The sequence below is a fragment of the Cololabis saira genome, chromosome 21, assembly GCF_033807715.1.
Source record: "Cololabis saira isolate AMF1-May2022 chromosome 21, fColSai1.1, whole genome shotgun sequence".
NCBI classification, from domain to species: domain Eukaryota; kingdom Metazoa; phylum Chordata; class Actinopteri; order Beloniformes; family Belonidae; genus Cololabis; species Cololabis saira.
Window position 1 is genome coordinate 25,659,127 of NC_084607.1, and position 72,089 is coordinate 25,731,215.

At 39.5% G+C, this 72,089-nt stretch overlaps 2 protein-coding genes across 4 annotated transcripts; one reads left to right on the forward strand and one right to left on the reverse strand.

The window, feature by feature from the left end:
* Positions 1-759: 759 nt before the first annotated feature.
* ndufab1b (NADH:ubiquinone oxidoreductase subunit AB1b) lies at positions 760-8,429 on the forward strand. Its single transcript, XM_061711886.1, has 5 exons — positions 760-961; positions 5,169-5,288; positions 5,575-5,662; positions 7,987-8,101; positions 8,181-8,429. The coding sequence occupies exons 1-4, from the start codon at positions 794-796 to the stop codon at positions 8,076-8,078; spliced, it is 468 nt and encodes a 155-aa protein (XP_061567870.1). The 5' UTR covers positions 760-793; the 3' UTR covers positions 8,079-8,101; positions 8,181-8,429.
* A 2,936-nt stretch (positions 8,430-11,365) lies between these two features.
* On the reverse strand, positions 11,366-58,785 carry LOC133421362 (trinucleotide repeat-containing gene 6A protein-like). 3 transcript variants are annotated; one of them, XM_061710887.1, is made up of 26 exons: positions 58,628-58,785; positions 57,067-57,118; positions 46,172-46,267; positions 38,557-38,867; positions 37,383-37,430; positions 33,901-35,850; positions 33,617-33,812; positions 33,038-33,510; positions 32,774-32,905; positions 32,539-32,673; positions 29,438-29,626; positions 29,096-29,253; positions 28,883-28,957; positions 28,488-28,655; positions 27,352-27,471; positions 26,774-26,902; positions 24,893-24,991; positions 24,601-24,775; positions 24,338-24,472; positions 23,488-23,658; positions 23,265-23,405; positions 22,973-23,080; positions 20,897-21,115; positions 17,637-17,707; positions 17,380-17,519; positions 11,366-16,109 (listed from the first exon to the last, which is right to left on the reverse strand). In XM_061710887.1, the coding sequence occupies exons 5-26, from the start codon at positions 37,426-37,428 to the stop codon at positions 15,761-15,763; spliced, it is 5,379 nt and encodes a 1,792-aa protein (XP_061566871.1). In that variant the 5' UTR covers positions 37,429-37,430; positions 38,557-38,867; positions 46,172-46,267; positions 57,067-57,118; positions 58,628-58,785; the 3' UTR covers positions 11,366-15,760. The 3 variants fall into 3 exon arrangements, with proteins under 3 accessions (XP_061566871.1, XP_061566870.1, XP_061566872.1); XM_061710886.1 differs by having other exon boundaries at positions 29,432-29,626; XM_061710888.1 differs by lacking the exons at positions 37,383-37,430; positions 46,172-46,267; positions 57,067-57,118; positions 58,628-58,785 and having other exon boundaries at positions 29,432-29,626; positions 38,557-38,666.
* Positions 58,786-72,089: the final 13,304 nt, after the last annotated feature.

Genomic DNA, 72,089 nt, shown 5'->3' on the forward strand with positions numbered 1-72,089 from the left:
GAGGTAGTGATTGTGTGGGGATTCAGCATAATGTATAATGCATAATGGTGTATATATATATATATATATATATATATATATATATATATATATATATATATATATATATATATATATATATATATATATATATATATACATACATACATACATACATATATATATATATATATATATATATATATATATATATATATATATACATACATACATACATATATATATATACATATATATATATATATATATATATATATATATATATATACATATATATATATATATATATATATATATATATATATATATATACATACATATATATATACCAAATGTTGTATACGTATATTATTTATAATTGCTCTTGTATATCGTTTAATTATATCATCTATGTATAATGCTCAGGTATATTTATATTTATAATGCTCAGGTATAATATTGCAATAATATTTTTATAATGTAACAACAGGTATATTTTTTGAGAAAGTAAAGCTTGCCGTTATATTTATTTTTATTTTGTTAGGACCTCATAAGTTTTTTACTTCCTCCTACTCCTTTTCAGGCAACAAGGTTTATTTCCCTTTTATCTGTTTAATGACTGTTTATTTGGATGTTTTGTGTAATTGTTTTTCTTTTTTATTTAATATGCTCGAAAGAAAGATTTCAATCAATCAATCACGTTTAATTAAAGCGCCTCCCGTTCTGCGCATGCGTACCGCGGTGCCCTGGTTTCTTCTTCGCGTGTTTCTTCTTCTTCTTCTTCGTTCGTGCGGAGGCCAGTCAGTTCTCCGTCATGGCGGCTCGTGTCCTGCAGCAGTGCGTCCGCTCCCTGGCCCGGCCCTCGCTAAGGCTCAGCTCCGCCACCCTGGCGGTCCGAGCCGCGGCCCCGGCGGCTGCGCCCCGCCGACCCTTCTCCTTCGCCTTGGACAGCCGGAGGACGCGGCCCGCGGCTCCGAGCCGGGTGAGTGTCCGCGGCCTCCGCCGTGACCTACGACGTCTTTCAGCCCCCGCGGGGACAAGGGGCTGCGGGGAGACCCCGCCGGGTTAATGTACCGGGGTATCACTACATAAACCCTCATGTGGTGGCGCAGCGGCGGTCTCAGCGTGAGGACTCCCTGAAGGACACGAGACGCTGCGTCCTCGGGTTAGGGTTAGCAGCACTAGGAGTTAGCGGAGACTGCAGGGACTAAACTGTGTTCTACTCAGTTCTGTCTGGGAGTACCGGGACGCCTCAGCTCACAGCTCTGCTGCTCGGCCAGGTCTTTCTGGGGCTTTAAGAAATGATTCAGATTTGTTAAACCAAGGGAAGTGTCCTCTAAATGTGTTTAACAGATTAGATTCAGTCTCATTGGCCACGCTGACCGGTCACGTGACCGGACCGGAAGTGCTGAATATTATCTTTTTGGAAAGACATACAAGACGAAACAACACATTTTTAACAAACTAACACATTTTTAATCACAAATAAGGTTAAGGAGGTCTCCTACAAAATCATACATAAATATTATCCTGCTAGCCATTACATGCAGAAATTTAAAAAGGACATTAAAACAAATTGTTCCTTCTGTAATTTACATCCAGAAACAGTTGTTCATTTATTCTGGCTTTGCTCTCATTCGAAAAAACTATGGGCAGATATTAGCAAATTTATTATTGACTCTTTCACTATAGATTTTAATTTACATTGGGAAAATTTCCCTAAGAAAGAAGGAAAATGTTACTTTTTGATAAATCTGTTTTTATTTCTTGCCAAATTTCATATTCATAAGAGTAAATTTTCAAAGAAAACCCCTTGCTTTTGTTTTCCAGAAAGAAATGGAACTTTGTTTGTTATATGTATAATCTTCTTGAATAACAAACATCACCCCTGGCACATGTTCTGTATTTTATTTGTATACTGTTCTTGTATACTGTTTTGTGTTAATTCTTTTAAATAAAGTAAAAAAAAAAAAATCATCTTTGGAAAGACATACAAGACGAGTTTAATTTACGTCAGAATATTTAATTTAGACAGCAGTTCTGAAAGATAACGCCACCTTGCTTGTTAGGATGTAAATGAACTGCATTTGTGTAACGATTTTTGTTTTTAATGAATACATTAATTAATTTAATGAATTATTTAGGCCCCTGTTTACATGTAGCAAAAACAGTTGTGTTTTCATGCGTTTTGGCCGTTCGTTTACACAAAAACGAAGCTCAAAGTCACCAAAAACGATCATTTCTGAAAACTCCGGCCAAAGTGGAGATTTGCAAAAACTCCGTCTTCACGTTTGCTTGTAAACAGAGAGAAACTGACATTTAGGCTTCAGAACGTCACATTATGAGACAGAAACGTCACCACACTGCAAAAACTCTTAACAAGAATATTTGTCTTATTTCTAGTTAAAATGTTTCATTTTTAGTCAAAAAAATCTCATTACACTTAAAACAAGACTCATCACTGGAAAAAAGTGAAAATTTACTTGAAACAGGTGAAAATTGTCAAATAAGTTATTTATCTGGTAAAGACTCTTTAAGTGTAATGAGATTTTTTTGACTAAAAATGAGACATTTTAACTAGAAATAACACAAATATTCCTGGTAAGATTTTGAGTTTTTGCAGTGCACCATCATGTGTGCGACCTGTGTTTACAATTTGATTGGCCACCGTCAATGTTTTCTTGTATTTTACCTGTTTTATATTCTAACGTCACACTTAAAAGTAACTCCACTTCTCTGTCACTCCAAACAAAAGACTCCTGTTCATCTTGGAACTAACTGGAAGTTACTCATGTCATTTATTGACGTTTTTTTCCAGGATTCTGATTGGCTAGCATGACTTTATGCTTCTCGTTACACTGCCCCCTGTAGGTTTGGCTGCTCATAGCACCTTAACATAGGGGTGGGCGATATGACCTAAAATTAATATCACGGTATTTTTCATCTTTTGAACGGTGACGGTATAATATCACGGTATTTTTTGGTACGTTTTGGGAGGAGTAGCCTGTCCTGTCCCTTTATGTGAATAAGGTTAATATTTTTATGATATAATAAGTAAATGGTAGTATCCTTATCAAAAAGAGACATGGGAGAGTATTATGCATTCTCAACATATTTATTTGGCAAAAAACCTAAAGATCTTACATATATATACATATATATATATACATATATATATATATATATATATATATATATATATATATATATATATATATAATATTATATTATACTTATTTTTATTATATTATATTTTGTAAACCTGTCTTAAAATGTAATACTGGACCTCGGTTGGGCTGGTTGGACAGCGGGTGGTGGAAAATTTCCCTTAATTTTAAATCCAAAACTTGACAGGTTTATGCCATGAGTATTCATATACAGTAATCCCTTGTTTTTCGAGAGGGTTACGTTCCAAAAAGAACCCGTGATAAGTGATATTCACATAGTAGCAACCCTTTTTTTTTTTTTTTTACAATTATTATACAAAGCTTCAAATTGCGGAGTTCAGCACCGCCTCGCACGTATTCCACTGCTCTTCTGAGCCTGCTGCAACCCGACTCGCGCTGCAGCGTCTTTTTCTTCTAAAGCCCGCGGTACAGGTGTGTTTTTTCGAGAGAAGAACATGGTTATGGGTATTTTTTTGTCACTCTTTTTTTCTTCTGGGCAAAAATATTCTTTTAAACCGACATTCATTAATTTTTTCTCCATCTTGAAGTCGGTGATTCGTATTCCAGCAGGTTGAAACAGCGCTCTGCGCTCTGGTGCTGTCAAAGACCCGCCCAGCTCCACTTCTGATTGGCTAGTGTTAGTTTGGTTGAGCCAGAGCTGCTTTCCTCTCATTCCATTGGTAGACGAACTCGGTTGACTCCAACTTTTTTTTCTCTCTCAAACCTTTTTTTTTTTTTTTTTTTTTTTTAAAGCAGTCAAACTCGCACGCCGAAAAAAAAAACTCTGTACGCCGGAGATCCGGCACGGTGCCGGAATACTTTAAGCCCTGCATTTCTTACTACTCTTGTCGTAAGGTGTAGCAGCAGTACACGATGCCTGCATTGAAAGCTGTTTAGTCTTGGGACGTGCTCCGCTGGTGTTGCTCAGCAGCACCAGCGGAGCAGCGGTCCCAGTGGGACCAGCTGCTGGTCCCACTTGCGCTCGTTTTGGCCCGGGTTGCCTCTTCATATTCACGGGCGTGCGTGTTTTTTAAGTGATGAAACAGGTTGCTTGTGTTTCAACCTCTTGCTGTCACAACACGGCAGCAAACCTTGCATATCACCGACGTTTTTAATGCCTTATTTAGGCTTATTATTTTATAATTGATTTATTACGGTATTGACGGTATTGCAAAATCCATGTCGTGGCGCAGTGTCACACCGGTGATGACTATGACACCGGTGTACCGCCCACCCCTACCTTAACAGCGTATTTATGCGGGTTTGTGTAAATTATATTTTTCAAAACGTAGAGGGGGAAATATCCGTTTTTGTAAATACCCAGCTATGTGTAAACGTGGCCTTACACTAGGGCTGCGCGAAAAGTCATATTTCGATATTTTCTAGCTGAATGGCGATACTCGATATATATCGATATTTTTTCTGTGACATAATTGGGGTTTTCCCCAAAGCATTATAGCATAGCATCTCTGTTAGCTTCATTTTTTTCTGAGGCAAACCCTTAAAAAAACAGTCAGTTTTAATACAAATACCGGTATCCCTTTCCTGCTTAACAATTAGATTAAAATACACTGTGCAATTAATACAATGTAGACAGTAACAGGCAGACTTTTCCACTGAGGTTGACAGTTGTGCAAATAACAAAACATTTGTGCAAATCTCAAATAAAACATTCAAGTTAATTTGTCACAAAATAAGCTATATCAAAATCATAAAAAAAAGTTATATCGATATAAACGGTATTGTCTCGTACCATATCGCGTTTGACAATATATCGACATATATTAAAATCTTGATATATCGCCCAGCCCTACCTTACACTCGGTTTTTTTATACATGGTATCCATCCATAGACACACTGATCCCTTTCAAGTTCCTACTTCATCACTATAGCTGTGACACTCTTCAGCAACAACTCGATTAGTTTGTAGCCGCGGGATGCAAAACAAACACCTAAAGCACATTTATGGACTGGACTCTTTTTGAAAAAATGATTTTCCCATCCTTCATCTTTCTCTCTAGATCTCCTCGGTGGGGGTTTTGTGTCGACAGTATGGGGACCTGCCCCCCCTCACCCTAGAAAACATCAAAGACCGCGTCATGTATGTACTGAAGCTCTATGACAAGATCAACCCAGAGAAGGTGAGAATAAGCAGCAGAAACTGTCAAACCTGCAGATCAGATCAGTTTTTTCTTGACAAAAAGTGAGGGGTTTAAAAGTGCTAACATGTAAAATAAGTCAAAGAACTTTTTCTTGCCTATATACATTTAGGAGTACCCTATTAAGCTGTATTTCAAGAAAGTGGATGAGTAAATTCAGGGTTCGCTGATTATTTGAACAGAAACAGTTCATGATGCTGAAGCAAAACTGATCTATTTGTATATAAAATCTGGTGTCTAACTAGTTTTTTTTCTGCTTGCCCAACAGCTGCAGACAAGCTCCCACTTCATGAAAGATTTGGGTTTGGACAGCTTGGACCAAGTGGAGATCATAATGGCCATGGAAGATGAATTTGGTGAGAGCCAACATGCAAACCTTCGTATTCAGCTGATCGTTTTTACGCTGGGAAGTATTTGCAGCTGTTGGGGGTTAAATTATCATGATCTATTCCTGTTTTCCAGAGTATAAGTAAATAACGTTTTACAATATTTGTCCAACAGATGCTTACTGAAATGCATTAGGTAAAATATTTATATTATCATTATTAATAATAATACATCTTATTTATAGGTGCCTTACAGAAACAATCAATTATACAAATAACAAAAGAGCAATGGATTAAAACATTATCGTTCTATAAAAATGAAAAATTTAAATAATAAAACAGTTACATGCAACTTTAAATGCAAGTATTAGAAATGAAACCTCTTTAAATAACTAGCAGCTCTAGTTCTCCACTCAGCTTCCATCAAAATATCTATAACGTTTTTAGACTAGAAAAAGAGCAGTAATTGAGCTGTGATAAAGTAATTGGAGATGGTGATTTTTAGTTTTGTTTCACCCAGGACATTCATGTGGATAAATTAAAGACAATTCAATCAGATTTCCTTTTATTAGTCTCATAATGGGGAAAAACAAAATGTATACTCTTAAATTTAAGGTTAGTTAGTTATATATAGACAACCTCAGATGAATAACACAGAACTTCATAACAATTTAACAAGAACCCAGTCAAAAAGCAGTGATTGATCAATCATCAGCAACTGTAATCACCACCATAAAAGATGATGGTTTAGATGTTTCAGGTTGATTGTAATACAATGCCTGGAAGGAAAGATATCAGCAATGAACTTAGAGAATCACTTATTGCTGCATAACAGTTTGGGAAGGGTTTTAAAATAATTTCCAAACAATTTAAATTACATTTTTCTATAGAACGTAGGGTTATTGACAAATAGAAAACATTCAAAAAAAGTTGCCAGTCTTCTGCAATGTTCAGAAATTGCAAAAAAAAATTGAAAAGAGTCAGAACACTTCCACAATGAGAGACTGACAATGTCACATAGACAAATAATGACTAAATTTTACTGCTCTGAAAGGTGCTTCTGCAAACTAATGATTAACTGGAGTTAGTTTTCCACACACTGCTTTTGCATGTAGCTTTAATTTATTTTGTTAAATGAGTGCCGGTGTTGTTTTGAGTTTGGAGGAAAAAAAGCTATCGGATCCCATTTGCTATCGTGATAGATCAGACCCACATCTAGAAAGATGCAGAGGCTAAAACGATCCATAGGGCCTTCACATCTAAGGTGGCACCTTTCCACGCAGGTGGTTAGCGCTACGACCAGTCGTAGAAAAGAGTAAATCATAATTTTTCCGTGGCCTCTTGGTAAAACGGCAAATACATCTACCTTGCAAAGAAAAGATTTAGCTGTTGTCTTCTGTTCCATTTATGACTCCCGTTACTAAAGGCGATTCAAACGGCCGTTAATGTTCAACTACATGCAGATTACATTGGCACTCTGCCGTCATCGCGCCCAGAGACTCGCTACAAGGAAAGAGTGATTTGATTGGCTCTCCATGACTTGGACATAGTTATTGAGCGCTAACGGATAGTACCTCAATGTACCTGTAAAGCTAATTTAAAATTTCTTGCAGTATGTCTAAATTTATAGGCATGTCTTGTCCTAAATCCAGAATTGGTTCTTGGTGAACTTAAAGTAGCATGTATTTTCTGTGAGGAGTTTAACCATATGCGCAAATGCATTTTTATGATGGCTTGTTAGTTCTGGAAAAAAAATCTGTATGCAAGTGGCGTCTCTACCTTGTGTACTTAATCCCATAATACAGTGGGTCAGTGAAAGCAGTCACGAGGCTGAGTTCAGGTAATACCCAGGTGTAACGGCTTTTTTATTTTTGATGACATTCTGCATAACTCCTGATGTACCAGTAGGCAGCACATACTGTTGTACAAGTGGATTAATAAGTGACCCCAGTTTGCTCCAGTATGAAAACCTGGACACTGCAGGTTTTTCTTTTTATGGACTCTTGATCTTTTAGGATTTTCATTGTCACTAGTTAAGTTACCCAATTTTAAGTAATTTGTATCAAAGTTCGGGGTTACCGCTAAATACCTCACGTATTTTTGCACATGTAAATATTATCAGTTTTTTTGTGTTTACTATTTTTTCTCTTGTACATTGCCAATTTTTCTACATTTTATATTGCTCTTTTTTTTTTTTAATGTAGCTATTTATTGGTTTTCTATTTTAATTTTTTTTGTATAAACTGTTGAGCGTGTGGGTGTTTGGCTGTTGCACGATTTAATTTCTCCTCTGGGAGATCAATAAAGTCTTCTATTCTATCGGCCTCTGATGAGTTTACTTGTTTCTTTTGCAGGCTTTGAGATCCCAGACGCAGAAGCAGAGAAGTTGATGAGTCCAGAGGAGGTTGTACAGTACATCGCAAACAAGAAAGATGTTTATGAATAATCTGTTCTGTAGCTCAGAAGCAGGTAAGTCAGTCAGGTGTCCTCTCATATGATAAATAGTCCTTTTTTTTTTGGCATTTAATGTTTTTATTGTCTCCCACAGGATACCCCACCCTCACACAAGAAGGTTCTGGCAGAGCAGATGAGCGCCAGACTTCCCACTTAAACCCCATGAGCTCTTCTGTCCAGCGTGGCGACATCTTCAGCACCTGCTGTGTCTTGTGTTAGACTGTATTTAAATGAACATGTTCTCGGGAGCTTGGAGATATCAGTTTGGATTTTTTTTTTCCTCCCCTTCTGGCTCCAGCCTGTGGTTGTTTAATTTCTCATGATCAATAAAAGATACACATTATGATTGTGTGTTCAAGTCTTTGACACAAACATGTTAAATTGTCAGTTCAAAAATAAAGGTCTTGCTGTTGAATTTAGCAGAAGTCATTCTTAAAGCTTTTCACAGAGAGACGGGCTCACGTAACTGCAGCAAAATTTACAATTAAAAATTAAACTAAAACAGGAAAATTACAGGACTGTCAGAAAATTATGTGATAAAATTCTTTATTTTCTGTAATGCAATTTAAAAAAAAAAAAAAAAAAAGTCACATTCTGGATTTATTACAAATCAACTGAAATATTGCAAGCCTTTTATTTTAATATTGCTGATTATGGCTTACAGTTTAAGATTCCCAGAATATTCAAATTTTTTGATAGGATGAGTTTTCTTAAGCTGTAAACCATGATCAGCAATATTAAAATAAAAGGCTTGCAATATTTCAGTTGATTTGTAATGAATCCAGAATGTATGACGTTTTTGTAATTGCATTACAGAAAATCACAATATTCAAAATTTCTGAGACAGTCCTGTATATAAAGGCTTTATATATATATATACGGTATGTTGGGAACGACTCCTAAAGAACGTACCTGTTATTACAGCAGCTGTCCACTGGGCGGCGCTATTACACACAAGTACTTCAAATGCACAAACAAAGCTGCATTTGTTTATTGTTGACTACAAATAAGCCATAGTTTAGCCATATAATGAGATTAACAAAATATTTCCGGCATTTGTTTTAATATGAGGGAGTGAGACAAAGCGGAGGAGACAACTGGGAAATTAAAAATAATTAAAAAGCGTCAAGTCCCAAAGAGCCTCCAGTACAGTAGATGGTGGTATCCACCTAAACGTTAGTATGTGACCCACCAATAACCTTAACTGATGTCAGAAAAACATTGACATAACAGCAAGAAAAATAAATAAATACATAACTGTTTAGATAGCTCTTTCGGTGGGGGGAGAAAACTCATTGGAAAATCCTGTAGATATAATTGAAAGGTGTAAAAAAAAAAATTAACATTTTTCAATACATTTTTTTATTTAAAATATTTTTCATTTTTGAATGAGTCCTGTCCTGTATATCCTAAATTGGAATGTGTTTAAGCAGAACATTTAAAGATTCTGAGTCAGTTCACATCAGAAGACCAATTAATGGGGTTGTGTTTCTAAACATCAAGAGTTTCTACAGAAGGCTGGAAGAGAATGCAAAGTAATCTCAAGGGTTGCATTGATCCAATAAAATGGAGACAATCCATCAGATAAAGCCCAGAAGTGATGCTGGAGGAAGTTCCTATCAAAGTAAATCCACATAACCGTTGGTGTATTTTAGTGGTCCAGTCAGTCTGCACCATGACCTTGTAGAACGACCTCTACAGCTCTTTACACCTGATTCTACAAAAAAAAAATGCCTCTGCATTGTCAGTTCAGTCCAGATCTATCCAAAATACTTGCTTTAAGATTTGACCACAGTGAACCATTTCTCCAGCACTGTAACCAATTATCTTCTTGCCATTAAACCATTAATCAGTTTAAGAGCACTGTACTTGCTATTGTGTCTGATGGTGATCAGCTCATATTTAATAGCAAATGAATGCAGAACAAGTAATTTAAACATGGTGGCTAGAGTATGGGAACCTGTAGTATCCTGCATGATGGTAAAATGTGCCCAGTCTTTATTGGTTTCTTTAGCTCCAGGCAACTTCAGACATCCTTGATATGCACGGCTTCATTTAATTACTGATATTTCACTAAAAGATAATACATTTTATATAGTGCTTTTCTAGGTACCCAAAGTCACAAAGATGAGTTCACCCCCGGTGCAGTTTCCCCAGCACAATAATGAAGACTGGATGGCCATGAGTGTCTCTGTTAGTCTTTTATTGAGGGTTGTACCCAAGTTATACAGCTTTGTATGCTGGCTGCAGGAGCCAAAGGGTTACAAACAGTAATCAGTATACAAGTACAGCCAACAGAAGACCTACTACCTACTACTCTACACCTTAGTACAGATTCTCTTAAGAGCACTAAAATCCAGAGAAAAATAAGAGAAAAAAAAATACAGAACAAACCAAGCAACAAAAGGAAGGAGAATTAAGAGATTAAATGAAACAAATAGACAGCATCAGAGGAGACATTCATTATTAGAGTACACTGGAGTTGGTTTCTATACCACGTAATATCAGGCGACTTCGTTTTTGTCAAATTTTAATACCCATACAAATAAAGATTGTCCTTCAAAAAGTGCAGATTCCACCGAAGTTTAAGATAAAATCCTTTGATGAGCTGAGGAAGACATTTGAAAATCTAAAAAAAAAAAAAAAAAAAAAAAAAAGTACTTCCTGTTTTGTTTGCCAGAGAGGAAGACATCCTCTCGCTGATTATAGACACTGTATGTTTATATTTTCATATATATATATATATTATATATAGTTTCAACAGTCTCCCCAAAGCAATGTGCATAAAAGGTTTACAGGTGATCCAACTACACACTGGATTGATAGAATCTCTATAAAAAACATTGTAGTTGTGTAAAATTTGCAGTTTCACCGGCCTCGCTCCCTTCGGCACAATGAGGAGACAAGCTGTGAAAATATAAGAAATGGACTTTGCAAATCTTAACCTGTCCTCTCCTGCTACAACTGGCCTGACGGTTGCTAGGTAATAAAGGTTTGTCAGGTTTTCATTATTATTATTATTATTATTAGTAGTAGTACTAGGAGTACGATTTAAAGATGGCACATGTTTGAGGAATATTATTGGGAATTCCTTTTCAGCTGTGTTCAGATTTTTTATTTTTTTTTTTAAACCAAAAAGGAAAAAAAATAAGAAAAAAGAAAAACCCGAGGTGGACATGGAAGCCTGGGTTCAACACTCCACTGCATAGTCTCTCTGAGCAACAACACCCCCCCCCCACCCGGTACTGCCCTCCCCACCCAACACCCACCCGCTGCACCCCCCACCCCAAACATCTTTGTGCTGGTTAGACTAAAGCTTTTCAGGGTTTGTGTGTGGTCATACTAAGTGTAAAACAACAAAGACAGCAGATTCTCACAGTTTGTTTTTTTTTTTGTTTGTTTTTTGTTTTTTAAATTTTTTTTTTCTTCTTCAAAATAAAATAAAAAAGCCTTAGCACTTTTGATCAACTGTAGGAGCCACTTTGTGTTATGATATAATATAGCATTTACTCACAGGATAGTTAAGAAATAATGAGTCACATTTTTTATTTTAAATCTTAAATATTAAAAAGTAGTAGAGTATCACCAGCCAGCTTCCCTCCTCTCCTCCCCCTCTTTGTTTCCTTCGTCCCTCCCCTCCCTCCCCTCGTCTGGCCCTCTCGGGAAGCTGCTTGGCAGCCCTGGGGATTGTACATTGCTCATGGTGGTTTTTCCTCACATCATCCTTTTGCAATTTTTTTTTCTTCTTCAAGCATTTAATATTGTCCAGCTTTTTAAATACACTAATGCGCACATACATAACTAAAACAAAACGATCCCTTTCCTTTCCTCTCAGCCTCCCTCCTTAATTTGGCATGATAAAGAGCTCACATGTACACTGTTTCTGCACACCCCCCCCCCCAAACACACACACACACACACACACTCCACACTAGATTGGATGAAACGGAGACGGCACGTTTATGCTGGGAACTACAACAGTAACACAGGAGTTTTACAGATTTTGCTTGTCCCTTCTCCAAGAGCGAAGCCTCCTGGGCTGCTGATCAGGGCAGGTTTTGTCCCACTAATGGTTAAGGTAGCGGCACTAAACGGGGACAAAACTGCTCTTGTATCAGCATGAGGAAAGAAACGGCCAAAGAGAAACTGTCAGAATGAACAAAGTGTAAAGTAATTTCAATGTGCAGAAAGGGAACATACATAATTAAGAGTTTACTTGCTCCATACCTCTTGTCAGTTTTGCTATTCCCCTCCTGTAGTTAAGCTCAGGGGTGAGAGAGGGAAAGCTGAACCTGGATAAGCCAGCGAGGAGGCAAGGAACCCCGGGTCCCTGAAAAGCCAGGAAGAACCAGCCGATCGCGAGTCGCATCCCCTTGCCTGAGTCGCGACGGGCCGACAACAAGCCCTCGCCTCGTTTCAGTCCAGCTCAAGAAACGAGCATCTCCGACAAGCACCGAAGATCGCTACGGCAACCAGGTGCGGTCAGGACAGCAGCAGGATTCTTCATTTACATCCAACGAACCGTGAGCAGGGGCTGCCTTTCTGGATCTTTCCCATTCAGCGGGTGCAAGGTGGAAGCTGATGAGGTGCAGAGATGTTGGAACAGACCTTTTGAACCGTTTCGAGCTACATTCAGGCTCAGCAAGAAGAGCTCGCACCTCCGACCTTTCACTTAAGCAGGACAAGTAAACGCACCTCAGAGAGAGAGATAGAGAAACAAAACTACCCTGTCACTATACTCTCAGACCAAAACCCAAGCTCCTGCCCCGCCCGCTCGGCTTTGCTCTCTGCTCGCTCCACCTTCCCTCCCGTCCGCTCAAGTGCAAACTCCAAGGCTCCTCAGTTCAATTCATCAGACTCAAAAATACATGAATAAACGCAGTTCAGGTGTGTCATTTGATAACAACTGTTCAACAAGACAAAAAAACAAAAACACAAATAAGATATTCATTTATATACTCATTTATATATTTTAAGCAAAGAGATGTGGAATTCAGTAAACTACTCTTTTGTATGATTGAATTATTTGGTAGAGAGCATTCAATACTGGCACACACCACTGTCAAGTCTGGCTAATACTCGAGGTTCTGTCTCACTACATATGCTTTGAAGTTGTTAAATAGTCACAACTAAACCAAAAAACAAAAAAAACACACTACTGAAGCCAATGCTTATAGTACTTCGAAATAAAAATCTATGTGGGTGGGGGAAAACATGTGCACGAGAACACAACAGGCTTAATACAGAAATATTACACGAAGAAAAGAAATTAAGGTCCATGGCTTCGCTAATGCTGATCTCTCATTCACGCAATTTCGTTTCGCTGCAAAAAATTGTGCATCGTAGTGACTTAATCACTGGCAGATAAGTAAAATCCATTATTCACACTTGTATTTGTCAACATACACAACTGGTGGATCAACAGTCACGCAAACACACACACCACCCATAACCCTTCCCCTGCAGCGGCAGATCTCCACCGATACATCCACATCCACACACACACACACGCACACACAATTCTTGATGTCAGGAACTTCAGATGAGCACCCCACCCTCCCCTGATCCAAAGGAGGAAAGAAAAAGAGAAAAGAAAAAAAAATACAATCATATTCTATTTGTAAACAGGTAGAAGCCACTTGACTTTTTGTTGCATCTTCGGACACAATTAGGATCAAGGCAATGAAATGCGGACGACTTTTTCACTGTTAAAATATCTTCAACCCAAACAGGATTTTAAAGTTTTTCTTCCTTTTTTGAACACCATTTGTGGCAATGATTTAAAAGAAGAAAAAAAAAGCAAGTAATATTTTGCACTTTTTTGTACTTAATGAAACATTAAAAACAATTTTGAGACATAGGGAAAGAAAAAAAAAAAAAAAAAAAAACGCCTCTCAGTACGCCATGTGAATGTGAGAGGCTACAGTATGCATAGATACAGATTTGCCTTTCTCTTGGTTTATACGTCTGACAAGACAGAACATTTTCCACTAACAGTCACACACTCAAAATAGACACTCCCCACAATTTTTACATCATTGGAGTGGAGGAGGAGGAAGAAGAGAGGAGCGCTGGGATTTCTACAGCTCATCCTCCACCCCCCCCTCCCAAGACTGGGACCCTCCCTCTCCCTCAAAAGACAGCATATTGAAAGCAGTGTGTTGAGCTTCTCCAGCTTAAAGCAGTTATTTGGCAGGAAAAAAAAAAAAAAAAAAAAGAAAAAAAAATTAGACCTATACATAGTTTTCAGTGCTAGAAGTTGGATTTTCCTTTCCTACAAGGAGTAGTAGTTTATTTTCATTCATTTATTTTATTTTTCTTAATTCAACTACAAGGGGGGGTAAAACTGGCTTGATTTCCTGAGGACCATTGCTGGTTATTTAGCAGACAAAGAGGAATAGTTTAAATAACCAATGCCATGGCCAAAAACACTGATCCGAATTCCCAGAGTTACAAAGCATGATCTTCATCCTCATTAAGAGTTTCCTTTTTATTTTACTTTTTTTTGTGGTTTTTACATTTTATAAATTTTTATACAAAGTTGTTTTTTTTAAGCTTTTTAATTTTTTTGTGCATTTTCTCATTTATTCCATCTTCTCTTTAAAATGAAGAATGAACACACATTCCGCCTCCTAAGTCTTGTAAACAAGAGGTTGCAGTGTGGCACCTCCAAAACATTGAAAGCCTATTCTGAAAGTGCTGTTCCCTCCCTGCCCATGAGGGGGCCAATGAGAGGGCTTGCTAGATCGGCCCCACTCTCTATATTCGAAGGGCGGGCCTTGCTAGTCCCAGCTGCGGCTACAGTCCTTTGCACTGCAGAGCTCAACGTTCTTTAGTTTAAAAAAAAGAAAAAGAAAAAAAAAAAAAAAAGAAAGAAAAAAAAATATCGGTGCAATACTTTTAAATGTCACTTTTTCTATCACCAGATAATCATCCTAAGTCAGGTTTATTCTTTAACTATCTGTTGATCTTGAACTCCACGACAACGCAGTAAGGTAGGCGTGCCAAGGCAGAGAGGAGCGCACACGTACTCATTCACAACTCGCAGTCGCATACATACAAAGTACTTCCACACATGCAAAGTACTTCCACACATGCATACACGCACACGGTAAGGACCTCAATGAGTAAACAGCTACACTGGAAAAACTGGCTGCTCCCTCTATATTGCAGATTATATATACTGAGAAAAAAAACCACATTCAGTGCAAAGTTAAAAAAGCTCATACTCCAACATTGTCAGCAAACAAATGCAAAAGAAAAAAAAAATAAAAACGTTAAAAATAAAAAGAATTGGAATTCAAATAAACAACAAATGAAACAAAAAATATATATATAATAATGAGCTCAACTGAAGCTTTTTTTCGGTCTGAAAGAGCACTACCTGGAAGCAAATATCCATCTGTTCACATTATAGAATTGGCCTGCATGATTCAAGTATTCCGACTGATATGTTTTTGGGCTAAAACAAAGTGGACATATGTGCAGAGAGAGAAACGTAACTTGTATTCCACAGGGGAAACCCCGTTTTGTTGAATATCTTGTGAGAAAGAGTCCTACGAGTGCCTTTGCGTTTTAACTACTTTTTTTCTTCTTCTTCTCCATTTTCTTCTGCTGATTATTGATAAATTCTCTACTGACCCTTCTTCCCAGCCTGGCTGACGGGCAGGTGGTTCACATGGAGTCCCCACCCCCTGTAAGGTGATCCACTGGGAGGAAGGAGGTGATTGGAGAAGGGCTGCTGATCCTCCCTGGCTCCGTGCTGCCGGGGTTCCCCCACAGGCTACTGGAATAGTTGGGCCTGCCCCAGAGGGAGGAGCTGTGTAGATCGCTGCTGTTCCACTGGCTCGGTTCAGGAGCACGGCTGGGGAAAGCTGGAGACTGATCCATTCTGCTCTGAGAAGAGCCAATGGTCTGCCAACCGGAGGAGGGAGATGCCAATGACTGCCCTTGTGCAAAAAAACGGCTGATTTCCTCCTCGCTGGCAAACTCTGCCATAATAGTAGTGTTCCCCAAAACACACCTGTAGAGATACAAGAAAGAATAGGCAATAAGTACATGTATAAATTAAGGCTGGGACTTTAGCGCGTTCATTTCGATTAATTAATTACAGAAAAAATAGCGTGCTAGAAAAAAATAGCGCATTTAAATCGCATTAGTCTTTTCCCCTTGGAACGTTTCTCACGGGACGACTTTCACACGGACGGCGCACCAACCAACCAGACCCCTTGAGAGAGAGGCTGCGTCCGAAATCGCATACTTCCACCCTAATGATATTTACTAATATTTACTCAAAAGTGTGCAGAACTTAAGTATACTTTTTAGTATATACTTTTTAGCATGGCATTTCGCACGCACCGAGAGAGTTATGACACTTACGTGGACTCCCATTGTGAGCTCCGCGGCGTGATCAAAGCGTTTTACAACTCTCTCTCTCAAGGTTCTGCAACCAACGTGCATTAGTGTTACAGCGAAGTACGGCCGTCGTACGAAGTACGGACATAACACAAGCTAAGTTGTTACCACACACGTTAAAGATGAATGAAGTCGCAGACGAAAAGGGTCTCGTTGGTCCCGTGGATGGGAAATTTTGTTTTAAAAAACGGATGGATGGAAGCGTGCTCTGTTTTCTAATGTGTTTCCATGTTCTGGAATGTACTTGAAACAGTTGCAAGTATTTTGTTATATTTAAGTGTTTACAGAAGGTCCTTGACTATAGGATACCTGTCTCGTTCAATGTGCATACTGCATATAGTTAATTTACTGCACTTTATAGCAAATTGCACCGATTTGTTCTTGGTGAAGCACCACCTTGATAAAAATAAACTGTTTCATAAATTGAACATACATTTTCACTAGTCAATCATTCACTCGTATACAAAAATCCATTTAAACAAACAAAAAAGGGAAATCTCTTTGTTCTCAGGTCTAAAATTGATATGCGATCAAATTGCGATTAATTAATTACAAAGCCTGTAATTAATTCGATTAATTTTTTTAATCGAGTCCCAGCCCTAGTATAAATATTCATAGCGTCAATGTTTAAAGAGAAAAAAAAGGAAGTGGCATCACTTTTGCCAACGTAATTTCAACATCTTGAGGTCTTGTGCTGCAAATACTGGCATTACTCAGAAATCAGCTCTAAAAAACATCATGATACATTTGCGTTGCAGAATATCTCGTCCTTGTTACTCAAATGGGCTTCTTGTTCATACTGAAAATCATGGTATTAGCTGAAAGCATTCTGAAACAAACTTGTGCTAAGTGAAGTGACTTGTGTCTGATTTGCTTACATGTGCAGGCTCTTCTGGGCCTTGGCGGCCTCGTCCTTGGAGCTGTAGCATACCACGGCATTACCATGTGGCAGGTTGAGGTGGAATGTGATCAGAGGGCCGTGCTGCATGCACAAGGTCCTCAGTGTAGAGCCGTCAATCTGGGGAAAACAAGCCCATAAAATATGTGAATAAACACGGAATTGTCAATCACATCAAGTCTTTTCTATTTATGACAAGCTGATAACATTAAATATGATTCTTTCATTCATGAGTACCTGAGGTGTGAGATTCTTCAGAACAAGCCATTGGGTTCTCCCTGAGCTGCTGCTGTCACCCCAACTGGAACCTAGACACACAAAATACAGTGTTAAGTCAGCTAAGAGCCTTCACCAATACTTACATTGCCTTCCTTTTTTGGCAAGATACATCGTGTAGGGAGTATAATATTTCTGACAGCAATACTTCCAAGAATATCCAGCCATAACAACTGGAGCAGTAAAGCCTGCAATTCTCCTACAGATTATGAGAAACCTCTAAATGTCAGTTTGAATCAGAATCTTAATACGCAGTAATGATCATGAAGGATTACTCATTAACAAAATAACTACCGACTTGCAAGTAGGGGATAGGCACTTTTAGAAATACACTCCATCCATCATTAGGTAAATTAAACTATTTTTGATCAATCAAAGGTATCCTGTCAGACAGTTTGGAACAGTTATTTCCTTTTTTATGTGCAGTTTCTATGAACCTGGTGCACCACAACAGGATGCTGCAGACTGATTTAATTTTATTAACAAGATATTGAAAACCTTTGCTTTCAACAATATTTATGAGTCATGAGTAACTGCAGGCAGGGAGTAGCGAGTGACATCACAGGGGGGCGTGCTGCGAACTAAGCACTGGGCGTACCGCAAACCAAGCCGCCCAATGAAATTCAAACGCGGGGAACATATATTTCCCGACCGTTTATCATTTTATTCTTGAAGAGACTTTATTGATAGAGCACCCTGAGAAACCAGGTGGGACAAAGGGGTTTGCTCTCGAGTGAATGTCCAGTATGTCGCAAATGTATAAACTCTGGTTGAAGAAAGAAAGAAAGAAAGAAAGAAAGAAAGAAAGAAAGAAAGAAAGAAGGGTAACACTTTACTTTAAGGTCACCTCTTATAAGCTCATTTTTAATAACCATGTATATACACCACCACTAAAAATGCATGGAACTATTAATAATGCATGAATATGTGATGGTAGGCAAATACACACACACACACACACACAGTTCACGTAAACTTTTATCTTTTATATAGGCACAGCACTATTTACTATATGCTTAGTATCATTACAGATCTTCGTGATACACTAACCCTTACGTATAATTAATATTTGACACTGTTATACTACTTAGCATATCTGATGTATTTTTTGTTCTTGCTTAGTAGGCCTAAATCGCCCTGAATTAAACGTCTAAATATATATATATATATATATATATATATATATATATATATATATACACACACACACACACAATTTACAATTTAGGCATTTAGCAGTAGCCTATATATTATAGATAAACACTTGGATGAATCCGCAATTATCTAATGGAAATAGTTATAATAAATTAGATAAATATAATACAAAATTGAGATGTCATTGTAAACCCACTGATTGGCTTGGATCGCAGCACACCCACTGCAGTTCTCACCACGCCCCCACTCCCCTCGCACCACGACCCCCCTCCCTGCCTGCAGTTACCCATACTTGATATTTATGGGCAGTACATCCATTGCAATCGATTTGTAAGTCCCTTAGGTTATTGCTTCTGTCCCGCAGCTCTTACTGCCAACATTGTGGTGATGATTAGCTGCTTAGGAGAAGTTTCGTTTATCACCGTCGGGTGAATTTTATTTAAATGGTACAGCCATTTAAAAGTTCAAAATAGTCCCACACCAAACGTTGCTTTCCTCTCTTCATATCTACTTTTGATTTCTATGGTACTCTGTGGTCTTTTCTGGAGGTAAATTAGTAGAATCCCGGTAAATGGCGCCCCCTGCTGGTAGCTTCAGAACAGTACAATTCCATGCATTGCTTCAAGACATAACCATGCCATAATGAATAGCCATAAATAATCAACAGTTAACGATCACCATTTAATGTCCTTACAAGTCTACTTGTAAAATGCCAGAAAATGTAATCTGCCTAATCAGCTGATTTGTTTTTTGTTTTTAAACTCCAGCTATCATCTGGTTTCGGATCATTTACAAATGCTCCTCCATAAAGAGGCGCTTTCTCAAATTAATGAGACTAACATTATATTTTTAATTCAGTTAAATGCACTTATTACTTTATTAAGCCACAAAGGAAACACTGTCAGTTATCCAAGCTATTTGGTATTTTAAAATCAATTTGACTGAATATTACAATGTACAATGACTCTTCAAAGTAAATTTTGTTCCAAATAGTATAAAATAGGGGTGTAACAATATATCGTGCCACGAAATTTCGCGATACAAAAACGTCACGAAACGTGTCGTGGAGGTGACAAAGTGTATCGCGATATTGGGTTATTAATATTAATCTATTGTTTTGACTAGAAACGCGCATCCGACCACGCCTCGACCTGTGGACCAACATCTTACTCCGCTCAAAAGAAACTAGTCCCGTTTTGTGGTCCCGTTTTGAGCTCTGAACTTTTACTTTTGTAAGGCTGGTGTAGAGTTAAGCCTTACCTTATTAAATTAAACCTTTTTCGGGTCGTGAGTAGGATAAACACGGGACAACTTCTGCGTGAGTTCCAGTGTACTTTAATGTCCCTCAACAGCGTAGGATTTTAGAACATCAACACAGCACCTAGTGCTGTATCACTCCGCTCAATCTAAAACAGACTAATCACTACAGATAAACTGACTAGTGTCATTATAGTCCCTGATTTACAGAATATAAAGAATATATTTCTAAAATAATGAACCCTGAATTACCAAAATAACCTTAACAAAAATAAATCTCCTCTTACACTTATAAGGTGAGCATGAATCAATCTTTTTTATGATGTAAAATTGTATGTATTTATTTACTTTTATTTATTTATTTAATTTTAGTTGTTAAATTTCTGGAAAAGAAAAAAGTCAAATCATACATGAGAGAAACTATTCAATTTGTGACAAAATATTTTTACTTGTATGAAACTGAAGATGCATAATGCAAACCTGACATTTACTTTTAGTTCAGTTTGTGGAAAATGGTTGTCCTGGCTTTCTCTTTAAAACTTAAACAGTTATAAAGAATTACAAACTGTAACAATAGGGCAAACGCACAGCATTGTTTTGTATTTTGTGTCTTTCAAATAAAATACATTTTTTCCAGTCATATGTTCCTCATTCAAGGTTGTTAAAAAAATACTGCTATAATATCGTATCGTTATCGTGACCTCAATATCGTGTATCGTACCGTATCGTGAGATTAGTGTATCGTTACACCCCTAGTATAAAACATTATTTTAAAAGTGAAAATATCCAGGATGTTATTGCTCTCTCACCAGGTGTGTATCTGGACTCAGTGGAGCCCCAGCCCCCCAGTCTCAGGGCAGAGCCGTCCCAGCCAGAGGGCTTCTGGCTGTGCAGGCCAGGTGGTGGTCTGGAGGGGGCCGCCACTGGCAGCGGCTTGGGAGGCAGGGGGACCTTCCACAGCTCGTGGGCCAGGGAGGAGTTGGACACAGAACCACCGCCAGGAGACCACTTTGACTCACTGGGTCTAGCTGCAAGGAGGAGAAAAATCAACTTACAGACAACCTGCACTTTTACATGTCTGCCAAATGTTTTCTTAAACACTGAAAGAGAGAAAAGGTGCAAATACGCTACATCACCATGAAAAATAAATAATCTAAACGAGCTGTTGGCTTTAAAATATTATCAAATACTTAGGAAGCCGGGACACACCAACCCGATTACCGTCCGTCGGACGCAGTCGGTGACTCAAGTCGGGTTGGTGTGTCCCGTGCAGTGATCTGTCGGCATCTGCGTTCGTTTTGGCTGACTCGACATGTAGAATCGCCAATCTGATTGGTGGAGGGCTAGCCCTTGACCAGCGAATCAGAGTTATCAGAAATGACGATGGTAAACTTACTTGATAAACAGCGATGACACAGACACTACACTATCATCGCATCAGTTTGGCTGGATTTACTTTTTACTTTATTCACTTGGAAGAGTAGGGGTGGGCAAAAATATCGATATGGCAATATATCGCAATACTTTTCCAGCCGATTCAATATCGATATTCAAAATTTGAATATCGATTTTTTTTTTTTTTTTTTTTAAATATTTTTTATCCCCGATTTTTTTCCCATTATATATTTTATTTCATTTTATAATTTTTTTTTATATAAACACAATTGCCTGTCCTTAAAAAATGAAAAATAATGGACAGAGGTTTATTTATTTATGGATTCATATCTATACTGACTGATCACCGTGCCTGTCCTTGGTTTTAGTACCCATCTTTCTTGTGTTTATTATCATTTGCCACATAATTAAAGCAACCGCATACTAAATTTAATGTTAATTTCATATGATGTAAATAATATGAAAAACATATACAAATATGTTGTAACTTTAGCTTGTATAGTTATAATAAAACATTGTTTTGACTCAGTTTGTCCCATGAATTGTCACTATAATCTGATGAACGTGCAACTCGGATTTTAAGATCCATCACTATCATCTGATGTACATATATACAACTTGGATTTTAAGATGTGTAATGCATTTTTAAATTTTTCGGTGAACTATGTAGAATATAATAATCGGGATATCGCATAATCGGGATATCGCAATGTGTATCGTATCGTGGCTCAAGTATCGTGATGCGTATCGTATCGTGAGGTCCTTCCCAATACCCACCCCTATGGAAGAGAGTACTGAGTTTAGTGGAGAGTGTTGATGTCTATTTCAGCCTCATGGACTCCAGACTTGTGGACGTCGTACTGAGCTGATTCTCACCTCCGAGTACACAGGATCCAAATTAAGACGCGGACAACTGTGGCTGGACACTACCGGGGAAATAATTCAGGTGAGTAATGTGCAGTGACGCTGCCGCTGGGGAGGACATTGTTCCTGTGTGTTGGCGTCCACTCTTTGAACCCAAGAACCTCTCAGGACTGCAACAGAGGTACCGTTTCTTTTGCCTATATTTTTTTTAGTGGGCCCACGCAATACCAGAATGGTTGTTTATATAATTTGACTTACCACCCACCAACAAACACCAGGTGGTTTATACATATGAATTCAGGGCTGTAATGTTTACCATTCTTGGTTTCCATTTTATCGTTTTATTTCAAATAAATGTTTGTCCAGAAGCAGTCAGTCATTTGGTTATTTTGCTCAGAAGAGGACTGGTGCAAGGAGTTTACGTGATACTGGCGGTTACACGCTGAAGGATTTTGCTCCAAGAGGATAGTATGCATCTCTAAGAACCAAGAGCGCTGTACACCAGGGTACAGATACAAAGAAAACACTATATGAATCCAAATAGACCTCCACCCCCACTTTTCACTTTTGATTGACTTCAGCTGCTTGAAGATCAAGGTCCAGAAGGACAGCAGGAAGAACCGTACCTGAAGTGCTTTGTGCTGTACTGGTGAGGGAACCGCTGTGGCTGGAGGCACGAATGGATGACCAGGCACTGTTAGAAGGCATCGTGGTGTTCAGTGATGAGGATGGCCCTGGAAAACACCAACGAGAGCTTCAGCATCAGTTATGTGCTTGCCAGCACTTGATGGAACTCTACATAATATCTGATCCGCTGTTTTAAAATCAAGTCTAAGAACTGATAAAAGTATGTTTTTTTAGCTAACACAAAACATATAAAATGAGGCGACATGCATTCCTCCATGATTGAGATCCTACCGTTGTTCCTGTCCCTGAGGTGGTCTGTGTCGCGGACGGTATTGATGGAGAGGTTGTTGATGACACTGCCGGGGGTCACGTAAGGGTCAGTCTCGGGGTCTATGTTTGGGTAACCTTTCCAAGGCTCCCCAGGTCGGAACTCTGCAATCACACACACACATGCATGTAGACGACGTCTTCAAGGCAGACTTTTCAGATGTCCAAGCATTAACGGCATACATACCTGGGGGCCAGGTGACTGAGTTTCCATGGGGCGGGGGGGAGTTGGCACGGGTTGGCCAGCCATCACCCACGGAGCCCATTGACTGGCCGGGAGGACTCAGGGGAGATGGGCCAGGAGACAGGAAATCATAGAAGGGGGAGTCCTCCAGACGCAGCCCAGATGACATAGCACCTGTTGGACAAAGGACCAATAAACTCGTCACATATTCAGGTCAGTTCGGTAATTATTGCTATACTAGGGGTGTGTTTATGTATAAGTTTGTATATTCATCTCATGATTCATGACTCAGCTTCCAGAATTTTTTTAAGTTTTCCTCAGACATCCATTCATATCAGACACGACACTCAAAGAACTTTCACCTTCCTTTATGCCGGACTTCACACAATCAACGCACTTTAAAATACAGAGGACCGTCGCTATGGAACAATTTACCTACATCACTAAAATCAATATCTTCACTGGTTTTGTTAAAAAAAAAATAATCATATTTTAGTTAAGATCAGAAACACATCTGGAGTTTTTAAATTGTACTTTTTTTCATGCAATTATCCTACATTTTCTTAATTTTTTTTCCCCATCTTTCAATAATTCAGAAGTGTTTTTCTTTTTCATGTTAAATTGTCTTTTTCTGTCTTATATTATCTATTTCTATATTGTGTTTTTGCTGTTGTTATTGTCGTTTATGTTTGTTTTATAAAGGGGAGGCATTTTCATAAGCTGTTTTGGCTTCCACCTCTCCTGCACAATGCTTCATTTGACCTTTGTTTTTTACTGTTATGTTTTATGTGCAAAATAAACTAAACTAAACTAGCACTTGTACAAGAATAAACATCAAGAAGTTCTGACGTACCAGGTTTACTGTTCTGCTCCAGAGGGTCAGTAGCCCAAAGTTTCTTCAGTTTGGACTGGGGTGGTTCTTTGTAGCTCACACCACCAATACTTCCAACGGCCATGTCCAGGGGTACATTCAGGTTAGAGTTCAAGCCTAATGGGAAGGATGAAGAGAAGATGGCAGTCACAAATAAATGTACAGCCCAATGACAAAATGAGATGAATCATTTTAAACGGGATGAAACTGATCAAATATGTATATAGAAATAAAAAATGTCATACTTAAAGGGAAGTTGCTGAAGGATCCAAGACTGGCAGCATTCTTCTGCATGTCAGGGGTATTGTGGGACAAGTAGCTCTCCTGGTAAGGTTTGAGTGGTGGACCCTGTTTCAGCAGGGAGGGGTCCAAGTGCCGTGGCGGCTGCATCATTGATGGGGATGAACCGATAGGACGTGTCTAAGGACAGGAAGTTAGAAGGTTAGAAGTGAAAGAAGAAACATCACTTGGACACTGAAATGGTGCTTCATTGTTTAAATCTGAGCATGACCTAGCAGCAACTGTGTTGAGACACACCTGTTCAGTCTGACGAACAGGCATAGCTCTCTGGTTTTGAACCTTCTGCTGTTGCTGTTGTTGCTGCTGCTGCTGCTGCTGCTGCTGGAGGAGAAGGCGCTGCAGACAGAGGGATAGGTGGTCAAAATGAGAGTAGATGTAACAGCCGTAGTTTTGAGTTAACAGAAAAAAAAAGATTAATTACTTCCTTAACAGGCATAATGAAATATGGATCTTGTGACTCTAATGCACCATTGGTATCAAAAATGAGTGGAATTACTATAGAAGTATATTAACTGGCCAACTCATTAAGTGCACCTGTTCAACTGCTGAACAACAAATCTAAAATCAATCACATGGCAGCAGCTCAATGGCTTTAGGTCAATAGGAACTGCTGGGTTTAAAAATCAGCAAGTTTCAGATTGGGGAAGAAATGTGATACAAGTAACTATGAATGTGGCACGGTTGTTGGTGGCAGACGCTGGCCTGAGTATTTCAGAAACTGCTGATCTACTGGGATTTTCACATTCTGAGAAAGTCAGTTCTCCAGATAATGCTCAAAGGTGGACATTTTCATGGCACATTTAAGGCCCCTTAGTACCAACTGAACATCATTTACAGGGGGTCTCGAGTGAAGGCATCATGCATGTTTTAGAGGTTTCCTGCTTCAACACACCCTGATAAACACGGCTGTGTCATTAACAGACCTGTGCGGACCCTGATAACGAGCCTTTATTAGAATCAGGTGTGTTACAGCAGGTCAACATCTGAAACACGCAGGAAACCGGCTCTATGTGCACCCCTGATCATGTAAACACCACAGCCCAACAGGGCATTGTTTGTTACTAAATATATCCATAATTTCTTTTGACTACAGCATAGCTTTTCAGCAAGATAATGCACCATGCCACCCAGGCCGGATTCATGGCCTAGGTTTTCTGTGCAGCAAGGCTGGGCTGAATGGGGATGGAGGGGATGTCAAAGTAAGAGGGTTTTACAATTTAGCATCTTTCTAGTTTATCTTATGACCGTTTATAATGCCTTTGCTTACAACTGTCTTAACATTTAGTTTTGAGACTAAGCTCAGTTACCTTTCGCATCATCCTGCAGCATTTACTCGCTTGCTCCCTTGTCTAGTCCTCTCATCATCCTTGTCTTTGTTTTATGGCTCTTTTCAACATGCTTTCCTTCTCAAACAGACATTTTTCAGGTAAACTGAGCAGTTCCTAACTTAACTTATGACTCTTCGCTTCGACAAACGGACCAGATTACTATTTTGAACCTTTAATTTCTTTAAGGTTTGTCACTGAATATTGCAAATGAAAGCTGGTTTAAAATGATTTAATTCACTTCTTAAATTGGTCTACAGTTTGATATTGCTCTCAGACTCATTGAGCCTGATTCTGGTAGTTTAAACTGCTGCTGATGAACCAGGGCTCAGATTTACTGTTGCTATTAATACGACCAGTTGTACGAGTGCGTTCAATGAATGGAGTGCTGATCCTGACCAACAAGATGCTTCGTTTCCTTGCATTACGCACAAGCCTAACCAACATTTGTTGGTGCAATTAGTGCGTTCAAGCCTCAACCAAGTTTAGCTCCGTAGTAGGAAAATGGGCTAATGAGTCATCATATTAAAATGACTTGAGGTCACCAGATCATCAACTCAACAGAGCTCTCTGCAATGTGATGAAATAAGACATTTACATCATGGATGTGCAGTTGGGGCAGCTGTGTGATGCCATCATATCAATATAACCAAAAAATAAATGAATCCATTTGCAGCCTCCTGCTCAGGCCATCACCGAATTGAGGCTTTTCTAAATGCAGATGGCAGAAAAGCACGAGTGCTGCAGTGTTGGCAGCATGTCCATCTAAACCTGCAAGTCTCCATCTCTGTACCTGTAACTGGTTGAGCTGTGTCAGCTGGTTGAGCTGGGAGAGTTGGTTGAGCACAGCCACCTGCTGAGGGCCAAACAGAGGGTTCAGACCTCCGTTACCTCCTGGATATTTCAGCAGGGATGCAGGGACCTGGACACAAACAGGACTGGGATCAATATGATGCCGTTCAAACTTTGTCTTTGAATGTTACATTTTACTCAGTTAAGTCATGATAAAAAGAGATGGTCAACATATTTTTAATTATGTGAAAATGTAGACTAAACACGGTCCAACTAATTCACACGACCTCTCACTGTGGGTGCTCTCTGGTTTTTTTGTTGGAAACCCAGAAATGTAGTTCGGTCTGTTTTTCTGTATGATGTTGCTTGCATTTCTGAATTATAATTGTTTAAAATAATAATAATAATAATTTTACATAGAAAAAGAAATGGCTCATTCTGAAAGCAGGGATTGCTTGGAAATGCACACATTTGGTTGTGAATTAACACATTTATAGGATACACAAAACACTGAAATGATTATGTCTGAAGTCCAATAGCCCCATGGCAAGTGATGTGTTGATTCTATGTGTAAATTACCTGAGGGGGCAGGATGGGTGGAGGCACTTGGTTGCGAAGATTAGGTTGAGGAGGGGGTTGAGACTGGGGGCCGCCTCGGCCCTGTGCTACGCTGCTGCCACCTAACATGGGGTTTACATTCTGAAGGATAAAGAAAATGACAAGCACATATTTAAACATGGTGCATGATTAAACAGCTTGGAAGAAATAAATATAAATAAAATCTCACAAAATAGGAGCAAATTACTGATGCAAAATATGCTCCAACCCCTGCATTGTTCAAGCAAAAGACCAGTTTATTTAAGAACTGGATCCCAATTTAAAATTTTTTTTTTTTTTTAAAAGACAGGTCTGTGCAGCACATCCTCGCCCCTCCAAACTCACCTGCTGAGCAGCCCCAGAGCTAGAGTGGGAAGGGGACGGCCCAGAGTGGTGACAGGGGACAGGCTGAGCAGAAGTGCTAGAGGAAAGGCTCATGCTTTGATTGGAGGAGAGCTCATCAGAAGCTGGGCTACCATAAGCAGAAGCAGAAAGCTGCGGAAGCAAACCCCGGGTGCACGGCAGATGGGCGACAAGCACAGAGGGACAGGAAGCGCATCAGCAGCCAAAGCACAGGAGGGGAAGGAGAAAAGAAAGAAAAGTTAATACTTTAGAGGAAAAAACAAGGAAAAGGAGGATGATAGAAAGAAAGGTGGAAACAAAACCACAGAAAATGAACAGTGTGGGAAGGTGTGACCAAGTGGAAAAGAGGATCATGAAAGAGGAGGGAGGAAATTAAAAATGAGGAGGTAAACGCAGTGGAGAAGGAGAAGCTGGCAGGATGGAAAAGACCGGACAAATGTAAGAAGGTTAAAAGGTGAAAAGGGGATGATCCAAGCAGCAGTAGACTAATAAATGAAAAGCAGCAAAGTTTGTAAAGAACTATGAAAAGGAGTAATTAAGGAATAATTAAACCACTAGCAACCATTGTTACATATGAGCACCAAATATGTATATTCCATTTGCTTTCAGTGAAAAGTGGCAACGAAAGAGCACACATGCAGTACACAAGAACAACCAACATGGGGCACAACAGGGTTGAGAAAACCCAAGCAGACGCTGGTTACACGCCAGACTTGATCAGAGTAATGGCTGACGCGCTGGACAGGCCTGTATACCTTGTCATAGTAAGGACTGCGATCTACAGCAGAGTCTTTGTGGAGCTGGTGTCGAGACCCTGGGTTCTTCCCCATCACTCCACCATAGTCTCCCATGCTGCTCATGTCCATGCGCTTGTCTGTCACCATCCCTGGTCCTCCCTTCATGGGATCATCAGGAGCATCTCTCTGCAAGTTCAAAACAAGAAAACCCCAGTTAATTAAGTGATATGATCCGGTAAGTGGCAAGTAAGGGGTGAACCAGTCATAGTACCATTCAAATGCCTCCTTTATATTTAATAAACACATTCTTCTGCTGTGCTTCCTGATGCTTTTGTACACTTGTCATGAAAACCTCATATATCCTAACATATGCCAACAAACCCTGTTTAGAGTAAATACAAGATCATACTTACAGGGAAGTTCATGTTGTTGAACTGGTTCATTAAAGGTTTCATCCAGAGTTCCTCCTGTTTGACTGGCTTGTTCATCTGAAACAGATACTTTTTTTTAAATGGCTTTTCTTTAAAAGAAAAGGGTCCAGAACAGTTTTTTGTCCACACTGATCTGGATGAACTCTACTAAATCAAGATGTCATGACATGTTTGAGATGTTCAAATGGTTCGAACCTTGGAGCTTTTGTGTTTGTAGTTCCAGGTGTTGTGGTCATTAGATCTGTTGTCCTGCTGGCTGTTGCTCCACATTCCAATCTCCACCTCTTCTTCCTGATCCCAGCTATTTCCCATGGACACATCTTCACTACACCATGTATCTATAGGCTTGGGACCTGCAGCCATCAAAGATGAAACTCAGTACACAGCAAAGGGGTAAATCTTTGATCTATATTTGTCAGGTCATGCACTTTCTACAGAAAAACCCGCCCCATAAGCGCTCTTCAGAGGGCTTGGCAGGTTTTCCCAAGTAGTAGGAATCTAAGTATCTATATGTAAAGTTGCTCTACACACGTTTACCAGTTTTGTGGTGGTTGCCCCAACCAGCCCCAGAGTCTCGAGTGTCCCTGCTGGGTTCCTCCCAGCCAGGGTTGCTGTCTACGGGCTTCCCCCAGGCAGCTGTGCCATTGTCCACAGTCACTGGTGGATTAGGTGCAGGCTCACCCCAGGTGGAAGATTCCTTCTGCTGGGAGTAATGTTCACCCCAACCTGAAGAAGAAGAAGAAAAAGGTCAAGATCATACTTCTGTCTTTAAATCATTTATACCTTTAAAAGGACAGTAAAACCTTTGAACCTAAAAGCACCAATATCAAGTGTTTTTGCCCAAACTGGAAGGCAGTTTGTGATACATGAAGGATGACAGGCCTCCATTTATCATTTTCAGTTTCCAGTCATGCTCAAAGTTTACTTTTCCCCTCTGAAATCAGAGAATCGAGCTCTACGAAAAGGGCTATGTTCATATCCCTGTAAAGCCCTGCGTCAACGTGATTATGTAAGTGTTTATTTAGATATATAGTCTTTCAAAGGTGAATGTCTGTGTATTCCTGACAGTGCATGCATGAGTTCAGAGGGCTCTTGTTACAGCTGACCACCCCGGCCTGCCACTTTCCCCCATTCAAAGGAGGAGTTTGGGGAAACGCCAAGGATACATCCATGTAAAAATAGGACAGATCATGGGGTGCCCTGAGGCTCCAGAGTTCCTCTTGTGATTGTGTACTTATTTTTGGGCTTACAGACAAGCTCACGCATGCAACACAAGCAGACTACCACTGCAGACACTTTAGACGTATAAATGTTTATATTTATGCATGCATTTTAAACAAAGGTTTCCCAAGGTACAGTCTCAACTGCACACACCCTGGATATTAGGATCTGCATGTACACTTCAAAGTCAATAATCCTGTTTTGATTCTCTGTCCATGCAAGTGCATCAGCTGACTCAAGAACAAATAAGATTATAGTATTTAGATGATCAAATGTACGTTCCGCAGCAGATTGAAAGACATCCCCAAATCAGAATCAGCCTGCTTGCAAGTTGAATTGTCCGTCTTAATTATTTCTTCCTTGATAGATTTTTGTACTTCAGTATCCACAAAAATAGAAAATACTGCTTTGATTCATTTTATTTCTAAGTATAGTAGCTGGGTGGTTTGGCCCTCTCTTCTTAGCCATCTATGTAGCTGCCTCACTAAGATTGCTCAACAAGGAACCCTGAATAGCATTGACAGGGTTTTTTCTTTCACAGGCCCCTTCTTCATAGTCACAGCTTTGCTTGTTTTAGTTTTCACAGCTTGTACCAAGCTAGCTACCCCCTCTTTTGCCACTCAAAGTCTGTTCCCTCTTTCCCCAGCGTGCAACAATAGCGTATCCATTTCTTGTAGAACTGGTGGGTGAACAAAAAAGGAAAAGAGGAAAAAAGGTGAATGAGGGAAGAAAAAAAACAGAAGCTCTTAACATTCCAGAGGGATGATTCAACCCCCTTTACAAAACCCCTCGACACAAACACCACCATAAGAAGACAGAAGCAACGGCTAGTTTCCCACCATGCATCTGGTAAAACTGTGCATGTCGTTTTAAACATTTAAAAGTGCACACTTGCTCATTTTGCGCTGTGCAAATCATTTCACATAATATCTTCTCTCAAAATGAGTGTGTTGGGGGGGTTTCCTCCCCCGTCCTTAAGACTTATAATCTGCACTTGGAGGCTCACACTTGCACGTTCATGCATGTGCATAGTTTATTATAGTGACAGTCTTACGTCATAGTAAGATGTATCCATGGCCATCAACATTTTATAAAAACAGCAACATTGTCTTGAATTTAATTCAGGATTTAAATTTAAAAAAAGGCGGGGGGGCTGTAAGTGAAAAATAAATGTTTAGACTAACTTTTATGACAAGTCCATTTACCTTGTCAACGCTGGTTTTAATGTAAAACACTTGAGAAAATGGGGTACTGAAAAAGTTCTGCTCACCTGATGAGCAAGGGTTTATTTCAGTACCACACTGGCCAAAAAAGCATATCAAATAAATAAAACAATTTTACTCATGGACTGCAAGTAATGAAATCACTTCAGTGGAAAGTTGTGTTTATGTTTGGCTGAACTGAAGCACCACAATTGTTCCTGGATGCACAGCTGATGCAAGTACCTGAAAACTGGTTCCAGGTTTTATGCTCCAAATATTACTTAGAATGGTTTTTTTTTTATATTTACTACTTTATACATCGTTCAAGACACATTCAATCATAGCTTACCCTAATAGGATGCATAATTAACTGTTTTTCTTACTTTTACATCTATGCATCTGCTTACACACAGCGTTTGTTAAACAGGCTGCAGCGGCTGGCCTTACTAGACTATTAGTGTCAACCACAGATGACCGCCCCCGGGTTTGTGATAAAAAAACAAAACAACCACATAATCATTATAGTGCACAGACAGAAACTCTGATGGGTCATCTGGTTTTGAATTAAAAAAAAAGGTTGCTTGTGTCATCAAAATCCATAATGCCTTTGTGCTCTTTCATTACTCCTCCAGAGGGCCAGTTTTTTTATGTAAAGAGGCTAATACACACATGTAGGTAATAAACAAACCAGGAGCGGTGACAAAACCAATACTAGGTTACTGTTCTATCAGTCATTGGAGAGGAAGTTCTGAGTAAGATTAGCCACAGACTTAATATGACAGACTAAATTTAATTCCCATTCAGTGCTAAAAAAAAATCATGCATCTGTGCATCAGATGTGTGATCACTGCTCAATCTACTTGAATTGCAAAAATGGTTAAAAACAAAAAGTATACTATATTTAAATTCTCCAACTCAAATTATATGAGCCAGTCCACTTTTTATAAACAGTATGAAACGACTCAATAGATCTCATGTTTTGATTTATTCTGGAATCAACTTTATCCTTAAAGCACTTTATTTCCTAGCTGCAGATGCCAGACCACGCTCATCTGAGTGCTTATTTTCACTCTATCAGTGCCCTCGAGTTGCTAGTCCTGCAATGACGGGCTAACTGCATCTTTCAGAGCTTGCATGGAATTTGATTGCAAGCTCTCACAACTTTGCCATTTTCAAACAAAACATTTATGCGAACAAAAACATATTTCAACCCACCCGAAGTGCAGCTTTTATCTGGCTGCATAGAGTTGTGTGTTGGATGGGGCCGGTGCTGCGAGGATGAAACCATGGGTTCCTGATCTGGCTGGGTTGTCCTGTTCCACATGTTGGGAGGTCCACCGCTGTATTTAACTAAGAGAAGATTTAATAAAAATAAGATGAATTTGCTGAAAGGGGCTTTGACCAATTAAAAATAAATAAGCCAAGAAGGTGAAGAGATTTTTCTGCTTACCAGGGTCTCCCCATGCTGCGGTTCCATCATCTATCTCCATCCTTCGACGGATAGATTCTGGAGAAGGTTCTTCCCACCCAGATGTCCCTTCCTCCTTCTGACCTACAGTGGGAATGGGACCTCCAAGCCAGCCTTCAATATGAAGAAAATTGAGGCATTCATTATTTTGTAATTTCAGTAAAAAGTATTTTAGGATCACTGTCAAAGCTCAAAAACAATAACAAAGTAACATCAAAAACCCTTTAACTGATGAGAAATAACTACCTGTGGGCTTGCTAGAGCCTTGAGTGCTTCGGGACATGTTTGGTTCAGGACCTTTTCCCCACTCATTGGAGGGTTTAGGGTTTGACTCTCCCCAGTTCTGAGCTCCGTGGTTGTTCTTCTTTGGCTCACCCCAGCCTTGACTGTTACTGTGAGGATTGGGTTTGTGGACTGAGTCCCCCCAGTTGGAGCTTGGGTTCGGAGTGCTCTGGTCTGGAGTATTTGATCCTCCGCTGCCGGCCCAGGTGTTACCGCTGCTCGTGTTGGTTCGGCTTGGCTCGCTCCAACATCCAGAGCCGGACCGGTCGCTGTCGCTGTCCCAGCTCGCTGAGCCGGCACTTTTTTGAGGTTCTCCCCAGTGGTTGCCGGCTCCTGCTCTGCCACCGTCAACGGTACCGCCCCACGATTCACTCCCGTTCCCACCACTGGAGCCCCAGCCCTGCTGCGGTTTCGGTGTATTAGTCCATGTGTTGGACCTAAACCAAAATCAGTTCAAGAGATTAGTCGAGCATAATAGACAGAACACTAAATAAATAAGTCTGAAAATGAGTATAAGCAAAGACCACAAAAAAGGACATTTACCTGTCATCTTTGTTGTTGTTGTTATTGTTCCAGGTGTTACTGTTATTGCCCTTGTAGCTGGATTCACCATCCCAGCCACTCTGACTAGTTCCTCCATTATTGGGACCTTTACTGTCCCAGGCAGATGTTTGTCTCTGCTCTCCCCAGCCAGAAACTCCACTATCAGGGCCGGAGCTGCGTGGCCCACCCCTCCAGCCTGCAAATTGATCAGAAGTAGCACTTTAGTTCCTTACTTTTTGCTTTTGTGATATGGAATTTTCACAGAAAAGACATTGTGTCCGTACCTGCAGAGGTCTGGGAGGGAGCTGCCGGCGCGGCTGTGCCCCAGCCGGAGCCTGCGCTAATATGCTTCCTTTCATCTCCTCTGGGTCCCTGGTGCTGATTGCTAGGAGAATTGACATCCCAGGCAGTGTTCTGCCGTATGGGCGTCTGTCCCCATCCAGTGTTGGACAGAACCCTCGGGTCCACATCAGGCTGGGCCGGAACAGGAGGTGCTGACACAGTTTGGATAACCTTTCTGCGGTTTCCTCCTTTAAGTTGATTGCTCTCTCTGTCTGAGTTGGATCGCCCTCCAGAACTTTCACCGCTTCCTTCACTTCCTCCAGAGCGCCCCCAGCCTCCACTGACATTTCCAAAGCCATGGCTTCCACTGCCAGCTCCCCCTGCTCCTCCCATGCCCATGGCATCGTCCTCTAGGCTTTTCCAGCCATTGCTGGCAGAGCTTCCTTGATGACTTCCAGCATCTGAATGGTTGTTACCAGAAGTCCCTGATCCCCAATCTCCATTTGACATTTTGTTGTTAGATGCAGAAGAGGATGATGATGAGGAAGTGGAGGACGCACTGCTGCCCCAGGGGCGAGGTATCCCTGCTGGAGGGCCCATAGTAGTTTGGTTTCCATTTCCTGTTTGGCCTGTAGACCCTGGGATTTGATTCGAGCCAACACCCCAGGACAAGTTGCTCTGAGGCTGGTTTGGGTTGTTGGTGGGCCCCTGGTCCCAGCATGGGGCCCCAGTGTTATTGTGGTTATTATTACTCTTGAAAGCAGCAGTAGAGGAGATTTGGGGGTTCACAGTGTCTACATTTGGGGGCCCCTTGTCTACAGGGTAGGTAGCTGCGCCCCAAGGCGTACCAAAGGCCCCAGTACCCCCCAACTCTCCTTGGGGGTGCTGGGAGGCTGATGAGGGATTTCCATTGGCCAGCGGACCCCGAATTCCTCCTCCAATGGAACCCCAGGAACAATCCCCGCTGAGCTGGGGTGAGGCGGTAGAGTTTGGTGGACTAGAGGTCATTGTGGTGTTAGTAGTAGTAGTAGTATTCATCAAGATAGTGTTATTTGGTCCATTGGATTCAGTGTTAAGATTGAGAGGCTGCAAACTACCATTTCCACCGTTGCTGCTTCCTAACACCTTGCTGCTTGATGTACCATTATTCACATCTGTGTCTTCCATCATGCTGTTGTCTGGAGCTGCCAAGCAACCCCAGCCCAGTTGGGAAGCCATACCGAGTTTGGAGCCCATCCCCTGAGCCTGTGGAGGCCGTTGGCTCTGGCACACTGGGCTTGGGGTTTGATTCTGTGGCCAGGCACCATGGTTGGCATTTGGGTTTAACCCTCCATTGATACAGGGTTTGCTCCCATCAGTGGTGATCATATTACTGACTGACTGGTTACCCCATACACCACCGCCGACTACCTTGTTGTGGTTACTCATGTTATTGCTGCCAATACTGTTTGACCCCGCCATGGAGTAGTGTGAGGACTCAGTGACATTTCCATTATTTGCACTACTGATGGTTCCCACACCTCCATTTATTACCTGACTACTGTTGCTGTCTCCGTTCAAAGTAACACCGACCATCATGGTAGAAGTCGCCAAAGAGGAGGAGGGGGAAGCTGCTGCAGAGGACACCAAGGAAGAAGCATTTGCTGACATCATCACTGTAGTTGCAGCGCCAAGGCTTTTCTCTGAGCTGATTGAGGAGCTAGACTCTGCATCCATGCATTCTGATGCCAGTTCTGGATCTGATCCTGAACCACAACCAGAAGAAGAAGAGGAACAAGAAAATGAAGAGGAGGAGGGAGGCCACACAGAGGAGCTGCTTGAACAAGGGTTATTGGATTTGTCGGTGCTTCCGTCCACTAGGACTTTGCCCCAGTTGCTGTTGCTGTCACTGCTGCAGGGGGAGCCAGAGGACCAGGGCTCATACTGCGAGTCCAAGCCAGAATGCTCCAAACCTAAAAGAAAAAGTGGACATGGCAGAGGATACTGTTCAAGATGGGGGATCACAGTTTGGCCATGCATTGAAGAGATATGCTGATTTATTCTTGCCATACACGATGTCAATTTAGTGCCCAATTCGCACGTTCCCCTACAAATCATTTTTCCCTCCACGCTTTAGCGACCCCACTGTTCTGATGTGATCACTGCCAGGCCGGTGCCTGGTCACAGCTGCCACCATTTTGTCACCCCAGCAGGACCCAAAAGCATGCCAAAGCTATTAACCAAGATTCAGTGAGGTGGGCAACGATGGATAGTCAGTGAGAAAAGGGAGGGCATGGGGTAGATGACAACTAAGGACAGGAGGAAGTATGAAATAGAGAGTGGCAGCACTTGGCAAAGGGGACACGATAATGGCATATGTTACACTCCCATGGCCTTGGGGCTTGTGTCTCCATAGTTTTTTTTTCTCTGCACGTCAGCCTTTTTCCCCCAAATGTTTCTCACTGAGGACGCAACCACAAAATCACTGCTTTTTCAGAGCACTGTATTTTTTTCTCTGTAAGCGGATGATATGACAGCTTCAAGATGAAAAATCTCAAAAGTTTTCAGGAAGACTATACTGTTGCTACTAACACTTTTTTTAAGCAACCAGTCAGAGAACGCAACACAGTAACCAGGAAAACGGAAAGTAAACATCCTGCCATGCCAGTCAATCCAAAGCTCAACATTTTAGACAGCAATCATCACAACAAAGAAAGAAAAGCTTATTTCTGGGGACAGAAGGAGTACATCAAATATTGTTGGAGATAACACTGATAAATTGGGGGCAAATGTACCGTGTCTGGTTATCAAAATAGGGAGGGAGAAAAAGAGGTGGAAAAAAAACAAAAACACCAAAACAGATTGCAAAAAAGGGATAATGCAATCTCACAAAACAGCAAATGAAGCAGAAATGCTTTGATATCATCACAAACATAAGCGGAGAGGGGGCTTATTGAGAGCACAGATTTAATGAAGCCTCCACAGAAAATGTAGCAAGGGTCCATGTGGAAAGTGTCAACCTTCAGTGTTACACTAACTTCAATCTTTTCAAATATTGCATCCCTGCCATTTACTGAAACCACATTCCTGAAGTAGAAAAGCAATTTTTCTACTGCAAAACTGAATATGAAAATCTGCTGTCGAAGAATCATACTTTTTATGTTAGTATGAATTACCCAACCAGCGTTTGACAACATTACCAAAAGTTTATCAAGTTTGGGTGATTTCAAAAGATGTGGTTAAAGCAGCTGCCTATTCATGGTCTACCTAACTTAAAGGTGTCTCCCACAGCTCACATTGCTTTTGTGTGCGTGCCAAGTCTCCCCTTGCAACTCCTGATACCCACTTTTTCCACTCATTTGTTTCGTCTCACTGATCAAACATGACTACAATAAGTTGGAAGTCAAGGTCGAGACTCAGGCTCTTTCTACAGACAGCTGAAGAAAGACTGTGCGGAAGGGGGAAATACAGAAAACAAGTAGATAAGAGGGTAGTTTCTATTCACCTGTTTGATTAGGAGAATGGCTGACGGAATCCCGAATGGGAGCCATGCCTGGAAACAGAGAGAGTGAGACTGTCAAACAGAGTTAGAGGGAATTGGAGGGAGAGAGAAAACAGAGTGAGCAGATGTTAGAAATAGCTGGAACAAACTGTCAATCCAACGGGAGTTAACCAACCACGTGGGAAAACAAGAGAGTTAAAGTCACACAAGTTTCAGGAAAGAAGGGCAAGTAAAACTATTAGTAGACAAACAATGCTGATACCTGAACACAAGTTTCTTATACAGTTGGTCATCCACTAATGTTCTAATTATGATACCAGCAGCAAAAATATGTGCAGATTCTGGCAAAAATAAGGGTATCGCATCTGCGATTATTTACATCCATACACCGTCCAATAACATTTGATTTCTTTGCACGCACAATCCCAAAATAATTTGAGTCATCAAAGTTACCAGTACTTGCATCTCCTTCATCCACAGGACTACACAAAACTTGCTCAAGGCAAACTTGTACAACCTCTGTACTTAGAGAAGTTAAAAGTGTCAAGCTTCAAGTCTCATGTCAGTCTACCAATCTCAGTTTTGGTTTACAACTTGCAGACCAGACTGTCACGCCATGGAGGCTACAATCTTAACCACAGTAACACAGGATTTGGGATCAAAATTAGGGATGCATCGATTGAAGGGCTGCTCACAAAGATTCCCCATATCAAGCATAGATTTCTGTGTACAAAGTACCCAAATATATTTGTACTGGTACCCATCTGTGTACCAGTTCAAATAACTGCAGATAATCAAACAACTACTGAGATGACAAAAAAAAAACCCAACAACCTCACTTCAACACTTAAACAGCATTAACATGCTTAACATGTCCAATGCTATACAACTAGAAAAAAACAAAACAACCTAAGACGCTAAAATTAACCTAGAACCCACAGCCAGCCATCTTTAACCGCTATCAGAGTTTCACAATCAATGATTGGTGGGCCCTACGGCATATTAATTACTACCAGAATACCGTTGGTAACCCACTCACATTTTTGATCACCCATTTATTATTAAAAATCTATTTTGGATCCAATCCGGTGCAGCCATCACTCTGAAGCCACAGCAGCATCATTCAGAATAAAACATTTTTCAATATTTGTGCTTTTTTACATTATTCACCATTTACCTTTCAGTGCCTCTGGTGGCTGCAACTCCTGGTTGGGCAGGAGGGCGTCCCCGGGTTTAGTGGAGAACAGGTGACCTTTGGTTCCCAGGTCGACAGAGGGGAGGTCAAAGGTCGAAGCTCAGTGAGCAAAGCCTCAAGGGTGTGAGGTGAGGAGGCAGGGCTTGTCAGAGCAGGCAGCAGGCTGATCAGCCCCCCTTGGCATCGCTGAGGAGTGTATGTGTGTGCAGGTTTGTGTGAGTGTGTATATTGTGTGTGGGGACGGGGGTGTGTGGTTTAGATTAATAACTGTCTTGCCTCGGTATGCTCTGGCACTGTATGAAGAGAGGAGAAAAAGTGTGCCAATTAGTCATATTGTGCACATATCACAACATTTCAGGGATACAAAGTCTATAAACCAGTCATAACATTGACTAACAAATGTTTTACGGTTCAAATATACTTTTGTAATCCATCTTAAAGTTTCCAATAAGAGCGCAAGACATGAAAAGTCAATTGTGCATCTGAGGCCTATTTGAAAAACATTCTTGTGACTCATAGCACCTCATGTGTTGTCATCGTGTCAACAATAAGAGAAGCACTTTTGTTTTTGGTCACAGAGGAGCAGTGAGTGTCTGATATTCAAAGTCCAAGACAGACAAGACTGTTTTCCGTCTTTTGCAATCCCTAAAAACAGAGCAACATGATTGAAATCCCTTCACAGCAGAAAGGGTTAAGTCAGTAAAAGAAAGAAAGAAAAAAAAGTTCTGAAACCTGAAAATAACAAGGTTACCAAGCTTTTTTTGATGTTGTCCACCCATCAACCCCGAGCAGTCACAGCACTTAATGTTATACGGGGTGTTAAGATGTTCTGGTAGAGAACAGCTATGCTGGCTTCGTTGTCAGCTACCCTTTTGCCAGTGCTGTTTGTGATCTCACGTCCTATTTGCCAGAACTGAAATTAAACTTGAATTTAAGAAGGACTTCGTTCTCCTGGCAACCTTATGATCACACATGAACTACAAGATTAATTTAGGACACTGTGTTTTTTGGAAAAAAAAAAAACTACAGACGGCATCATTACTGTGCTGTGTAATGTTTCTATTTTTAACAAAATGTAGTCAGTGCTAAGCAACTTGGCCCGTCCGGCTAATGCTTCCCCATACCTTCAGGTGGGCCCACTCATTGTTGTGGCAGACTTTGATGCAATTCAACTTCCTCTGCTATGAATCACTCAGTGGGAAACTTACAGTTCTACAATCTTAGACTGCAGCTGGTGTCCTTTCTCTGCTAAAACTATACAACGCCATGTTCATTGAAACGGATCAAGAATAGATGTCTCCAACTCAACCTGTGCCCAGAATGCAGACCAATGTTGCTGCAGCTCAAGTCTCGAGTCCATCTCCAAAACTAGTCTTCACCGACAGGTCTGAATGAGTGAGGACATGAACAGTGACCTTAATTGTTTAATTTAATTGACTTTAATACTTTGTTTAATCAACTTCGGTCTTGAAATGTTTGTGTAATTGTTGTTCCTCATTTAGTAAGTTTGTATTGTCCATTACCTTCTGGTACTGTTGTTCTGACAATCACTGACGTGTATGTATGTACTATATGTCCATTATGTCCATTACCTTCTGGTATTGTTACTCTTACCATTGCTGGTATTTATTATAAATATAAGTTAACGGTTTATTATAAATATAAGTTAACGGTTAACGATAAATATTACTATATACATTGTTCCTGGATTTGCACGCATTGTGGCCATGAAATGGCTCTACATTTCACAGCCACGATGTGTGTGAATTTAGGTGAGGTGAACTGTAGAAAATGTTTTATTATAATTTGATATAGGTCTTTTGTTCATTGTTTTGGTTCAAATGTTGAGACAGGAGGAAGCCTTAAAAAAAAAAATCTGTCAAGTTGTTAATGAGAAACAGGGGTGGGATTAAATACGTTTTCTTCTTCCCACTCCCTTTCGAGTGTTGACGAATTAATTTGTATTTTGAACCTGCACCTGATAAACAGTATTTGTTTAATTTTATGTTGCACGCAGGTCACTTATGTTATGTTTATTGCTCGAAATAAATATGAATCGATTGTGAACAGATGCAAAATTCATGTATTTTTGAATGAAGTGTCCATCTTCCTTGACTTTTATTTTTAATTAGCACATCCTAATCATAGAGATTCATAATCCGATTAGTCGACTAGTCGTTTCAATAGTCTGACTAATCGACTGTCAAAATAGTCATTAATTGTAGCCTTACTTCCAATTCTCATATACACTTAAACATTGGTGTGTCAAACCTCTAAATGAAACCCAGAACATTATGTAGGTTATTTCATTTTGAAGTGGCTTGATGGTCTGAATTTTACTGTCACTTTAGTCTCTTCAGCACACTGATTAGTTCCCTGATTTGCACACCTGCGCTTGAAATGCTGCCAGCAGACGCTGCAGTCGACGAGTGCATGTATTTCTGCATAGCTAATGTACAGTTCAAGTGTTTCACATTTAGAGCTTGTGGAAGTGAACGTTTTCTACCAAATAGTCACCTACTCATAGTGGCCCATCTAATAGGGTGTTTTACTCTCATTTTTGAGGGACAGGAAAGACATAAAACAGCAAAAAAAGGAGGTCAACATTAAAGAGACGAAAACCTTGAAAATCAGCAGTGTAAAGAGAATAATTTCCTCCAGCAAAAATAGAACAGTGTATTTAAAACCAAGTGTGCATGCTCGTCTCCTGACCTTTTCTTGGTGCAATTTAGGGAGTGTTTTTAACTCGCTCTGCCTGCCTGCAGTAGACAGGTCTATTTATATATTTCCAGTTCAAATAGCAACCACTCTGTTCCCTAGCCAACATGATAAGAGAACAAACAAACCAATGTGTAGACAACTAGCCGGGGTGCATAAACAACATAAAACGCATTTTGAAGCAAAAGTCCTTTTAGACGTAAAACAAGGACATGAAACTAAGTATTATAATGTAATCTGATTAGATTAAAAGCAATCACAGATTCAAGATGAAATCATCATCAGTTTGTAACTAAATTGGACAAATTTCAGCCACAATTCCAACAAGTCTCTGCAAAGAAAACTGTAGTTGAGAGGCGTCTTTAAAACAAAAGGTTATTAACAGGGTTAACAGGGAACGGCCCTCATTTATTAAGTATTACTGTTAAATATCTATTTAAATAAGAGTGCGGCAACTCTTTCTGCAAGTATTGCACTGCATTTATAAACAAGCTTTCCTCCATTCCCATATGATAAATGCATGCATCATTATACTGAACGTATATTTTATTAAATAAAAAGGTATCTTAAAATGTAGAATGGATTGCACAACTTGAGTCTAAAAAAATAAATAAATAAAAAGGCCTACACAACTTTAAGATCTTTATACAACTATCAAATATTTTGGTAATGGATTATTCTATCGAATATTCCATCAATTCATTGGATAAAACTTACTTTTGCTTAATAAAAGCCCAATCAGAAAGACAGATTAATAAAAACCAATTTGTTTCCTTTAACAGAAAAATTGACATTTATTTACATGGTATGCAAAATAGTAAACTAAATAGTAAAATAAATAAAATTACTTCAAACTTAACATTTCCTAATACTTAGAAAAAATAAGTGAGACTTTATTTCTTTAAAGTATTAAAAATATTCTTAAACACTGCCTTTAAATTGGGCAATGTTTAAACAACAATGCTTGGCTGTGGACCGGGACCTGAACCAAGAGCTCCTACTCAGTGTGGACGAGGAAATTAATTTTTTTTTTTTTTTTTTTTTTTTTTTTTTTTTTTAATTTTATTTAAAATGATCCCACACCTTCGACATTTTCTCTTTGCTCATTGTCGCCATCACCGTTTTTGGTCCCGGCGTCTGCCATTATGTACAGCAAAACTGTTCACACACGTTGCAAAAAGCGCACCGCCGTGTTCTTCCGCTTTATAGGGGTCGCTTATGTTTAAGCATGTCGCACTAAAAAGAATCAGTGCGAAACTAGAGCTTTAAATTTATTTTTTTTAAATCAAAACGAGGCTTCGAGGCAGAGGAAATTCCTCGATTATCTGTTGTAATCAAGTTACTCGAGGAATCGTTGCAGCTCTATACAACTCAGGTTTCATTTTCTATGTAAAAATGCCATGGTGGTTTGGGATACCTTGCCTCTATTGTCTGCATCTAGTCTAATCTTTTTGTCAAGCCCCCAAAAATGAGTGGGTACAGAGAACAGGAGGTCCTTGTTTTTTCCTACCAATTCACAATTTGCTGCAAGTTTAGTAATGCAGAGTCAGTTGTGTTGGTTAGCTGTTTTACAAATCAACTTGTTCAACTTCTTTCACGATTCTTATGCAATTTTTCTTTAATTATTTTTTTTAAACACTTCTAATCCCAGAACACTCCCAGTTCCTTTGGGCTTGACGAAGCAAGTTTCTACCAGCGAAAGGAGTACATACCAGTGTCTCTCAACTATGCAAATACCTTTGAATAGAGAGTCTACAGGAAACCAGGAAGTGAAGGCATGTCGTCTGCATCTTTCCTGTGTGAACTTCCTTCATTTCTTGCAAGATTAACCCGACGCAATAAATGCAGGTGCACGTGTGCCAAGTGTGCGTCTATAGCCCTATCAAAACAGCATGTGGTGAATGTGATTACATGTGTGGTCTGGAGTGTGTGCAAGAGCAGATAAGCGCACGTTTTCAGTTAACCACTGTCGCGTCATCTTTGGGAGGGGTTTGAAGGTGCGCCACCAAATACACCAATATTACACCAGGGTCAAAAAACAAGGCTTCAGGTCTACATGCGGTTTTACAGTTCATCTTATTTCACGGTGACTTTTCACCCAAATCACTGCTTTAAGTGCTCCAGAGATTATTCAAATGTAACTTCTGTTAGTAGATTGTCAGGCTTATGTTTTAAATGCTGAGGTCACAGGATTTCCCTCAGTCGTCTGGAGGTAAAGAATGTTCTGCTGGCTGGGGCAGCAAAACTCTCCTCTGCAACCCTGATTCTGCTGGAGATTTGTACCCATTAAAAGAGTTTCCCTCAATTACAGGAGCAAAGGGAATGGGATGTGTGGGTTTTCTTAAAAAGGTTGCTTTATAGGAAACTGCACTATTCTGAATAAAATTAATGAATTTGACAAAATGTTATTTAACTGGAATTAACATTATTACAGTGGTTAATTTAACTAAAAAGTAATTAGTAGATAGTAATTTGGTTGAACTGTATTTGGTTGTATTTTTATTGCACTCCATTACTTTTTCTGTAAAGTGCCTCGAGATTACTTCTATCATGAGGTAGCACTGTAAACGCTTGAATTGGATTTGTAATACCACATCCAATCCTGTCATGCTACCAGATTCCCACGGTACCACACCACAAAAGGGATGTGGTGTGGTTGCTTGACTATATTTTAATAGCAACTTTGCCATGTATATTAAAGATGACTGAAAAGCGTGGTTTAATGCTGCTGTAATAATAATGAACAGAAGCATTTTTAAAAAAAGGGAAGAAAAAAAAAAACTGCCAGTGCTTCAGTGAGTTACTAAAAATGATGAGTAAAGATTGCGTAAAACGACATTTAGTATGTTGGGCTGAGGGCAGCTCTGCTGATTTTTCGCCGGGCATCAGCTAAAGGAGCTGGGAGCAAAGCTAACTTTGATTATCATACAGTACGTACCGCATTTCCATCTGCTTCTGAATCAATATGACTGTGCCCCAGATGAAGAAAAACGGGCTTCAAAACCGCTCTTCAGAAACCAATGGGTAATGTGACCCAATGTTTTGCCCATTGTTTTATAAAGTCTATGAGCATTATTTTGTCTCAATTTTAGAATTGTTGCTTTTGTTTCCCAAAACATGTAATACCACTTATTGTTGGTTTTTACATATTAAGAACGATTTCCTCTCAACAATCTAATGTTATTCCATGAAAACACTTTTGATCAAGTGTGACTCAAAAATGTTGTATAACATTTCACGATCAGAGATGGACCTCTGCCTGCAGTAGCATTGACTGTTTTCATTGTAACTGTAGTAGGTTCTTACTAATGAAACTCAATGGAAACTAAGAGCTTCAAATGGAAAAACACCACTACATCACATGCCAAAGGGCACCAGAACTGCCATTTTAATAAAGCGCACACACACAACTACTGGGACAAAAATTCTGTAACAGAACCCAGACCATCCAAGTAAACAGTTTTAAGGCCATAATTAAAAATGAGTTAATTTTTCTTGGTGTTAAACATGCAACACCATTAAACAAAACTTGTTTCTTTCATGTAAACCAATCATTTAGAAAAAAAAACATTAAACATGACTATGGCAGTTTTTTTTAAATGCTGGAACTTGTCTATTCTGTGTTTCTTCCATTAAATGTGCTTAAAGTCAACACTACTTGCAGGACATAACCAGACAGCAGAGACATGTTCTTACAGGCTAAGTATGTGTGAATTAGTTGAAAGTTTCATTTTTCTCCTCCCATGCACATTGTTTTGAAACTAATGCAACTGGTCACAGCTGTATGCACAACAAACATTGCTTCCACAATCCCAACTAAGAAATCAGTTTAGGTTGCATTTGCGCTTAAAAGAGTCACATGCTAAAGTGACAGCTGTTGCTTTGGGAAAACAATATTTCTGAGCAGTAGGCTACATATATCTCCAACCTCTGCTTAGTTTTACTATGGTGTTAACACCCATTGTTTTTCCTTTCATTAACCTTCTACAACCACCACTGCTGACCTTCCAGATCCAAGAGATTTCTAGTTTTGGGATTACTTACCCAGTAAAGACATCTATAATGAAGACATGGTGCCCTAGCATGAGCGTCTGAGCTGTTGGTTTATGGCTTCTTCACTTGACTGATATTTCTACTTTGTAACCATTAACATTAGGCGCGTGTCCACTAGCGTGAGTTCCAGGTAGATTTTTCAGGGCCTTTTGTGCGTGTCTCCATTACCAGGAATGGCCCTGTAAAAGTAGCCTTCAGGAACCTTTACGGGGGTGAAAGACAGCCCTGTAGCAGGAGAGGGACTCAGGTTGGCCTAGCGGGGCATTCTCTGCTGATCTGGATTACATTCAGCACTCGTGTGAACATAAATCATGCGACCACAAATTGTAGCATTTGCACCAGAGAGATTTTGCAACGAGTACATTTAATGAAGTTAGAGAGTACAAAAAACAATGGATAGACTGACAAGTTAGTTCAGGTCTTGGTGACATATTACAACAATATAAAAGGTCTGGCAGGGGATTTCTTTTAATCTCAATCGCGTCGACCACAGTGTATGTTTTTAAAAAAAGTACCGGTAGCATTCGTTTTTTACGTGTTTCTTCATTTTCGTCTCGTATTATGCTGCTGGCAGTTTGTGAACAGCAAAAAATGCACATTACCGCCACCTAGTGGTCTACTATGCTATCTTATATCAGTCAACGGTTCTTGTATGGCGCTAGAGTAATGGAGACACGGTGGCCGAAGGGACCGAGGAGACGGTCGGCCCTAGAGTCCCGTCTGACAGATTTACCCTGAACTCCTGCTAGTGGAAACAAGTAGTCACATCAACTCCTGCCATGGAAGGACAAAGAAGCACACAAAAAAAACCCTCATGACATCTTACCTTTTGTTCACACCTGTATCTTATCCTCCTTCCTTGTCACGCTCTCTGTCTCTCTCTCTCTTCCATCCACTGTTCTTCCCTCTGTGGGTGTGTTCCCTGTTAACAACAGGAGATACGCCATTTAATTTCATTGTAATTTGAATGAGAAAAAAATTCAACTTAAACTCAGGGAAACTTTTAGAGTAAAGACCGAACTCTAATAACCCTAATGGCAGCCTTGATAAACTAAACATTAATACTGCGGTGTTGTAGCATTCATGGATACGAGAATGGTACAATTTGTTATGACTTTGCAGACTGGTCTGAATTTTAGAGTGAATGGGGCAAATATTTTAGTGAGCCTACGTAATGCTCAAATTGCACTCTAATGGACTACGAACTGTTACTGGTCCACTCAGTAGCATAGTAGTTGCTTCTGTGGTGCTACTTCTCTGCCATTATCCAATTGGATCAATGGACTGATGTAATTTCAGTAAATCTAACTGTTGTACAACATGAGCACACAGCTGCCACACGGCTTAGAAATATCCTGGATCAGCCGCTGGGGAGACCTGTCCCGAACCACAGTCAAGGTCTGTTACACCACAGAGTTCATCTGCACCAGCCAAGGCTGGCTTTAAACTTGGTGCCGGATGTATTCAACTATTGCAATTCTTAAGGCTTTCAACTGAGTAATGGCTCAAGTGGTGAGCAGTCCTTTATTTCTTTTTTCAGTCATATACTCATGAATCCATCGCTTAGTCTAACTGAAGCAGCCTTAAAGAAGGGAAAAAAGAAAAGCAGTCTTTTCGGGGTCGCCATCGCATCACATTGTGTGACACCATGTTTTATACATGGCAGCAGGTTTAAAAGTAATTTGTTTCCTCACTTGTCAATTTTACGCCACTTTTTTCAGACAAAGTTTAAAAAGTACCACTTCTGACAGGCACACTCGAGCTGCTGGCTCTGCATCAATCATAGGTGTTAAAAAGTCTGGATGTAGGTGTTTAAAAGTGTAGATACCAAACACAGGACAGCCAAATAGTTTCTGATACGCCCCAAGTTGGAAACAAAAAATCAAGGCTGGTGGAGATGTTCCTTGTTAAGAAAATAGTTTTTTTAGTTTTTGAATATGTGGGGCTTTCAGCACATTATGAATCCACTTAGCCCACATTAAAAAGTCCCATATGGCACAAGTTTAAGCACCAAAGAAACTCCCGACCTCTAAGAAGCAACGTGCACCGGCAATGAAAGTGAACTGTGTGAAATAGAGAGCCTTGCTTTCACTGCATATAGTTGGACTTCATAGGAAAAGTTGCCTTAATGATGGGTTAGTTTACCTCAGAACGAGAAGTGAAGAGCACAGTACTCCAAAGCCATCCCATGTATAAAAGTTATACAAGCACTCATTTGGTAGAGAAGTGAATTTGTAGAAACTGTGGGGGCAACTGTATCTATCCAAGAAACCAGATAAGCAAGGTTATTAATTTGATAGCCACCCTGTGTTTGAGTATATAAGAAAACGGGGATAGACTTTAATATATTAGTAAAAAAAGGGTTTGACTACAGTACCGCCTACCGGATTTTTTTGTTTTGTTTTTTTGAGACTACTTAATTTAGGGGCATACATGAATCATACATTATAAACACACACACACCCCTCTCACTTAAACCCTAATACTGAGTAATGTTTGATAAAGACCACCATTTCATTTAAACAGTTTTGTGTCGTTTAAACTCTTCACCGTGTTAAGAAAATATGCTGCAGTGGTGTTTTGGCTTCTTGAAGACTAAATGGTAGTGCTCACAAAAAAATCTGGGGTAAGGCGTTGCCACTTCATTATTGTTTGATTATCCTGAAAAAATGTTTTGTGACAGATCAGGGTATAATGTTTGAATGGTGGACAGCCAGTTTCCTCAGGAAACTAGTTTTTTTCCCCTCTTTACATTTAGCATCCTTCCAAGAACAGAGAATACAAGTCATTGTACTGCTCTTTTGATTGCTTTTCAACTAATTCAATTCCAAGTACCATTCATACTGATCACTGAGCAGTGAATACTGATGAGCTAAGATGACATCGCACACTCCCATGGTGACTCACAGGCTTCAACGTTGTGTTCAAAAATAACCGCTCTCTCTGGCGTAGTGTACTTTTTAGTGGTTACAGACTACAGCCACATTAACATTTTTAATTTTAGAATACAGTAATTTAAATGTGCTGCAGACCTCATTTCAGTTTTTAAACTGAACTGCTGTGGCCACTGCGGATGGATAAAAATGTAAACATTTTGAAACCCTGCAATAGATTCAGTAATCATTCATGGAAAGTTGTTGTTTTTTTATGCATGCATGCAAACATTTGACCAGTTGAGTTTTTTCTTCTTCCTTGCTTTAAATTATAATGGGGAAAAATTGTCAATTTTTATGCAACTTTACTAATAAAAAAAAAAAAAAAAACTTACATCAATTCTATGGTGATATAAATTTATTTTGTACAACACCATGTCTCAATGAGATTAACCTGTACAAATAAATAAATAAATAGACCAACAATGTCTGTAATATATGCAGTGGACACTATGTAGTTGCTGTAGTTTATTTTTCAGCGCCCTGCCCAACACCACAGACCTGTTTTTAATCAAGTCATGGAACACACCACTTCATTTTTCATTGTCAGTCATGTTCTCACTGTAGTTGAATCCTTTGGCAGTAGCATGGAGGAATGCATATAGCTGACCAATTGTGGGAATAAGTATTGAATGTTTGAACTCTCCAGAGACAGGGAATCGAGATGATAGACTACAACTAACATACATTTGCAATGTGCTCCTCAGGGACATTTACACATGCAACTCTCTCACAACACGTATGCAGCTGTGTGTTGTCGCACGGGTGTGGTGGTTAAATAAAATGGTCTTATGTTGCCCAAACCAGTATGCGTGACGTGGATGTTGCAATGTACAGGATAAACACCTGGACTACATAGTGAATGATTAGCTATAGTGGACAGACCACAGGGCTACGTAGTTTCACATTTTACCACAATAAAAGTCTATACATGTTCAGACTGAACTCCAGCGATTAGCTGTAACAAAAAAAGAAGAAAAGAAAAACAAAAAAATTGGCTCAATAACAAAGAAAAAGCTAAATGTAACCATCTGGTCATAGTCTGCAGTACTGTTCCTAGAAGAAAGTACAGAGCAACACAAACAGTGCACATGTACAAACACTACCCACAGCAGGGTTGGCATAGATAACTCTATACTTGTGTAAGAACATAAAGAAAGCCAATTAATACACAATTTAATTATTGCACTGGTTCAATATTTGGGTAAATTAAAGAATTATATCTTATTTTATGGTAAATGCGCTACTGTGAAACACAAAAGGTCAGCCCCACAGGATAGTAAATCCACCAGGAAAATTACCATTTGTGCATCTTTATATAAACTGACATCTTCCACTTTCTGTCCCTTTAGGCTGTTTTCTCTCTTAGCGAGTGTATAGTTTAACTGCACTGGCCCTGAATGTAGACCATTGCACTTGCAGAAGAAAGCCACAGGCTGTTGTATAATCCGATGATGAGATTACGGCACAGCATTAGCCACACACAAACACACACACACGAATATATGTATTCCTCATTTTGAAAGAGAAAAAAAATTGCAATCATCATCTCCTTAATATCATGATCATATATGTTAAAATGTGTATTACCCTACATTATAAATGTGTCAATACAAGTGGAACATTTACAATGATACAGGTGTGAGACAGGCATGAATTGAACATACTGCATGCAGCTCTACAGTAAAATACAATTTTGAACAGATATATATATATATATATATATATATATATATATATATATATATTAAAAAAAAACAATGAAATTTAAAAAGTGAATGTTTGGCAAACTATTTTTGGAAATTGATTATATACACATGGCATTGCCAGACCAAGTAATGCTTATTATAGCAATATCAACATGCCCAATATCAACATGCCCAATATCAAGCACAAAGGGAGGGAAAAGGGAAAAAAAAACAATACATTTTAGTCCATTATTTTACAAATGATATATCTTCTCACTCTAAATGTCAATAATGAATTTGGGAAGTCAGATGCTAGTTTACATGGAAAGGGTTGTTGCAGTCGAGTACAGTTTTATACTTTTTAATTGAAATTTGCAATATGAGTAACTGGGGAGACGAGATCTCCGAGCGACTCATCCTTGGAGCCGAGGACGCCATAAACCAGTGCATGTCCAGAACCCATTGTTTGAACAACTGGGCACCAAAATGACAAACCGGGGGTTTGCAAAAAGCAAAACTTGGCCAAAAAAAACGCTCACCCCGATGTTCGTTCATCATTGTTTTGAAAATTACACCTGTCTGACGGCGTATAAATCTTGCTGATGTAAGGATAATACGTCATTCTACACGCCCACACCGGTTTCCTTATGTTTCGTGGATAACGTCTCCAACTCGTATTCCCTCCCCTCATCTCACAAGCTTACATATGACACGCCTTGTGTTTATATTACCCAACGCGCATTAAATAAGCATCCATCATCCAGCGATAACAGCGAGATCCAATCAAAAAAAACCTTTGATGCAGCAGTTCCAACACCACAACAGATCATTATCCTAATCAGCACATTTAATTAACTGTTAAAAGAAACTTCTTGCACTGTTTTCAAACTGAATAGTCAATGCACTTCGCTTAAAAAAAAGAAGAAAAAAAAGACATATTCAGCCCTCATTGTTGAAGTCAGATTCACAGTTGTTGTGGCACACGTGTGGCCTCTTTAAAAACAGCATGAATACAAATGGATCCTGGGCCACACTGAAGGATCACCTGCTGACCGGATATGACTCCACGCAAGCACTCAAGTTTACACTTGAATAGTTTCTAACTCTTTCTTCCGGAAAACAAACACTTCCTTTAAAAAGCGGTACTAAAACTCAGAGGAGGCATCATTCACAAAAAAACCTCCCGCTTGACTTTTATGCTAATTTCTACTGCAACAGTACAAAGCAGCTCAAAAAGGTCCTCAACTTTCAACCCAAGTGCTCCAGCAGATGGCTCTGGGTTAAATGACGAAAGCAGACCACTCTAGGAACCCCCCTGAAGAGCAACGAACACACTGCGGATGGCATACGTTTATCAATCATCAATTGCCCTCCACCAGACAACCACAACCCGACGGACGGAGGGGGTGATACCACAAGCCAAAAAGGAAGATAAAGAGCAAAACATTTACAAAGGAATTAGTGGAAGCATATACCATATTATTTAATTACCAGATAGCAATAAAAAGAAAGAAATCAATTTCAAAACTATCTTACACAACTAAAAAATGCTTGTTAAAAATGTTTGTAAATGAACACTGGATAAAATTTCAAAGACCCCAGCCTCCGGCTACAACCACAATCCTAACAAAAAGCTAAGTATAATGGGAAAAAGCTAATTCCAAACAATCAAAATCCTGCATTTACCTAGGCTTGTTTCATACAGAAAGTATGTAAGGAATATAAAGACGTAAATAAATGAACTGAGCAAAAAACTATCAATGAAAAGAAGTTAACAAAAAAAGGTTTTCATAGTTTCCAGGTCCCAAGTCTGTATGGACAAACTTTTGTTGAGGAAAGATCCCAAATAAACTAGGAAAAGGGGAATATCCCTTTCATTAACTGCTTTCCCTCTTTCGAACCGAAGCCAAGGCGCAATCTGCCTGACAGGAATGATTTTCTGCGTGTAAATGAAGGCCAGATGCAATTATATTTACAACTCAGTGAGGCCTGGCTTGATGGTTAGAAAACAACTTACACATCACTTTACAGCTCAAGATAGACTGCTCTCCATACATCCATGATATTTGAAAGGTTTTAAAATGGGTAAAATAATCTGGACAGTTAGGTCCTTTGTTAAACACATAGTTGTGGGTTTTCCATCAATGTATGTATATGTACACACACACACACACACACACACACACACACACACACACACACACACACACACACACACACACACACACACACACACACACACACACACACACACACACACACACACACACACACACACACACACACACACACACACACACACACACACACACACACACACGAGAGAGAGAGAGAAGTGAGATGTATGAAAAACAGCAGACAGAATAAGTCACTCGTTTTTCTATTTACAACCTCATAAAAGAGCTAAATAACTGAAGTGGATATAAATTGTATTTACCTTAGGAGAGAAGAAAGCAATAGATTTAAAATAGCTTTAAAAACAGTCAGTAAATGTTAACCACATGTCCTAGTTACAGCTCAGTTACGTTGTTCTGGATTTCTCTATAAACTTCAGAGACTGGCTGTACTCAAAAGCACAATTTAAAGCTAGGCTTTTGTGATATTCACTCACAGTAAAGATACTTTGCTGATCCCCATTTGCCCCCTTTGTGAACTCTGTGCCTGCTGTGAAATACAACTGATGCACTTGAAAAATAAACCATATCTGTGCTTCTGCGGATGTAGAAATAAGAATGTGTGGATTTTTAAATATTGCAGTCCAAGTAATAAGAAAGCTTGGGTTCTTAACTATTGCAGTCAAAGATGCAGTAGGAGCAGTGATTTAATGCTGAAATCAAAGACTGAAGGAAACTGTAGTGACTGGGTTTGTAGCATTGTGGAAGTAGCTGATTTTACAGACCTGCACCTGACATACAGTCAAACACTATCCCATAAACTTGACATGTCTCTCTCCCCCAACAAACCTCAAAGGTAGTCATGTGGCTTATTTGCACATCATTTGCATCAATTTCATGATTATGTCCCACAGAGTCAACACTGGAGGCCCTGTGTGCATTTAATTGATCAATGAATAGAAAAACAAGTATCTCCTATTCACAAACTCCCCATGCCTCAGCAAAGGCATGGGGGATCTGACCTTGCAACATGTGATATTTCCAGTAGAGAAATATCAATGTGCTCAGTTTTTTTTTTCCTGGCCCCAGCTAGTATACACATCATCCACATAGCAGCAGCAGGTCCTCCTCCCAGTTGACAAATGCATCTTGGCACAGTCACAACAAGCAGTTTAAAAAAAAAAAAACAACAAGAAAACTCATCAGCCAGAAGATACTGGTGTTAACGTTTTTATCCCAAACAGTGCACATAACACTATCAATCTGTAGTACCTGTAAGGTATAAAATAAACACATTTAATCCCAACAACTAAAACATGTAAACGTGCTCAATGTTGTGAAGTTAAAGGCAAAGCTAGCCAGTCCAAGCTTGCAAGGCACAAACCCCGCAGGCTCTGTGGGGTTTTACTGGTTATCATTGAGAAAACAAATAATGTTGTTACAGGGAAAATAACAGAATTAGTGTAACTGAATCATCAGCCATACATCGTAGTTGAAAATAAAAGGTCATTAAAATCTGATACATCATTTGAGCTCTTAATACACAATACCAAGCAAAAGAAGCTTCTGATAATGGTTCAATAACTTTTTTTTATCTTGTTTATTGCCACAAACACACTGATGAATGTCTCATGTTGGTTCAAATTCCAGCCTACCATAAGCCTATCATTTGCTCCGTTTTTTCAGGGCACCCATTTTAATCTACAAAAGTACAAACACTGAATGTAAAAAAAAAAATCTGGATTTGAAATTTAAAAAAAAAAAAAAGGGGGGGGGGATATATTTGTCTTGATCTCCAAAACAGTTTTGTATTTTGGAAAAAACAAACACGAGTATCAACTATCTGGTGTATAAAATACATAAAAGGATAAACAGCTAACTCATCCCCCTGGAGTCCAACTGTTTCTCAAAAATTGTTGCACTATTCAAGTTTGAACCACCATCCTCCAAGTGAAAATGTTTCCAGAAGGGTTTGATTTGACTTTGGCAGCAGGAAATTCACTGAAACCTTAACACTGTTCTGTGTAAATAGCAGTTCTGACAGATGATATGAATAACTAAAAAAGTAAAATTATTACAATCACATACTTTATAACCACACTATCAATAAAATCACTTCTAATGAACTGCGCTCAAAAATCAAACACCTTTTAACATCACAGTAGTAGTAGTCAACCCATAAAATACCTATAAAAAGTAAACTAATAAAATACAGCTATTTGCAATAATAATTTCATTGAAATAGTCTGTCTGTAAATGTGTTTGTTTTAATACTGTAAATGTTTATCATCACCTGTGCAGTAGCTCATAGTGACATAAACTTAACCAGTTGACGTAGTTGCATGTGGGTAATCTTTTTCTTTCCCATCATGCACACAAAAGCTCAGTGAGTCATGATAGGGCGATAAGATTTATTGATCTAGGTTGTAGTTTCATTTATGTTTTCAATCAAGCCACCTGAGAAACGTTTAATAGATGATACACTTACATAATTTCCTTTCTCTTGGTATTTTGTCTTTTTACCAGCCAGTGGCTCCTACAAGAAATTAGGAGAGCTCCAACAGCTGGGCAATTGGTGAGGAGATACCGGCTGCTCATAGTGCCACACCATTTATTTGCTGCACACTGACAAACTTCCAATATTTAACGCAAGCTGTCAGAAAAAGATTGTGATCAGACGTGCTGAAAATCAAATTCGGGCTGTCAATGTCAACATGGCCCAAGACTCCATATATGGAGCACAACTCTACCAGTCGAACAATCTGGCACCCTTGCAATTCATTTCTTTTGTTTGATACAACATAAAGGATATTTCTGATTCAGTCATTCTTGGAGAAAAAAATAAATCTGAATCAGCAGGTCAAACCTTTAAAACGACAATAAAAAAAGACTAATTAAACATACATATCTGCACCTGGACAAGAAAATTCAAAGTTGTGGCGTATCTCTGATCTTAAATCTAGCTGCATTACATCTGTTTGGTGCAGTGAAAATGAGGTCAGTTCACCTCAGGTCAAAGTAACTGAAGAAACGCAATATGATAGCCCTAGCAGAAAACAGCCAGGGAATGGTGCCGTCTTAAGTTAAACATGGAGCAAGTTGAAGGTTTAGAGTCTGTTTAGAGACCCACACAGCCAGACGACTTTTGGTTGTGTGAAACTGGCTTTGTGTGGCTCGTGGCCTGTCTCAGGCTGCGAAGGTCAATGTAAAAAAAAAAATAATAATCTCAATTTCTGTGCCAAACTTGTTTAAATTTCATGGTCAGACAGGTGCGACATAATTGCTTCAAAGGGGCATTGATCAAATGCCTGATCACCAACCACCAAAGCAGCACCAAAGTAGCAATGTTGCAACATCCCGAGAATTTATAGCACTACAGTATTAAATTCCCAACACTCTCAGCTTGGCTAGTTCAGCTTGGAGTCATTTTATGCATCTTGTTTTACACTTGAAAGCATTTTCCGTCTTTAGGCAAGACTGAGAGCATGTTTAAAGAACAATCGTTTGAAAAGTGGCTCTCAAAACCGAAAGTGAAGCAAGCAAACAGATGAGTCAAAGACAAAGAAATAACATTCCTCAGAACTGAACACATTTTTCAAGCATGTTTCTGAGAGTTCTGCTCAACTCATGCTAATGGACTTCAAATGTAGAGGTTGTCGACATGAATTCTGTTTTCGACCTGAGGAATCCAACATCCACAAGAGCCGCAAGAGAACCAGATTTCTGACATTGTTTTCCCTCTTAGAGAAACATCCACATGTGCCATCTGTAAACTTTGTAAAACGATTTTCTTTATAAACACAACACTAAAAGAATCTCAAAAACTCTGCTGAAATGATTTCAAGCTGCATAGTACTGCTTGCTACACACAATATTAAAAACCATTCAAAAGCTTTTATATCTAAGAACATGAATATAATTTTCCCCTATTACACTGCATTACCAGCAGTCACATGCACATTTACACAGCTGGAAAATATGTCCCAGTGCTAGGAAACTGTGAAACATAAACTAGCTGTAGCAACCATTCCAAAACAAACCACCATAACAGAGCACCTTACCAAACAACAAAAACCATTAATAGTTGCACTCAAATGAAATTCCAATATTTCTGGCATTCAGAGGCACTGTTCATTTTCTACAATTACACAACTGGGGGGGTGGAGGTCAAGAATGTAATCACAGAAAAGATTGAACTGCCTTTTGAACAAGATGATGAACTAGTTAAGGGCTACAGCTCTATTGTGTGGCTGCATGTAGACCGACTGTATGAACACAAAGAGCTGCACAAACGCCTCTCTGCACACAAAACATCAGGACTCGGGCTTCTCATTAAGCGATTTTAAAACAGCAAAGCTTACTCAGCACAATGCAGCCTAGACCAACCCAGACCCTCCAATTCAACGCAAACGGAACTGCATGTGCTAGCATAAGCAGGAGCTGCCCATCCCATGCCCCCCTGACACCCCCTAAACCCCAAACACACACACATACAGCCCTTTGGCAGCACACCACACAGACACAGATCCTGTATCATCTACAGAGAATCAGCTAGAAGGCCAATACAAATTGTAGCTTTTACTTTAATATGCAAGAACACTGCTAATTTCATTATATTGAGAATGATAATATTAATCCTGCAATAAATCCTACAGCCAGTTACATTAGTATGTTCAGTTGTGTTGCACTGTTCAACTCTACTGATATACAAACCCATGACTGTTCCACAGCCTACCATAACTAACACAAATAAGGGACAATATCTGCCACTTTGACACAGTCCAACTGGACTATAAACTACTGACAACCGAACATGACATAATATATTTAGTTTCTATACTTGAAAAAATAAAATAAAAAAAAAACACACCTTTAAAAAAGGTCAGCTTTTTATACAGGACTGTTCCATTAAATTCTGTTGATTTCTAGCCAGGTCTCGTTAATGTGCACTGGATCCCGGGTGTGTGTTTGTGGAGGCCCACTGACCTGTTAAGATGCTTCAGTTTCTTTGGTGGCAACAGCTTCCAATTCCAAATCTCTGAAATAGAAAGAACAATTAAAACCAGCCCCATAGGGATCCAAGACACTGTTGCTGTAAAACAAATTTAAAAATCGCAAAATTCAATTTAACCTGAATGCCTGTCTGCATCAAATTACTGGTTTATTGCAAGTAAACAGTTGCTGGTTAAAAAATAAAAATAAGAGTACATGGAAAAATACAAGAGTTTAACCATTAACATTTCATGAATTACGTGTACAATGCTACAACCTATCCTCCACATACATACATACAAACAAACAAACTCAAAATGATCAGTAATTTCCCTATGAAAAGTATTTCATATGTGGAAATGCAGGTTGAACTGCATAAACTGCATAACAGGGCAATGCACAAGCAGGGCCCCAGTGAGCTCAGGCCCTACAAGGTGACAGGAGGACGTTTGTATAGAAATGACGTACAGAGAGAAACAGTGTGTGTGAGTGTGTGTGTGTGTGTGTGTGTGTGTGTGTGTGTGTGTGTGTGTAGGTCAAAGTTACAGCTCGGTCCTGATCGGCCATTATCTCAGCTGTTGCCCGACTTACAGCTTAACCAACATGGCTCCTCTCGAGCCTGCTGTTTGTTCAGTGCAGTCAAAAACCCACGGCTTTCACGTGACACACAGTGACTGTCGATATAATTCAATTCCAGCGTAACTGCGTCGTGTTTACCGTGTCGTCGCCTCGCCGTACAAAGTATGGCGAATAGACCGCAGAAAGCAGGCGAGCCGAGCTGAGCTGCTCCAGCTGCAGTGCCGCCACCCGCCGACAGAGGGCGCTAAAGGCACAGGCTCGAACAACAACTCTGCAGCTTCACTTGTTTTAATGACAAAACCCCACTAATGACAAGTTTCACACCACATCATTTCGGTTGAATACTGATGTCGACACGTTAATCTGATGAATGCAAGCGGCCGGAGAGTCGGAGGAGACGGCGCTGCGAGCGGGGAGCGACCTGCGTCAAGGTAGCACGCTGCTAACGCTACCGCTCACGGCTGATTCTGCGTAGCACCGACGCAGAGCCTACGGCGTAGGGTACGCGGCGACGCGCGCCGTACGGTGCACGTCGCCGCGTACCCTACGCCGTACCCTCTGCGTCGATTTAACGCGGTCCCACTCCAAATGCAGCGATTCAAGTAAAAGCGCCGCATAATCAGAAGAAAAAAAAATGGTGATACATGGAGAAATTACCAGATATGTTATTTAGAAATATAAACAAGGGACATTTGATCAAAAATGCATACAGTTTGGCGAGCCGGAGTTGACTAGTACTAGTTAGTGCTGCCTGCGAGCGCAAGGTTAAACCGCCTTGAAATGCACATGTGGATTAGTCGTGCGTTTTTAAATGTTTCTCCACCCCCCGGTGCTTTTACGGTGTGTTTTGTGTATATTGCACCGTGCATTAGCCGAGCCGCGGCTAACTAAAACAACAGCGGCTGTTCCACTAACCCCCCCCGGCTCCACCAACTCGACACATACAAACACAGATAAAACACACCAGCAGCCTCACCTCATTGAAGTATAAAGTGCAACAGAGTGGAAAGGAAAGCCGACTGTAAGGCTAAAGAAAGTCAACGCGTCTGCAGCATCTACGAGGGGAGGCATTCATCCTGCATGATCGCCATTTTCTTGTCTCGCCGCTGCTGAGCTCCCGTCGCTTTGCTCTGTCTCAGCTCGGCTGTGAGGCAGCGGCGAGGCAGGAAACTCTACACCACTTCCTCCCAGGGACCAGCGCAATTAAAGCAGAGAAACGGAGGAATTATGACAAGCGGGGACAGTCCTCTCAAGGCTTAAAAGAAGTGTAATGTATCCTGATACTAATAAAAAATAATAATATTTTGATTGATTTACCTGAATTATTTAATTATCAAATAACAATAAAGGATGAAGCTTTTTTTGAGGTTCCAATGTTTTGATGAAAAAAAAAAACAACTCACAGCAATACAGTACAAAAGCTCAATTAAAAAAATTCACTTCAATCAAAAAAAAATTCAAAGAAAAAAAGTGGTTGAATGCAAAAAAATATTTGAGACTCAAAAAAAAGCTCTACCTCCATAGTATCACAAAGAAATTATGACAAGCGGGGAAAGTCCTCTCAAGGCTCAAAAGAAGTGTAATGTATCCTGATACAAAAAAAAGAAAATATTTTGATTGATTTACCTGAATTATTTAATTATCAAATAACAATAAAGGATGAAGCTTTTTTTTGAGGTTACAATGTTTTGATAAAAAAAACAAAGCAATACAGTACAAAAGCTCCCCTTTTAGCCACTTTGTCAGTTCTATCTCCTGAAAGGCTTGGTAATTAAATAATTCAGGTAAATCAATCATAATATTTTCTTTTTTTTAGTATCAGGATACATTACACTTCTTTTGAGTCACTTAATCACTTAAAGAGACTTGAGAGGACTTTCCCCGCTTGTCATAATTTCTCTGTTATACTATGGAGGTAGATTTGTGTCTTAATTATTAAATAAAAAAAAAAGATTGCTTCAATCTCAAAATATATTTTCAATTAAAAATATTTTCATTTCAATCAAAAAAAAAATTCAATCAAAGAAAAAAAGTGGTTGAATGCAAAAAAATATTGAACACTGTTTTTTCTTTGATTGGAAATGTTTTCTTTGATGGAAGTGAAGTTTTTTTTTGTTTGAAGCAACCTTTTTGATTGAAGTAGTGTTTTTTTGTGTTTGGGCCATATTATGGGTAGGACATTTGTGTCTTTATCATTTAATCAAAAAAGTTGCTTCAAAAAGAAACAAATATTTTCAATGAAAAAAAATTGCATTTGAACACTTTTTTTTGGATTGAAAATATTTTTTCTATTTGAAGTGATTTTTTTTGATTGACGCAATTTTTTTGATTGAATAATTAAGACACAAATCTACCTCCATAGTATCACAGAGAAATTATGACAAGCGGGGAAAGTCCTCTCAAGTCTCGACGTGATTAAGCGACTCAAAAGAAGTGTAATGTATCCTGATACTAAAAAAAAGAAAATATTCTGATTGATTTACCTGAATTATTTAATTATCAAATAACAATAAAGGATGAAGCTTTTTTTTGAGGTTCCAATGTTTTGATTAAAAAAACAACAACACAGCAATACAGTACAAAAGCTCCCTTTTTAGCCACTTTGTCAGCTCTATCTCCTGAACGGCAACCATGGCATCATATTGCAAATAAGTACAGAAAGGCAGCCTAGAAAGCTGAGGATGTCCGACTTATGTCAATTAAAGCCTGTTGACTTAGCTTATTCTGACCTTCCTATGATGCTAAATAATATAATTAGCGCTTTGCATTGCATTTTTTATTGATTTGATCATGTATATCCATCCATCCATTTTCCACCACTTATCCGTAACGGGGTCGCGGGGGCAGCAGTCTCAACAGAGATGCCCAGACTTCCTTCACCACATACATTTCCTCCAGCTCTTCCAGGGGATTCCGAGACGTTCCCAGGCCAGCCGAGAGACATAGTCTCTCCAGCGTGTGCTGGGTCTTCAAATGTATATCAAATCTGTCCAAACAACATCATTTTAATTTTAATTTGAACATAATTTTAAGTGTATATACTGATACTAATACTATACTAATCGTGTAATAATAAAATGATAATCTTAATGTAATGTTATATTGATGGAGACCAAAACTGTTTTAGCACCAGGCTTTTGGATGTTTGAACTGCAGACTCAAACTTGCTTGTTTAACCAGCTCCCAGTGGTCAGTCAATGAACTGCAGTTTTACTTACTTCCAGGTTTGCTTCAACCTGGATGGTTGAAGGTTGATGCTTGTTCATCCCAACTTTGTACTACCCACTTTAGATGTTCATCAAATATGAAATTGCGTGAAGATAAATATATGTTTCTCTATTCTAAAAACTCATGAGAAAAACATGATTTAGAAACACAAATACATACAAATTTAAAAATGTTATTAATCTAAAAACTTCTCAGTTTAAAATACAAAATCAGAAAACTAAAAGAAAAAAAACAATGATCAATCATGATCACTTTGTTCATTTATTCAGCCTACACAAGAAGAAAAGGTTGATACTGTAGCTGAAAACACACTCACACACTCATACAGTCACAGTCACCCTTGAACCATATGCTGAATTTATTGGGCAGTGGAGTGGGAAAACTTCAAAATTAGCACAACGTTTCTAGATTCAAAGCAGTCATTATTCTGATGTGGAATTGGAGATGACGGTTACATGCCGTCTGAATCAAGCTATTGGCAACAATCTAGCTAAGGACTAAACTGGAGGGTCAGAGAAATCAAAGTATAGATGCACGAGCAGACAATCGATTATTTAGTGAGGTGCTTTCAACTCTGCGATGCTAGGTGGCGCTACACGCACTTTTGCATTGGCATTCTTCCGGTTCCTTCTTTGTTGTTCGTCTTTTTCTTCTCCAACTGTGTTGATATTCTGGCTTTTGCGGTGTTGTTACTTCTAGGAGGAGGGGTTCCGGGGCAGTCAGTAGCGTATACATGCCGGAATAACTCGGATTAGAACAACATTATCTGACACTAACAGCTTGATCTCAAGAGCTTCAGTTCAGTTCGACTACAGCCCGGCTAAGGTGTAAACATGGCTTTCAAAAATTCGATATCTGTCGGATTAAGGCAAGAATGTGACCATCTTTGAGTTTGCTACTGAAGCGATATCTGAAACGAGATATTCCAGTTCAAACATTCAGCTGCAGATCCATTCATATATATTAAAATATATGGGTGACATCACGATCACCTGTCCAGTATTCTCGCAGTGTATGGTTACCACAACCCAGCTATGTTTTGCTTATCTCATGTTGATGTAACCTACTTTCATTCAGCTCAAATCTGGCTAAGTTGTTGGAAGCTACCATGGCCATCCTTCACTAGCTGGATGACCGAGGCTAGTTGTTCTCCAGCTAGGTGACTTGGTGAGAGCAGTAGGTAGCAGCAGCTAAAAGCTGCCTCCCCTCCCAGCTCAGTCCATGTCCACCAACTCAGCCCCCGGCTTAAAGCCGGAGCAAGCCGCCATCAGTCTTCATCTGACTGCTCCGGTCAGGCCACCTTTGGCCTTGAATCCTTGCAATCTTTGCCAACTCATCACTGGTCACAGCAGGCTGCTAGTACAGTTACCACAACGGGCAATAATATCTTTCAAATCAGAGTCATGAAGCTCTCTCAGCTCTTAAGCAGGGGCCTTCCCTTTGAGTCAACCCCACGCAAAGGGAAGGCCCCTGCCTTAACACCGTTTGTACCTTTTCAAGGTGCATAGAGGTTTATGCGTCACATAGTGCCGTAAAGCAATTTCACCACCTAGACGCCAGAAGGTGTCAATTTTTGGAAATATCTTTCATGACATTGCATTATTTTGGAGTAAGAGTTGAGCGGTACGGAACAGCAAACGTTTCAACTGCAAATATCGCATAGTAAACAGAAGAGAAGTCATACGTAGCGGTAGTCTGTACGCTCTTTGAACGGGTCTAGCAGAAAGGACCAAGCACCAAAGTGAAGTGTCAGAAATGATGCAATACACCGACCAATCACAATCCTTTTAGACTGCACTGGGTTGATATGAAGTCAGAAAATGTTGGAGGTGCACATCAGGCAACGCAGAGGCTCTGTGTTGTGACAGCTTGGATTTGATGGAGAAGGATAAATCATGCTTCCTTCACAGCTCACACGTCAATATCACCATAAATGCTAAGCAATAAGTAGCTACAGGTATGACGGCTTCCCCTTTGACACCACAGATTGCAAAGCAGCTGTCACTCCGAAAGAAAAAACAACCCTAACTATGCATACATTTGTAGCTTTATATCATTTTTACCTGATAAGATACATAGAAATTCAAATTCAGAAGAATATTATTAATACACTTAACCAGCTCTTAAAATGTGAAGAGTAAAGATTACAATGATCAAATCTCTGCCCAGGTATGTAAAATGATGCTGAAGCGCAAAAATGTACTCAAGATATTAAAAATGCTGAAGTGAAAAACCTTCCAGCGCAATCCTTACCAGCACTATATACTGTAGATTTGTTGAGGTTTCATTTATTCAATTAACATGTTATTCTGAGAGATGATTGATAATGTTTCAAAGCCTTCAGCTGTCAGGAAAATATATAGGTGTAAGCTATTATTCATGATTAACTTAACCCAAAATATGTAGGCATATAGAAGAAAGAGTGAAAATATCTCACTCTTTAGCACAACGTTTTGTAGTATAATAACAATAACAAGTAAAGTATATGGAGAACTTTTGTACGTTTCTCATGTGGTCACATGTTTAACGTTTGCCATTGATGCGATACTTTAGCTGTTATGCAAGGAAATAAAGGAGGGGAACAAAAAGAGGAGATAGATGCCTAGACAATAGAGAAACAAATACAGTGTGGAATCTGCCAGCGTTTCATCAGGGAGACAAAGGCTGCTGCTGCTTACAGGAGAGAGCAGCAAAGCGTGTGCGCAAGGCAATGACCATTGACCCACCAGAGGCCAAAACAACCCCCATCCTTGTTCACAAAGTGCCTCTCTTATCTGTTTGTGTTTGACTGTGAGGAAGAGTAGGAAGAGGCAGGGTTTGTCACTGCCAAGTAATGATTTTATTTGTCCAAGTTTCAAAGACAGCCAGAACAAATTATACAGAGTATGAGTAAGAGGGTAAATACGAACAAATACTACCAAAAGCCTGAGTATAGATTTCTACTACTGATGGTGTATTGGTGGCAATCTGGGAATTCAGCAATAAACACTCCCAAAATATTTTGATTTATTTTAATAATCAATGAAATAAGATAAAGTAAAAGAGTATTCCAGCAGGTATGATATCATATGAAAGCTATAAAAACACAGACGAAGCATTTGTCTATTAGGAAACAAGCATCCTGCAGTTGTAGCATTGAGCAACACATTTTTGAGGTAGCTGGTGAAACGAGGGAGACAGCAGGATGTTCTGACATGATTATCAGACGATTTAGGGCACTTTGACATGCATCCAAACAAACCCTTGAACTGACAGGTCTATCAGGCAGCGTGAACAAGTCTTTAATAGAGCAGAGTCACGCTTACTCAGACTACAAATGACTGCTGGAACTGATGAAGATGCTTTAAGGTGGGTCAAAATATGTTTACGGCTTTGATACAGTTGTTATTGGGTCTTTTATTTTAAGCCTCTTTCCGTAACCCTCTTGAACTCCCTTTTTGAGGGAGTCTGCACTAAATCCAGTTTAAACCTGAACCAAAGACTACAAAATGATAATGTCATAAGAGATTATCGCACACATCATTAATGTGGCTAATTACATGACACAATCGTGATTTTCAACGTTTGGTGATACGAATACACATATCTCAAACTGTTAACTTTGATCACAAATAAAAACCTAAGGTTGCTCCAATACCAGTAAGTTTAGACATGCACGTTTGAAAGGTTAGAAAATTATTGCTGGGATAAATTAATGAAAAAGAGGCTCGCTGGCAGCCGAGTGTTTGGCAATAATCTGTGGCAAGGCAGTCACACTGATAAGCAAAGCAGTGTATACACACCAAGTCAAGGTTTAATCATTCATTCTCACACACACACACACACACACACACACACACACACACACACACACACACACACACACACACACACACACACACACACACACACACACACACACACACACACACACACACACACACACACACACACACACACACACACACACACACACACACACACTTGCAGAAGTTCCAGTCCAGGAAATAACTTGGTTACTTCACAAACAGACTCGGGTCAACGTGTAAGTGCACATTTACAGATGGTGAACTGATAAAACATCAAGACTTGTTTGCACAGCTCAACATGTAATCAAAACGTGCATAACATGGTCATATAAAGAGGTGTTTTAAAAACGGTGTTTGGGAAGCAGGTCTTCAAATGTGCCTGTTTCTATTGTGACCGTGTCTGTGTTCATAGAGGCAAAAAATGGAAAGCACATTGTTGTGGAGAGGAAGAACGAGGCAGAGAAAATTGGCCTGATATGTGAAATTGTGCAGGAAGAAAAAAAAGAGGAAAGGGAGCAGACGGGAGCAGGGAACATTAAGTTAGTAAACGGAGGGAGAGAGTGAGACAGAGAGATTATGTGGAGGGGGGTGAGAGTGCAAGAGAGAGAAACAGACTGACAGCCTGAAGAAGGTCAGAAAAGAGATTTGCATGTCAAGTAGTAATAGGCTTGTCCTGAGTACAGAAGTGCACACTCATAAGCTGCAGTGCTCACAGTGCTGCACGGTGAGCTTGGTGTGCACACGGGTTGTCCACAGAGTGTCAAATTACATTTCTACTGGTGTCTGCAGTCTCTTTGCTGCTGTACACTATACTGTCGGTACGAGGGCAGGTCAGAAGTACTGGTGTGAGAGTCACCATATAAAACCAGAACAGGATGTTTTTGTTGTGTATTGGAGCAAACCCAACTTACATAACTAAATAACTAATTGAATTTGAATATTAAATAAAAAAATATCTCCCAATGTTCTTTGATGTGCAACAATTGGGGTTTGGTTAATCAATTAAGTAATCCTAAAGGTCAGTGCAATTAAAGATTGTGTTTTTTTTAACTAACAGAATTCATTTCAATACCACAAAGCATGATACAAAGAAAAAACGCTAAAAGACACAAATAAAACATTCCCTAAAACAAAATAAGACCAGTTACTTTATTGCATTCGAATATGTCTCATATTTGCTCTCAAGTATATTACATATTCATCATTTAGTCCCCTTACTTTTAAATATTTATATTTTTCCCACCTTAGAAGATCCACTGTGAAATGTGTACAGTGGAGCAGAAACACAATAACACACAGTAACTTTAACTTAATATAATCAAACTATAGTTCCACACTTTAGTTACACTGTGTTATCCACACATTTTTTAATAACAATAACAACAACAACAACAATAATGATAATAGTAATAATAATATTAAAACTAAATAATAATGCTGGGCAAGATAACCAAAATTGAAAAATAAAAAAAGCTGGCACAAAAGACAAAGGCAGAAACATTTGGTCTGAACAGAGAATGTTGCTACTTGGTGTGGACCATGGACTGAGCAGACCAGGGAAGTCATGCACCAGTGAAGGCACTTTCAAAATAAACCAGGAAATATTCAAACTTCAACTAATTTGAGGCTATAAGGAGAAAACAGGAAAACCCAACAAAACCATAATAGCTACAAATACCAGATTAGCAGGAACTGATTCTGCCCAAATGTGGTGAATGAAGCGTGGCCAGTTGGACACCGTTACGTGATAATATCCATTTTAGATCAACTTTGCTCATGTTAACCTACCTAACGTTATAACATTTATCCTGACTTTCACTGCTCTCAAGTCTTCTGGTAGATCATTCCACAAAAATGGGCTGTAATAGTCAAAGGAAGCTTCACTGTGTTTTTGTTCCAGCACTGGAAATGATTAATAAATTGCCAACAGAAGACAGTCTGAAGATGATTATAAAATGTAAGCAACACGGTCAGACATGAAGGAAAAAAATCATTGACAGTTTTATAAACCCATAAAAGGATCTTAAAATGAATATTGAAAAAACAACTAGCCAGCGCTGGGACATTGCAATAGATGTAATGTTCACTCTCTTTTTGGTGTTAGCATACATGCTGCTGAGTTTTGAAATGACTGTAATTGAGCAATATTTTTGAGACCAGAAAGAAGAGAATTACAAAAATCCCCCTGCATGTAATAAAAGCATGGACCAAAGTATCTGTTGGCTTGAAACAGAAACAGTCGGACTCTTGGGATGTTTCTCAAGTGATAGGAGGCTTTCTTCGTGACAGATTTTATGTGGGAATCACAACTCAGATCCAAGTCCAAGATGAACCAGTGCCATTGTACTCAGTCAGTGCGGTTACATGCACATCTAAATCAAGCTTTTGGCAACAATATGGCTAAGAATTAAACTGGAGTTTCCCAGAAATCCAAGTATACATGTGCAAGAAGACAATCGATTATTGAGTGAGGTACGTTCGACTAGGTGGCGCCACATGTACTTTCGTGTTGACATTCTTCTGGTACAATTAGTAAATAAGCGCTAAGGAGGACAACAACATTGCGAAAAAATTGACCCTAATGTTACACAGCAATGTTGTTGTTGGGTATACACACCGAAATTATCACCGAAATTAGGACTGCATTATCTGGTACTAATAGCTCGATCTCAAGAGCTTCAATTCGGCCCAGCTAAGGTGTATACATGGCTTTTAAAAATAAAAAATTGGTCGGATTAAGGCAACAATTCGACTTTCTGTTAGTGCATGTAAACGAGTGTTTACTCTCTCTGATCTTGGAGAGCAATTAACAAGATCTCCGTTTTGTTCCGATTGAGCTGTGGAAAACTTTTTGCTATCCATAGTTTGACATCAACTCCATCATCATACAACAAGCAAACATGCTGTTGCCAACCTGGAGAATTTACTGCAAGAGGGTGAAAAGGTAGTGGCAGGTAGAGGCACAGCTTTTACATTCATGAGAATTTTGAGACCCAATTTAGGAAGCACTTTGGGGATAGTGTTTTCACTTATTTTCTTTTTTTTTCCTGTTTCCTTTCAATTTTGTTCACAATTCAGTTAAGACGGGGAAGCAAAACTACTCAGCCAAGGAAAGGATCATGGTTTGCCTCTACCGTGTTCACCTGCATTGTAGGACAGTGACACAGAAATATACCATTTTATAATACTCACCTGCTGTGTTGAAACACAATCCTGTGATCATGATAAAGATGGTGCTCTGCTTCAGAAGGGTCAAACTATTGGTGTACAACAAGCAAAATAACTAACTGAGAAGATTACTAAACGATTAAATTGTCCTACCTGGAAAAAATGTTAAAAAATCCTGAAAGATTTTAATTCTTCAGCATTATGTGCCCCAAAAACTGAGGTAAGTTGACCTTTTTCAATCAATCAATATTTTTTTTCTTCCCTGACAGGTAGAGTAAATGCTAAAATATCGATGGCAGGATTCACTGGGTTTAAAATTTGAAAGATGGGTTTACAGAGCAGGAGACATCATTTTCATGCATGGACGGGCCCCCTCATAAGAAGTGCCAGAAAAATCATCAACACAAAATATTGGCAAAAACAGGAAGAATGTAGCTCTGGGCATACGCCCATGTTGCAACCTTGCAGAAGCTCAGTGAAACAATGCTGTAATGAAAGCGAAAGGTGGTCCAACAATATTAATGTGACTTTTTTGTCAGTGCTGCGTATCCCTTTATGTTTCTGTCATCCAACAAAAGCAGGAAGGTGCAAATCTCCCCTTCATTCATTCTTTATACATATGGCACTGCCTTCAGTTTCACAGCTGGTACATAGTACTGGAATACAAACATGGAAGATTTGTATTATAGTAAAAACTACATTTACAACCTGATGTTATCAGTCTTTACCTTTATGTCTCCAGAGGCAGGGGTTCACCCTGGACAGGTCGCCAGTCTATCGCAGGGTCACATAGATACACACACAACCAGGTACCCTCACACTCACACTCACAGGCAATTAAGAATCACCAATTAACCTAGCATGCATGTTTTTGGACTGTGGGAGGAAGCCGGAGTACCCAGAGGAAACCCACGCAAGCACAGGGAGAACATGCAAACTCCACACAGAAAGACCCTGTTGTGCCAGGGAGTCGAACCAGGAACCTTCTTGCTGTGTGGCAACAGTGCTAACCAACCAACCACAGTGCTGCCCTCACACATTCATGTTAATCTTATAACACCACTTGGTTGTAAGAAGGAGAATAATAAGAAAACGGGAAAAATAAATGATGTGCCATATGGCAGACCACTGCTCGGTAACCTCACTGTGAATACCTCATCCTTTTATAGTTGTTTTTGTTCTACCTTGGTACCTAAAAAGGATACCGGTCAATAACTCACCATGCTTGGAATAATGATATTTGCAAAGCTGTCTCCACTCAAGTGCAGAACAAGTTATTTGTTTTTAGGATGTTCAATGCACAACCTTCTCCAATCTCCAATGTCTATTATCTCTACACGGTTTACTCCGACTTATTATCTGACCTTGTGGATGTACAAATAAAACCAACGTCTGATTTTTGCTTCAATCTGTGCACGTTAAAAGTCCCTGTCTTTCACCTATAGCCTGCTTACTCTCTGGCACGACATCTGCCTTGAAACGGATTTTGTTATGGCTATAAGTACGACTACTTCCTAGAACATCTCACGGCCTTCACATTCATATACATACACAACGTATCAACATGATTACCAGCAACACTTATAAAACTACTACTTTTATTCACCTTTGCAGTCTTTGTTATGCACAAAACGCATACAGAGTTTACAAATTTTACTAGAATATTTAGATGTTCCATGTAATCTTTCCATTTCTGTCCCCATAATCCTTCTCCGGGTCTTGAATAAGCAGTTAACCATGATAAGTGTGCTGGGTTACAGTATAGCATATTGAAATGTACCGCTTTATTTAAATCCCCCCTCATTTATATTCATATCACTGATTCACTGCTGGCCTTGGTTTTCTACGACTGCAGGAAGTCGTGCAGACCAGCAGTCACAGGGAACAGAGGCTGGCTGGTCCTATTGTCATTGATCTAGGCTGAATATATTTCTTTTTTTACCTTCCAGACAGAAGTGACAGACTGAATAAAAACACTCAGATACACCGTTTAGTTTGCTACATAAAACCATGCGCAGACTTAAATTAACATACAACAACTCCGCTTCCCCACGACATGCCAACGTCCATGCCGTGAAAGCAGAGTGTCGTTGTCAGAGGCCCATGCGTCTGTGTGGGGGTAGAAAAGAGGAATGTTCTTTTAACTCGGCAGCCTACTTTCAAAGACATTCACACCAACATACAGTCTGGTTACTTCAATGGCACACCTCCTTTTAGAGTGGAGTCATTACGTTTACATCCACGGTTTAGTGGTGCTACAGCTATAACTTCAAGCCATTTAATTGGACTCTTTCTTTGTTCCAGGGAAGGGAATCTATTACTAACTAAAGTATGTCACACTTCGCTGTTTTTCTCTGTGTTGCTAGGTATGGACTTCTTACAGTGCTTCTAGGTCAAAGGTGGGAACTGTGGAGCGAGTAGAGCAAATTGGCCTCTCCAGTCTCTCTGAACATAACCATGTAGAAATCAGCTCGAAATCAACTGCTTTATCTGTGCGAGTTATCCCAGCAACAAGAAAATTCAGTCCAGTTCGATTGTTTTGTTTTGTCAGGAAGGCAGAATTGTTTTCAACGGCCTACACGTTTTTATGATGCTGGACTGCAGATTAGCACGGGCCTAGATGTCGTGGATTTTTGCTCTCAAAAAGATCAGCTGTGTAGGATTTTTTCTTATTTTAAGCTTTCTGGTCATGATGAGAGGAATGATACGACTCGAAAAAAGTCGCATTTCCATTACACTTTTTTAGCAAAGGAAAAGCGAAACTCTGACTATGCGATAAAGGTACCGCTTCAGGGGGGTCAGTGTTTCCGCTGTATGAGCGTAACTCTCCTAGATCTCTCACTGTATCCATTCCTGTGAGACTTCTCTTCAAAACAATGCGCTTCCGGTGACGTGCAATTGCGAAAGAATTGCGAAAAAAGCGTTTCCATCACACTTTTGCAGTAAACTGGATTATCAGCATATCTGAAAAACCAACTCATTAGAATTACAGCCGTTTGCCATTACACGTTTTTTTTATGCACTATTTAGGTTTTTTTTAGTAAATGTAGGGGTAATGGAAATGTGAGTAAAGATCAGGTTCTGCTTCACTGGTGCTGACAGCTGCAGCAGTCAGAACCTGCTTATACACTAACTGCTAACTATCAGCTAACTATAAGCAAAGATAACTTACTTTACCAAATCTATACTAGTTAATTTTAGTTATTCCCTAATTATTCATCCATTATTTTGTCAAAGATTCAGATGAATTTTCAATAATTTACAAACTTGTATGACTGTGAAATGGCCTACGGATTTTGCTCTTTTGGCAATCAGCTTAACTTTTTCGGAAATTGTTATAATGATAATTATCATTATTACTATTATTATTAATGATATAACTCGAAAGCAGGTTCCACAAGTTCTATGATTCCATGATCCATGAGTTAGTTAGAGTTATGCTAACTGCTAACTACCGTACGCTACTTTACACAAGCAAAGTCAAATTAGTTTATGTTAGTTGGTTAAAATTACTCTTTAATCATCCCTCCAGATTTAAGCAGCACTTTGGGAGGCAAGTTCTATCTGTATATTTACAAAACTATCAGTATCATAGTGTCACGTGTCTCAAAGAACTCACAGTAGCCAAAGCAAGTTTGTTGTTTATTCAAAAATTAAAACTGCTGGCAGAAAACAAGGAAGAGAGACACTCAAGCAGAGTTAACTGTGTTTAGGGCTTTTTAGCAAATTATAACTTTAAATTGTGCTGAACAAAGGCACAATTTACACATTTCTTCTCAAAATTTAAAGCTGTAAGCATCATTATCTTTTAACTTTAAAACATTGTGGTGCATGCAAGTTCATTCACACAAAGCATCACTGTTGACTGTTGGGGTAAATATTTCAAAGTTTTCGTACAAAACATCTACTGAGCGTACATTTGCATTTTTGCTTTTTGAGTTCAGACTGTACAGCAGACTTTAGCGTTCCCGTTGGTCCATGAAACGGTTGGTGGCATGCAGATTAACCTGAGAACCTTTGTCATGGGCAGTCAGAACTGGCCTTTTGTCACTGCCCTTGGAGGGTGAGAGAATGCACTTCAAAGTGTGAATGACAAAAGGAGAATGATGTGATGGGAGGGGAGCTCGTGACAGACGTTGAGGCTAAAGGATGGGGAAAAAAGAGCTACCAAAAAGCTAATCCTGACTGTAAAAGATTTCATCAAACTAAACTTTCAATATAACATGTAGCTGTAAGAGCAGTCCACAGAAATTC

Bases quoted from the DNA above. Each gene is read 5' to 3' on its own strand.
- LOC133421362 (XM_061710886.1), bottom strand. From the start codon at position 37,428: ATGGCTCCCATTCGGGATTCCGTCAGCCATTCTCCTAATCAAACAG. The intron at 27,472-28,487 runs GTATACAGGCCT...TTTATCCTTCAG, and splicing joins GCAGTCCTTACTATGACAAG to AATGTAAACCCCATGTTAGG. The intron at 24,776-24,892 runs GTGTGTCTCAAC...TCCTGTCCTTAG, and splicing joins CTGTTCGTCAGACTGAACAG to ACACGTCCTATCGGTTCATC.
- ndufab1b (XM_061711886.1), top strand. From the start codon at position 794: ATGGCGGCTCGTGTCCTGCAGCAGTGCGTCCGCTCCCTGGCCCGGCCC. The intron at 5,289-5,574 runs GTGAGAATAAGC...CTTGCCCAACAG, and splicing joins ACAAGATCAACCCAGAGAAG to CTGCAGACAAGCTCCCACTT. The intron at 5,663-7,986 runs GTGAGAGCCAAC...TTTCTTTTGCAG, and splicing joins GGCCATGGAAGATGAATTTG to GCTTTGAGATCCCAGACGCA.